The 70,378-nt window shown below is 46.0% G+C and overlaps 3 protein-coding genes across 7 annotated transcripts in view; all 3 read left to right on the top strand.

Moving 5' to 3' along the window:
* CFAP70 (cilia and flagella associated protein 70) overlaps positions 1 to 15,210 on the top strand; it is a 41,631-nt gene extending 26,421 nt beyond the window's left edge. The window contains exons 21-28 of the mRNA XM_087912476.1: positions 758 to 904; positions 3,570 to 3,691; positions 6,352 to 6,504; positions 6,968 to 7,129; positions 9,020 to 9,109; positions 12,120 to 12,221; positions 13,032 to 13,079; positions 13,780 to 15,210. Of these exons, the coding sequence (XP_087768602.1) occupies positions 758 to 904; positions 3,570 to 3,691; positions 6,352 to 6,504; positions 6,968 to 7,129; positions 9,020 to 9,109; positions 12,120 to 12,221; positions 13,032 to 13,079; positions 13,780 to 13,860 (905 nt within the window). The 3' untranslated portion in view covers positions 13,861 to 15,210. The remainder of the gene's footprint in view (positions 1 to 757; positions 905 to 3,569; positions 3,692 to 6,351; positions 6,505 to 6,967; positions 7,130 to 9,019; positions 9,110 to 12,119; positions 12,222 to 13,031; positions 13,080 to 13,779) is intronic.
* A 2,167-nt stretch (positions 15,211 to 17,377) lies between these two features.
* On the top strand, positions 17,378 to 58,366 carry RHOT2 (ras homolog family member T2). 2 transcript variants are annotated; one of them, XM_026704136.2, is made up of 19 exons: positions 17,378 to 17,523; positions 28,729 to 28,787; positions 29,765 to 29,846; positions 30,866 to 30,909; positions 32,046 to 32,099; positions 33,602 to 33,654; positions 35,603 to 35,711; positions 37,391 to 37,492; positions 38,217 to 38,315; positions 39,479 to 39,587; positions 40,698 to 40,818; positions 43,243 to 43,327; positions 44,557 to 44,702; positions 44,827 to 44,927; positions 47,281 to 47,411; positions 48,734 to 48,814; positions 48,916 to 49,038; positions 50,239 to 50,441; positions 56,106 to 58,366. In XM_026704136.2, exons 2-19 carry the CDS (start codon positions 28,755 to 28,757, stop codon positions 56,221 to 56,223), a joined length of 1,794 nt encoding a protein of 597 aa, XP_026559921.2. In that variant the 5' UTR covers positions 17,378 to 17,523; positions 28,729 to 28,754; the 3' UTR covers positions 56,224 to 58,366. The 2 variants fall into 2 exon arrangements, with proteins under 2 accessions (XP_026559921.2, XP_087768604.1); XM_087912478.1 differs by lacking the exon at positions 56,106 to 58,366 and adding an exon at positions 52,648 to 52,855 and having other exon boundaries at positions 17,399 to 17,523.
* A 10,788-nt stretch (positions 58,367 to 69,154) lies between these two features.
* The window catches only part of RHBDL1 (rhomboid like 1), a 33,373-nt gene continuing 32,149 nt past the window's right edge, over positions 69,155 to 70,378 (top strand). For all 4 annotated transcript variants that reach the window (XM_087912483.1, XM_087912480.1, XM_087912479.1 and 1 more), the window contains exon 1: positions 69,155 to 69,428. In XM_087912483.1, the coding sequence (XP_087768609.1) occupies positions 69,390 to 69,428 (39 nt within the window). In that variant the 5' untranslated portion in view covers positions 69,155 to 69,389. The remainder of the gene's footprint in view (positions 69,429 to 70,378) is intronic.

The following is a 70,378-nucleotide window of genomic DNA, read 5'->3' as shown; positions in this document are numbered from 1 at the left end:
CTGCCCACCTAGCAGTTCAAAAGCATGCAATGCAAGTAGATAAATAGGTACCACTTGTATGGGAAGGTAACAGCATTCCGTGAACCTCGCGTCTAGTCATGCCAGCCACATGATCACGGAAGTGTCTTCAGACAGGTGGCTCTCTCTGCTAGGAAACAGAGATGAACGTTGCCACTAGAATTTGACTTGACTAGAGAGAGGAAACCTTTACCTTATACCATTTACATTTTAGTCTAGATGGAGACTTTCTGTTGAACATTGTTCTGTGATCCAGTTAAGAGGCTGGTCAAACCAGGCTTGTGTGTCAGCCTTGGAAACCATATTTTACTTGGAAGCTTCAAGGTTACCACATTCCATGCCTTGGAATTTGGGAGGAGGGATTTCATAGTGAGGTGGAAGATGAGACTCAACAACACTTTCTCAGAGAGTCAAGGACATGTCACCCTGCATGTGGAAAGGAGCGTCTGGAGGGATGTCTCCAGTTGGGACGAAGATTTGATTGGGCCATGGGATGGACTGGTGGGTGCAGGGGATGGATCTTCGGTTTCTCTTTTGGGAAGGGAAAACTCGGAACTCTCAGATTCAAGTTTTTCCAGATGTGCCAATATGACAACTCTAATGAAGTGGAACTTTGAGGAAATGCCTGTCTCAGAGTTTATTGGTTTGGAGTTGGTTAGTTGGAACGCTGACATTAACCCGAATCTCTAACTCTACCTTTTGTGTCCTCATATGGGCTGGTTTCCTTTTTTACCTCCAGACGAATCTCCAGAATCCACGGGAAAAGTCCAAGGAGAGTCCTCGGAGCCAACCAGTTCCCTTCGTGCACCCGAAGAGGATACCATACATAAACAGTTCAAGCGATTGTCCATTACACCCAGTAAATTTAGGATGAGCACTCACAGAGGTAGACAATCTTAGGGGATAGCTAGAGAGAGCTCGTTGTGAGGGTGGAGGTTGGTTCTCCAAGCTTGTGGGTTGGTTTCCAAACGTTTTGTTACCATGCTAGGTAATATCTTCAGCTGAGTTTAGGGGAGGCCTATGCTCTTCTTGTGGTTCGCCAGCAGCCTGTGCAGATGGCGGCGGAATCGGATAGTGGGGAAGAACAGGGACCAGTCTGGGAGTCTGGGGAGGACTCGGACGAGGGTCCTGCATCCGATGCAGAGATGGGGCCAGGACCATCTGGGAGTGGGGTGCTGACTCCGGAGCCTCCAAGTCTGGCAGCAGCGAGGCAGAGGAACAAGGGGAGCCTGTTCCCAGTGCACGTGTGCGCAGAACTGCTAGAAGGCAAGAACAGCTGAGACAAAAGGGGCAACTTGGGAGTTAGTCTGGGAGGAGATTGCCCCTCCCAGAAGGTATAAAGGAGGTACAAAGGTAGAGAAACCTTTGCAGGAAGCAAAGTCGTTCATTCTGTTTGGATTAATCCTTGAAGCTCTGTGTGGCCTTTGTACTTCAGTTGGGTTTTTTATAATTCATTTGGCACTCTAGTTGTTGGCAGCGATTCAAAGGAGAGAAAGGTGGGTGCTTATCTCGAGGGACTGATTGGGACTCATTACCGGCTGGGAATGAACATAATTCCCAGCGTTGAAATAAAACAAGAGTTGTTTGGACTAATCGTGTGCTTAATTACGGTCCCGGGAAGCCTTGGTCAGAACAGTTGTTCTGTTTATAACAGGGGTGTCAAACTCAAGGCCCGGGGGCCAGATCCAGCCCACAGGGACTTAGATCTGGCCCATGGGGGAGCCCTGGGAATAGTGAAGGACTGGCCCGCAGTGCTTCTGCCAGCAAAAATGTGGCCCTCCCAAGCTCCATTTTGGTGGCCAAAAATGGAGCTCGGGAACCCGTTTTCTCTGCCACAGGTGCCTCTGATGCGAGTGATACCAAGCTGGCCATGCCCACCCCGGCTCCCCGAAACATAGCCCTGATGCAGCCTTCAATGAAATCGAGTTTGACACTCCTAGTTTATAACAAAGAGCTCCTTAATCTTTGTGAGGGCCTCTCCTTTCGTGTCCCAAAAGTGCTTTTCCAAAAGGCAGCTAGGTTTTCTTGGATTTCGTCTGCTTCTTGGATGAGAAGTGGAACATTTTCAAGGGGAACCCCCCCCCCGCCCCCCCCAAAAAAGTCCAGTTGCCTTTTGGAAAAACATCTTTGGAACAACCACGACCTGGACGATTGAAAATCTCCATAGACGCCTCTCCTTTCATCTTACATTTGGGTTCATTAGTATCACATGCCAAGAATTGTGTTGCGTGTTGAAATTCAAGGTGGGGCCATTTTAGACAAAACCATTCTCCAAAGCCTGATAACCCCAGCATCAGCTGGGGTTGGGTGGGCACAGGTTGGCCATAGCAGCCTTGTGGTTATTGTGCCAGAAGTCCTGCTCCTTTTGGTCTCCCCTGTCCACATCTCACACACATACACATACGCTCGCACACACACACAAGACCCAGAGCTTCCAACGCAACGCCACCAACTGCATTTGTCACTCTGATGAAAGCGGCAAGAGCTTGCTGACACGGCTGCACAACTTGAGGTCCAGCTGGAAACTCAATGTAGGCCTGCAAAGCAAGGTTCCAGAACTGAAATTATATTAACCCAGCACTAGGGAACAAAGAAAAATGGCTGATTCTCTATTTCCAGGTAAGGTAAGGTAAGGTAAAGTAAGGCAGGGTGGGTGGTATGAGATGATGTGATGATGAAATGAGATAACATTTATTATCACTTTTTTTCTGTGAAAACACTGCCACAGATTAAAAAATGAAATTATGATGCCCGCTCTCAAATGAAAATATATATAGAATCTGTCTCTGTCTGTCTGTCTGTCTGTCTATGTCTATGTCTAATCTATATCTCTGTCTATATCCTATCCACATACATATATATGTGTGTATGTGCATATATATGTGTGTGTGTGTACACATACATATACACACAGAGTATATTAATCGCAGATTTAGAATGCATAGTGGAAAAAAGAGTCTTCAAAGTTTAACAAGATTGATAGTCTATGGTACAAAGCTACTATGGAATCTCATTCTGCTTCAGATACCACTAAGCCCCCTCCCAGAATATAAGAAAGAAAACCGGTCATGGGAAGGATGTGTAGCGTCCCTGACAATACTCCGGACCCTGGTCAAGCAGTGCTTATACGCCATGTCCTGGATAGAAGGAAGTGAGCTTCCAATAACCTTTTCTGCTGTCCTTGCCACTCTCTACACATCCAAAGCGAAAACTTCCGAACCACACAGAAATATATGATGATGCTTTCAGTCGTCCCTCTAGAGCGGGGGTCTTCAAACTTGAAGACTTATGGACTTCAACTGCCACAATTCCTGAGCTGGAGGTGGCATTCTGGGTGTTGAAGTCCACTTAAAAGTTTGTCAAGTTTGAAGACCCCCCTGCTCTAGAGAAAGTGGTAAGGATAGGAGAAGGAAGAGGTGCTCTTCTCACGCAACGCAGAAAATGCAGGCGCTGCTGTCCCCACTTCACCAGCATCTCACTCTTGAGCAACCAAGCGGACCTGCTATTTTGGCGTTTCCTTCAAATTCCTTGCTCTCTTGGTTTCATTTCAGAAATGCCCAAACCTGCTGCCGTTGCATTTGAACCAGATCTGGGCCTGTTCATGGCCCCCCAGCAAACCACCTCTATTTTCATGGAAACCATAAAATTCCTCTTGGATGTCAATGCCCTTCAGGTGAGTACAGGGTCAATCGAGGTTGAAGACCAGGAAAATGTATAGGTGCATTGCGTTGGCCAAGAGTGCATCCATCCATTGGGGTAACAGCCCAGAAGCAGACGGGAGGATTAAGGTCACACAAATTTATTTTGTGATGTCTTTGTGGAGGGGGTGATTGAGAGAGACTGACATAATGAGCAGGAATGTTTTGATTAGTCCTTTATTTAATTCATTGATTCATTATTACATTATTGATTATTTTATTATTTGGAATTATTATGTTCAATTGGTTGATTGCTCTCACTGTCAAAAAATTCCTTCTTATTTCCAGGTTGAATCTCTCCTTGACCAGTTTCCATCCATTGTTCCTTTTCTGGCCTTCAGGTGCTTTAGAAAATAGCTTGAATCCCTCCTCATCTCTCTGGCATCCCCTAAAATATTGGAAGGCTGCTATTGGAAGCCTGCTATACTAGGATGATGAGAGGACTGGAGACTAAAACATATGAAGAACGGTTACAGGAATTGGGCCTGGCTAGTCTAGTGAAGAGAAGGACCAGGGGAGACAGGAGAGCAGTCTTCCAATAGTTGAGGGGCTGCCACAGAGAGGAGGAAGGGATCAAACTATTTTCCAAAGCATCTGAAGGCCAGAGAAGGAACAATGGGTGGAAACTGAACAAGGAGAGATTCAACCTGGAAATAAGGAGGAATTTTCTGTCAGGGAGAGCAATCAACCAATGGAACAGAAATTGCCCTCAGAAGTCGTGGGAGCACCATTACTTGAGACTTTCAAGAAGAGATTGACTCCCATCTGTCAGAAATGGTGTAGGGTCTCCTGCTTGGGCAGGGGGTTGGACTAGATGACCTACAAGGTCCCTTCCAGCTCTGATTATCTGTTATCTGTTACATCTCCCCTTCACTAGACTAGCCATGCCCAGTTCCTGTTTTTTTTCCTTTTACAAGATCCTTTCCCTTTTCCCTTTTAAAAGCCTTTCTCTAGCAATGAAATTTGGTAAAACCGAGCACTTGCTGTGCAGCCAGAATAAGCTGCCATCACACTGATCTATTGTTTTGAATCTCTCTGCTGTCTGTCTGCTGGGCCCAGCAAATCACTGTCTTGAGTTCAGACAAAGGGAAGGCATCATGCGGACAGGCAGCGGATTCCTCAAGCTGTTTTATGACACTAATGGCAAAAAAAATACTGCCTCCAAGTTTCGGTCAGCACATTATAAAAAAGATGTTTAGACCTTGGAAAAAGTGCAGAGAAGAACAACTGAGATGATTAAAGGCCCAGAGACTAAAACATATGAAGAACTGCAGGAATTGGGTACGGCTAGTCTAGAGAAAGGAAGGATTAAGGGGTGACATGATAGCAGTATTCCAATATTTGAGAGGCTGTCACAAAGAAGAGGGGATCCATTTATTTTCCAAAGGACGTGTAGCGTCCTTCGATTCCCCACCCATCCTGTCAGAGCTAAAAAAGCTTGCCTTCAAAGAAAGACAAGAAAGTCCAATGGTCTCCGGAAACAAACATCTTTGGGACAACCATGACCTGGGTGACTGAGAATCTCCGTAGATATTTATTTTCCAAAGCACCAAAGAATACAAAAATACAAAAAACAAAATGGATGGAAACTCATCAAGGAGAGAAGCAACCTAGAACTAAGGAGAAATTTCCCAGTAGAAGAATTAACCAGTGGAACAGCTCGCCTCCAGAAGTCGTGGGTGCTCCAACACTGGAGGGTTTTAAGAAGAGACTGGACATCGACCTGTCTGGAATGTTCCAGGGTCTCCTGCTTGAAGAGGGGGCAGGACTAGAGGACCTCCAAAGTCCCTTCCAGCCCTATTCTGTTTGATTGAGAAAACGACTAATCTTTTTTAAAAAGAATTGACTCCCACGGGTTCCACAAAATTGCTTCCTTCCTTCCCATCTTTTCTCTCTTGTTTTGACTTCACTATTCGGTAAAAAGGTCTCACGGTTAGACCAAAGTAGACTTCTTAGTCTGCTTTACAGATAGTCCTCATTGAACAACTGGTCAGTCAGCAACCATTTAAAGTTATGACAGATTCCCCCAAAAGCTACTTACGACTAGGTTTCAGAGTTCTGATGGACGCAGAGGGAGGGAGGGAGGGAGGGAGGGAGAAAGGCAGACCAAAGTCACATGACTATATTTCAGATGCTTGGCAACCAGCTGACCTTTGCGGTTGATCGAAGCATTTTGCAGTCACGTGATGTGATTTATACGTAAAACCCTCCACATTGGTGACAGGAAGGGCATCTGGCCAGTAAACACTCAGCTCCATTCAGCTGCCCAGACTCCACCCCACAAGGGATTATGGGGGTTATTAAAAAAAAAGATGAAGTATCATAAGTTTGCAAATTACTCAATGTTTGCACAGTTTGCATTCTTTAGCAGATTTGAACCAGTTCTTACCAGACTCTCCATTCGTGATGAAGAACTTGCTTGATTAGTGCAAAGAGCTAGAAATGTTAATCTAAGACACTCCCTGTTCCCAGAGAGGCCTCCCTCTCCTGCTCCCATCTATAGGGCAAGAGGTAGTCCCAAAAGAGACTCCCAGGAGTAGGAAAATGATGACTAGGAGCAGCAAGGCAGGCTACTCAAGGGATTCCAGTGGTCCTGCAGCAATGATGCAGCCAAGGGTTGGCTCTCTCCTTCCAGTTTGTTCACAGGGCGCTGGCGCACGAGTTGGTCTTCCCTCAAGGAGGCCCCAGCTGTGATTATTACTTGGTGCTGGCCCAGACCTACATGCTCAAGAAGGAATATGTCCAGTCAGAAGAGAGCTTGGAAATGGCTATGCAGATTGATTACCTGGTGCGTATCTCTCATTAGCAATTTGGGGCTCTTAATTACCCAGAGTAACTTGATTGATTGATTGATTGATTAGATTTCTGTGCTTCATCCAGAGGCAACTTGGGCAGCTTACAAGTCTTAAACTTGCCAAGTTGGAAGACCCTTGTTCCAGAGCATCTTCCCATCTAGTGGACTACAATTCTGGAATTATCCTGCCTCTTGGATAGAATGAGCTCTCCTTTGTCAACATCCCTGAATGTTTTAATTACTTCAGAATTTTCCACTCACCGCATCCCCATTACCTATTTAGGTTTTAAGGGGGAAAGTTATTGATTCGACCAGGATGACATAAGATCTCCTGCCTTGACCAGAGAGAGTTGGACTAGAAGATCTCCAAGGTCCCTTCCAGCCTTATCACCCTATGATTCCTTGCCGGTCTCCATAGGTCATGCTTAACCCCTCCATTTCTCTGCTCCCTCTCTAGAATCCAGAGGTCTGGGCTCAAAAAGGCCATCTCTGCTACTTGACAGGGAATTTCAGTGAAGCAAAATCCTGCTACGAACGCACCATTAGCTTTGTGACGGACGCGAAGGATATGCACACTGTGTATCTGCGATTGGGCTCCATCTACCTGGAAGGCAAGGAGGTGAGAAGGTAGAAATGGGACCAATAAGGAGATCCTGGTGGATTCATTGACTTGAGATGACTGCCCCATAGAACTTGGGTGGGCAGAAACATTGTCTCAGTTCTACCCAAGTTCGGATGGCCCCCCCTATTCTGCTGTTATTGAGAAGAGCCATTAAGACTTGGTTCCAACAGGAGAGAACATTGGTAGCTCAGGGTTGAACTGTGAGGCCCTTGGAACTTGTTTTGTTGCTGTAGACATTTCTCTACCCAACTAGATAACATCATCAGTGCTAGAGGGGAATGGGATTTGCTCTCTGTTTATATGTAATGGCCAATAGAAGAGACTATTTGTGCCTTGGGTTGAACTAGGGAGTCCTTGGTACTCTCTGAACGTGATTGTTTTCTTGCAGACATTTCATGACCTAACTAAGCAATATCATCAGTGCTAAAAGGGAATAGGATTTGCTCTCTGTTTATATACAGGTGACTTTCCCTGTCAGTGTTGACTGGAGCATTCTTGGTGGTTGTTTGATTGGGTGTTTGTGAGTTGGTAGCTCCTTGGTCCTTCACCAAGGGGAGACCTCCACTTCATCACATTTTCCGTTTTCCTCTTTTAAATTTTACCGATTGGATTGTCCCCATTTGATTATTGTGAGCATCCAGATTTGTTGAGAGTATAAAATCAACCAACCAACCAACTAACCAACCAAGGAAGTCTGTGATAGCAGCTCTATCCACGGAGGCTTCCCAGAACAACAAAACGGATTAGGAAATTTGAAAGGGAGTAGATGGATCTCATCTTCCATGTTGTGCGTTTTGTCCAGTGAAACTCCTCCGGACTTCAGGTACTTCAGGGGGTACAGGAGAGTTGTGCAAACCTTTCTGCCTTCCAATGGTTGTGAGTTGCAAGTAAACCTTTCAGCTCAGAACACAACCTGTCTCTTTGGAGAGAGTTGTTGTCACGCTTCAGGCCGTTGGAGAGTTCTGAGCAGTTCCGGGTTCTATGCCTGGATTTATGTTTTGTGAATTGTGGTTGAGTAACTATTTTCTTTTAAAACGTTCAGTCTAGTCTACACAATGGGAGGGAATGTTCCTGTCCCTACTGCTGTTGGCTTAGACCTGATAGAGGAATGTGATAGTTGTGTATTGGGTCAAAGTAGCAGATGATCCAATGTTAGTTATCTATTGTGGACACTGCACAATATATTGCTAGAGGGAAAAGAAGAGGATTGTTGCAAGCAATTAGCTAACTAATTGCTAGTCCTGTTAGAGCCAATGTATACTGTAAAGATAATGATCACTATTATACTATGTTGAGAAGTTGGGGTTGATTTGTTGAATTTGGGTTTTGCTCTGAGGCTGGCTAGTGTTCGGTGTTCTTGTTGCTTTGTGCAACCAGGACAGCACACTAAGAAGCCATTATTTCCCATGAAAGTAATTTTACGATCATTTTAATAGTCATAACAAGTTGCTTAAACCAGTTTCTTCTCCCTCCCCCACTCCCAAAACTCCTTCAGACAGAAGAAAGAAGCAAAAAGATATATATACTTTTCCCATGTGGGAGAAAATACATTCCAGCCATTGGTCAAAGCTAATTTCATACTTAATCTTTCCGTAATGCTTTCCTTCACCTCTGAGTTTTGGAACTTGTCTTTTATTTTCCTTCTCATAGCCAAGATGGGTTCTATCACACCCTCCTGTATTCTGTGATGATTTTTATCAGTTTTATGAGCCTTCTCTAACCACCTGCCTGAAGCAAGTCATGTTCAAACAGCTACTAATAACCTCTTTCGGTTTGGAGAACTGCAGGCCTTGATTGTCAACAAGCAAAGAGAAGCCATCCTAAATTGCCACAGCCTGAAGAGTAATTCTCTCTCTCTCTCTCTCTCTCTCTCTCTTCTTTTGACAGTATGACAAAGCCAAGCACATTTACCTCCTGGCAAGTAAGAAATCACCTTCTTGTCTCACCTGGCTGGGAGTAGGAATCGCTTGCTACAGGGTAAGTGATGGAGCCCCTTTGGCTTCCAGATTTGTAGAATATAGAATAGATTGGAAGGGACCTTGGAGGTCTTCTAGTCCAACCCCCTGCTCAAGCATGAGAAACCTTGTACCATTTTAGACAAATGGCTGTCCATTCTCTTCTTAAAAACTTCCAGTGTTGGAGCATTCACTACTTCTGGAGGCAAGTTGCTCCACTGATGAATTGTTCTCACTGTCAGGAAATCTGCCTATCCCGGGTCCTTGGGAAGGACTCACTAGGTGAACAAAAAGTGTCAGATACAATCTAATGCCTGGCTGAATGTGTGAGTAATAATAATAAAGGAGGAATGGAAAAAAAGCTTTCATGAAAGTCTATCCCAAAGGTGGACGACCTTCACTCTGTCAAGGACCTTGGAGTACTCATCTCTAAAGATCTAAATGCCAGAGCCCCTGTAACATTGCCAAAAGGTTAAGAGTTGTTAACCTAATCCTAAGTAGCTTTTTCTCCTGTAATATTGCGCTTTTAACTAGAGCATACAAAACATTTGCTAGACCAATTCAAGAATACAGGTCACCTGTCTGGAACCCGCATTGCACATCGGACATTAACACAATCGAGAGAGTCCAGAGATATTTCACGAGAAGAGTCCTCCACTTCTCTACTCGCAAGAGAACACCTTATGCCGCCAGACTTGAAATGTCTTAGACAGCTTAGAACTACACCGCCTTCAGTCTGACCTAAGCGTAGTACATAAAATGATCTATTGCAATGTCCTACCCGTCAATGACTACTTCTGCTTCAACCACAACAATACACGAGCATACAATAAATACAAAGTGAAGGTTAACGGCACCAAACTCGATTGCAGGAAATACGACTTCAGCAACAGTGATCAATATCTGGAATACACTACCTGACTCTGTGGTCTCTTCCCCAAACCATCAAAACTTTAACCTTAGACTTAGACTGTCTACTGTTAACCTCATCCCATTCCTAAGAGGTCTGTAAGGGGTGTGCATAAGCGCACCAACATGCCTACCGTCCCTGTCCAAATGTTCCTTTTTATTCGTATCCATTTCATGTATTAATAATCCTGTTTATACTTATATCTGTTACATGCTTGACAAAATAAATAAATAAAAATAAAATAAAAAGGTTTCTCTCCTCTTTAGACCTCAGTGGGAAACAGAAAGCTACCCAGAAGTGGATGGCTTCTTTTAGTCTCACTCTAGGGAAATTTCTCCTCGGTTCTAGGCTGGTTCTCTCCTTGGTTAGTTTCCATCCATTGTTTCTCGTCTTGCCTTCTGATGCTTTGGAAAATAGTTTGACCCCCCCTCTTCTCTGTGGCAGCCCCTCAAATATTGGAAAACTGCTGTCATGTCAAGCCTAGTCCTTCTCTTCAATAGGCTAGACCTACCAAACTTCTTCAACTGTTCATCACATGTTTATGTGGTTGTAGTTGTACGGTTGTAGTTGTAAATGAGTTAGAATGGAAGACTGAGTGGATCGCATGTCCAATTCTCCATTTTCCTCATCCCTCAATGGACAAGAACCATCAGTGAAAAAAAGTTGACACCTTTCAAAAGTCATGAAGTTGCAAATCCTGCAGCATCCAGAGGGCAGAGGGAATGGATGGGCTACAGCTTTCCTTAGAGCCCTGTAGGTCAGAATGAAAAGTTAGGCTGACGTTAATGAAGACTCAATCACCCTGGCCAAAAGTATCTAAAAAGGTTAAAATCATGGCTAGACTAGTGAAGAGAAGGACCAGGGGAGACATGATAGCAGTGTTCCCATATTTGAGGGGCTGTCCCAGAGAGGAAGGGGTCACCTGAAGGCCAGACAAGGAATAATGGAAGGAAACTGAACAAGGAGAGATTCAACCTGGAAACAAGGAGGAATTTTCTGACGGTGAGAGCAACCAACCCATGGAACTGAAGTTGCCTTCAGAAGTTGTGGGAGCTTCATCACTGGGAGCTTTCAAGAAGAGACTGGACTCTTCTCAGAAATGGTCTAGAGAGTGGGGGTTGGGGGTCTGTATCTATAAATGGCAATTGGACGATATTGTGAATCTGAGACATTTCATTACTTCATCAGTCAAATTTTTTTAAAAATAGGCAGAGAGTCAGAGAGTCATTGGAATGCACTAAATCTTATCACACCAACTTCAAGGAATTTCTTCCCTAAATGTATTGCAATATGTAAATGAAGATTCCCTGACTCTTGGCCTAACTATTTTTTTTTAATTTTAACTGATGAAGTTCCTCAGATGAGTAATGAAATATCTCCGATTCCATAGCTAAATACAGGTAGTTTGCAACTTACGGCCATAATTGAGGCCAAAATTTCTGTTAAGTGAGACATTTGTTAAGTGAGTTTTGCCCCATTTTGCAACCTTTCTTTGCCATCGCTGTTAAGTGAATCACTGCAGTTGTTAAATTAGTAGTATGGCTGTTAAGTGTATCTGGCTTCCCCATTCACCTTGCTTGTCAGAAGGTCACAAAAATGGATCACGTTATCCCGGGACACTTGCAACCGTCATAAATATGAGTCAGTTGCCAAGAATCTGAATTTTGGTCACATGATCATGGAAATGCTGCAAAGGGGGTAACTGTGAAAAATGGTCATTAGTCGCTTTTTTCAGTGTCTTTTTAACTTTGAACGGTCACTAAAATGAACTGTTTAAAATTGAGGACTACCTGTATCTATGGAGATTCTCCGTCATCCAGGTCCTGGTTGTCCCAAAGGTGTTTTTTTTTCCAAGGGGCAACTGGACTTTCTTGTTTTTCTTTGAAGATGTTTCGCTTCTCATCCAAGAAGCTTCTTCAGCTCTGACTGGATGGTGGGGAAGGGAAGGACACACAGTCAGAGCTGAAGAAGCTTCTTGGATGAGAAGCAAAAGCTCTTCAAAGAAAAACCAGAAAGTCCAGTTGCCTCTTGGAGGACAAAAACATCTTTTTTTTGAGAGTCTCATATTCAATTTGCCACAGTTTATCATTTTTCGATAGGCTGATGTTGCTTTTTTATGTAGCTCAAAGAGATGGCCGAGGCGGAGGATGCCCTCTCTGAAGCCAATGCCCTCAACAACAGCAATGCGGAAGTCTGGGCCTACCTCGCTTTGGTCTGCATGAAGGTGAGTCTCCAGAGGTCCGTTTCATCCAACCGCTAAGGATCTCCTCTTCTCCGGAATCATAGGATTTGTCAGCCTTGGAAGCCATATTTCACTCGGAAGCTTTGAAGCTTCCACGTAATTTAGTGCCTGGGAAATTGGGAGGGAGGATTTCTTAGTGAGTAGAAGATTAGACTCAGCAACATTCTTTCTCTGAGAGTCAAGGACATGTTGCCTTGCATTTGGAGGGGAGTGACTTGGAGTGATGTCTCCAGTTGGGGTGAAGATTTGGTTGGGCCATATGATGTGCAGAGGATGGGTTTTTGATTTTGAATTGGGAAGGGATAGCCCGGAACTCTCAGATTCAGGTTTTTCCCAGATGGGCCAATATGACTTCTCCAATAAATTCTTACTTGGATGAACTTTGTTTCTGAGTTTTGAATGAAATGGGGAATTTCACTGGACCACTGACAGGATTGAGATTAGGGTTAGAGTAAGGGGCTTCTCTGCAGATGAATTCAATGCTCTTGTGATTGAAAAATGGCTTCTAAACCCACTTGAAGTCCTTTCCCAGGTCAAATGAATGGATGGAAGGAAATTCTCAGTCGAGGCAGAAATGTAGAAATGCATTTTCACATCTGACCCTACCCCCTTTCCTTTTTCTCGGTTGCCATTCGTTTTCTTTACACTTCTCAGTTTGATGAGAGACCTTCCCCTGGGGGATTTATTCCTCCCGTTCTCCGTTTTCCTTTAAAAACACCATTAAGCTTTTCAGGGTTTCTCTTGCCTTGTCAGAACTTGTTTAGCACAGATTTCTATTTCCCCCCCCTTTAGGGCGGAAGACAACTGGAGGCTGAACAATCCTATAAATACGCTGTCAAGGTTGGTCACGGGTTTTTTTCCCCCTTGTTCAAGCTATATTTTTTTTATTTTTAATACAACTATTCCATCTTCAATGGAACAGTGTGTGGTCTGGGTACAAACCTCTTTGTTAAACAATAATCAAAGTTACCACATCCTTCATTACATATTAATTCTACAATATTTAACATAGTAATATCTACCTATTCATTATACTAATTGATTATGCAATATTAATGTAATAGTATTCAACATGATAGTCATCATATTCACTTCTCTCTTTTAACCAGTGGTGGGATTTAAATTTTTTTACTACCGGTTCTGTGGGTGTGTCTTGGTGGGCTTGGTGTGCCTTGGTGGGTGTGGCTTGGCAGGCGTGGCAGGGGAAGGATACTGCAAAATCTCCATTCCCTCCCCACCCCACTAACCTGCTTTCCAGCTCCGTTCTCCTGTGCAGGGCAACCAAAGAAGACCCAGCCAATCAGCTGGGACTCAGGAGGCGGAGAATAGAAGGGGGCGGGGCCAATCAGAGGTGGGATTTGCCGATTCTCCAAACTACTCAAAATTTCTGCTACTGGTTCTCCAGAACATACTTACATAAATATTAAGAAGGAGGCATTTTTCATTTGTCTTACATTGGATTGAAGTAGGGTTACTGCCCTTTCCTTTTCTGAGTATATTTGACCGATGTTTGAGTTACCCGTTTTCCCTTTTGTTGCAGTTGGAGTTGGACAACCTGGATCTCCTGCAGGAGGTCAAACAAGTCCAGCTAGAGGTTGGCTTTGGTGACCCATCGTTCTGATCGCCTCTTCTGCTGCTACCTTCTAAACAGGGACCGACATCCACCATTTTACAGAGCAGGGAGGTAGGGCCAGGTTGCCAGGGAACTTGTGCCAACTATCAGCCCAGAGGGGTACTACCACATTTTCAAACAAGAAGCCGCCGGTTGTTTCCAGAGCTTCCATGAGAAGTTTACAGGGCGTCTTGTAAGGTGGTTAATGAGCTCCTGGAATTTAGAAGAAGTAGATTGCAGAGATTCTATTCGTTTTGTGGAATATCCAGCAATGAAATTAAAGTCAGCCATAAGGCATCTTACAAAGCACGACTTATCTCCAGGGGTTAAAATGCTAGAGTAAGTATTTTCGGTTCCTGAAATAGAAAACCTCAGAACAACTCTAGCACAGTGTTTGTCAAGCTTGGCAATTTTAAGATGCGTGGACTTCAAACTCCCAGAATTCCCCAGCCAGCTATTCTATGCTATCTGGGGATTTCTGGGAGTTGAAGTTCGCACATCTTTAAAGTTGCCAATCTGGAAAAACACTGCTATAACACATCGCAATAGTTAGAAGAGCTTTGCTGGAGATGTTGGGAGAAGAACAGGAAAAGGAATTGGGGAGAGGGTTGGGTGAACTGCCTCATTCAAAATTTCTAGGTCTTCTTTAGTGCAAGTGGATATTATAACCCAGAGCAGTAGCAAGAGTAATTAATATGTTGGGTTTTATACAAAATTTATTACCTTAGCTTCCCAAAATTGTATGCATGAATGTGAGTTCTTAACAAAGGTTTTGATTCAGTTAGTTCATCCATGTAGTTCTCTGGGGATAATTCCCTCAGTCAGTTTTGACCTAGTGACCTCTTTTTGATCTAATGGCTATGTACATTATGGTTCCACGTTTATTTTATTCACAACTTGTTTTTTTGTCTGCTTTCCGTAATTGGTTTGGCAGCACAGAATTTTGAAAGAGGAATCTAAACTATGATACCCAAGGATTCAACAACAGCAATTTGGGGCAAGTGATTTAATAAAATAGTTTGGGTCTCTCTATTGGTGCTTTTCATTGGATGTAAAAATCATTAACTTTAGTCACCTTTCTGCCAGAAAAACATCCAAACTCAGGCTGGAATTGTTCTTTCTGTTACGTCCCATTTGCAAAAGAAACCTGCATGCCGGAGTTTTTGATATGCAAAGCTGAATTTCACTAATTGTTATACAAATTACACATGACAGAGAATTTCTGGGGCACATGAATCTGTTGGGAGTTGTCAAGCAATTTCCATTCATTCTTGGGCTTCTTTGTAGAGTTATTGCCAGCTATGTATTTCCGTTTAAAGACTAATCTTTGCATGACAGCTAAAGTACTATGTCATATTTTTTTAAATATAAATTTTATTTGGGTTTTCACAAAAAAACCATAATACAAATAAAACATCTTTTTTGAGAATAGCATGATCACGGATTATCACTTCTTCATACAGTACTATGTCATTTTTTTCATGTCCCAGTTCATCTTTCGTCTCCAAACAAAATAAGTTTACTTTTTTTATTGCAAATACAAGAATTGCGAAGAGATGGAAACATTCTGTCCCGATTTAGGAATTCTCCCAACAGCTAAAAAAACATTATTTAATTCCCCAAGGACAATAGAAACAACATCTCTGGCTTAATTGGAAAGCAACTGGACTAGCTAAATTATGGTATCTTTAAACATTAGTAGCGAATGGATAAGGATTGTTTTTTGTAATGTCGCTTTCTGATTCAAGATTTCCCTAAGCAGATTGGATTTAGCTATTTTTACACACGTCCATTAGTCTATACTGGAGTAAAGGAGACATTCTGGGATGGAAAATAGGCAGTCCTCAACTTACAACTGCAATTGGGACCAGAGTTCATGTTGCTCGGCAAAGTGGTTGTTAAATGAGTCATGCTTGATTTTATGACCATTTTTGCCACAGCTGTTAAGCAGTTAAGTGCTTGATTTGCAATTGAGCCCAACATTTCTGTTGCTACGTGAGACCCTTGTTAAGTGAGTTTTACCACACTTTACGATCTCTCTTGCCACCGTTGTTAAGTGAATCCCTGCAGTTGTTTAGTTAGTAACGCAGTCATTAAATGAATCTGGCTCCCCCCCCCATTGACTCAGAAGGTCACAAAAGGGGATTCCCAGCAACAGTCATAAGTATGAGTCATTTTCCAAGCATCTGAATTGTGATCATGTGACTACAGGGATGCTGCAATGGTCCATAAATGTGAAAAATGATCATAGGTCACTTTTTTTTCTGTACCATTGTAACTTCAGTCACTGTTGTAAGTTGAGGACTACCTGTAACGAATAGTTGAGCCAGAATTCAGGGGGCTGGCAGATAGTTAAGAAGCAGATGATGATCATGACAAATAATAATAATAATAATAATAATAATAATAATAATAATAATAATAATAATATTTTGGTTCATTGACATTGCAATACCTGGTGATGCACGAATTGTAGACACACAGCAAGAAAAAATCACAAAGTATCGGGACTTACAAACTGAAGTTGAGCGACTTTGGAAAAAGAAATCGTGTGTGATCCCAATAGTAATCGGAGCCCCTGGAGCAATACCTAAAGGGCTGCCTGGCTATTTGGAAATCCTGAATGTATCAGACTTGAATACCCTGATTCTACAAAAAAACCCACCCTACTTGGAACAGCTTATATCCTCCGATGCTATTTGAACAGTTCCAAGGTCCTTGGTTAGGACTTGAGCTGTTGAGCTACCAACCAGCCCCAAAGCCTGTGAATCTCACTAAAGATTAAATAATAATAATAATAATAATAATAATAATAATAGTCATTTTATGTATATAAGCAGTATACACAATGAAATTCACATAACACCATAATACAACATAGTACAGAATAATGCTCCGTATTCATTTCAATTGGTGTTTCTCAACTTCAGCACCATTAAGATGTGTGGACTTCAACTCCCCAAATCCCCCAGCCAGCATGAGATTGAAAAACAATAAATACCCGCGCAGCAGAGTCCAGCGCATTTGCAATTCTCCCTGTTAAACCTTGGCTCGACTGATATTTGAAGCCAGCATTGCAATTGCCTCCAGAAGATGTGGATGCTTCATCATCACTGGAGGTTTTTAAGAAGAGACTGGACAGTCACTTTTCTGGAATAGGGCATAGGTTCTCCTGCTTGAGCAGCGGGCTGGACTAGAAGACCTCAAAGGTCCCTTCCAGCTCTGTTCTGATTGATTGATTGATTGGACAGTGGAATGGGTGATCTCCAGAACTTGTGGATGCTCCATCATTGGAGGGGTTTATTTTTAGAAGACATCGGCTAGCCACTTGTCTGGAATGGTATAGAATCTCCCGTTTGAGTGAGCAAGGGGCTGGACTAGAAGACCTCCCAAGATCCCTTCCAGCTCTATCCTGATTTTTGATCCCACCGACAGCTTAGCCTGGCTAAACAAAAAAAAAAAAAAGGCTGCCGTTTCACACTCCGGCCGCAGAGGGCGCTCCAGGCAATACGCGGCGCCGTTCGGGAAGGCGGAAGCGGAAGCGGGAAGCGAGACGGCGGCAGCGCCGAGAAGGGTGGGAAGTGCCGGAGCGAGCGGCGATCGCTGCAGCACCCCCTCCTCCCCCGAAGCCGCGGGGATGAGGCGGGACGCGCATCCTCCTGCTGGGCGAAGGTAAGAGCGGGGAAGGGGGCGGCCTGCCCGGATCGGGGCGGCCCGGGGGGGGAGTGGTGGTGGGAAGTGCCGCCGCGTGGGCGCCCCGGGTCTCGGGCGAGGGGGGTGTCCAATCTTGGAGCAGGCGGGCGAAAAGGGGGCGGGGCCAGGAGGTCTGTGGGCGGGGCCAGGGAGCTGTGGGCGGAGTCAGGAGGCCTGGGAATGACCTTGGAGGAGAGTCAGGGGTGGAATCAGGACACGCGGGGAAGGGGAGATGCAGAGGAATCCAAGCAGGGTGGGGAAGTTGCAGGGAAGTTGTGTCCCTAAGTGGCCCTTGCTTGCTCTGGGTTGTCCTCCACCTTGGCTGGACGACCGCAATGCTCTGTCCCTGGGGCCACCCTTGGAGACCACCCGGAAGCTTCAACTGGGCTAGTAGAATGCTGGAAGGGCAAGCGGGATCGGGCATGGCGCAGTATGTCCAGGTACCACCTCTGCTTTGCCACCTACATTGGTTGCCAGCTTGCTTTGGGTTGTCCTCCAACTTGGCTGGACTACTGCAATGCTCTGTCCCTGGGGCCGCCCTTGGAGACCACCCGGAAGCTTCAACTGGTCTAGTATAATGCTGGAAGGGCAAGCGGGATCGGGCATGGCGCAGTATGCCCAGGTACCACCTCTGCTTTGCCAGCTGCACCGGTTGCCAGCTTTCTTTCCAGGTGCAATTCCAGGTGTTGCTCTCTCCCTATAAAGCTCTGCTTAGCACCGGGCCAGGTGGAACCGCTTTGTCTCCCTTTAGCATCTGCTCTGCTGATTCGATGTTGCAGGGTCAGGGCCCTCTAGGTGATGATTTTGATTAAATAATGCCATGCATTGGGGTTCTGGATGGCTGGCTCTGGATTTCATCGTAGCCCAAGTCCTGCTACAAACATAGGATCAGCTGAGTGGGCGCTCCATCACGGGAGGTTTTTAAGAGACTGGACAGCCGCTTGTCTGAAATAATATAGGTTCTCCTGCTTGAGCTGGACTAGAAGACCTCCAAGGTCCCTTCCAGCTCTATTCTATTCTAGTGGTGAACACAGGTAGTCCTTGATTTACAACGATTTCTTTAGCCACCATTCAAAGTCACAACGGCACTGATGAAAAAAGTGACATGACCATTTTTTATTCCTTTAACAACTACAGCGATTTATTTAACAAAAGTGGCAAGGAACATCGTTAAAAACGGGGCAAATCTCACTTGGAAAAGTTCTCATTTAGCAACTTAAATTTTGGGCTCGGTTGTGGTCATATGTCGAGGACAACCTGTATAAAGGATATATGCATTCTCTCGATCTGTGATTGGGGTACATCTAGCGGGAAGGCAAGGAGGTGAGGAAGATGTTAGAAATGGGACAAATAAGAACTTGGTAATTTAATGGTTTTGAGATGGTTGTCTCATACAACTTGCTAGACTGACGGATTTCTCCCAAACCCTCAAGATCCAGAAGAAGAAGAATGTTGTTGCTCAAAAGAGACATAAAAGTCCTGCTTCTTCACCCAGGCCTTTGGCAAAGGAGACAATCCCTTGATCTATCACACTTGCCTTCTTATTTCTTGTATCTCTCTATATAAAAGCGAAATTCCACTCACGAATCATCACAAAATCTTCAGAACCGTAAAGCTTACAAACTTGAAATTTGGCGCATATGTTCCTCTTGGCTTCTAGATGCTCACTAAGAAAGGATTTCTCGAAATGACCATCAGAGCATTAGTATTTCCTATATTATTATTATTAACACGCTCTGATGCTAAGGAGTTCTACTCCCCCTCCACACCTGAAAAGAAATCTGTTCCAAATGCAAAACACAAGCAGAGGAGAGGAGTTTCAGTTTCAGTTTACAGTACCAAGCGGCTTTAAGTACAGAACAGTTGATCTAAGTCACGCCCAGGCTCCTTGCTGTCTCCTTGCTCACAGGGCAAATACTGTTTCACTTTCCAAATAGCCTTTAACTCTCACACACTGACAGGATGCTAGCCAGATGAATACCAATGGATGCTGGTAGGCAGAGCTAGAATTTTCCCCCTTATTTTCCTCCCCCAAACCTAAGCCCGACCATATAGTTTCGTAGCAGAGCAGATTGCTATTATTGAGCTAGTTATGTTTTAAGTTGTGTTGATTGCTATTATATTTTTTAATAGTTGTGAGCTGTCTAGAGTTGTTGGAAATCAGGCAGCATACAAGCTTAATGTATTATTAGAGTTCACTGCAAAATCAGATGTTTAGAGTGGATTTGGTATTGGAGCAGAGGAATTATTGACTATGTCATCTGCACCTCTATAACTGTCTGGTTTGGTTCTGCAACTCAACAAGACAGACACAGACTTCAGAGAGTAATTAGGACTGCAGAAAAAACAATTACTATCAACCTGCCTTCAATCAAGGACCTGTATACTGCACGAGTCAAAAAAGGGGGCTGTGAAAATATTTACAGACCCCTCACATCCCGGACATAAACTGTTTCAACTCCTTCCCTCAAAACGACGCTATAGAGCCCTGCACACCAGAACAACTAGACACAAGGACAGTTTTTTCCCAAAAGCCATCACTCTGCTAAACAAATAATTTCCTCAACACTGTTCAACTATTTACAAAGTGTACACTACTATTACTGTTAATCTTCTCACCACTCCTTATCACCCATCCCCTCCCATTTGACTGTTTCCTAGTATGATTTGATTGTTGATTGTACCCTATGACTGTCATTAAGTGTTGTACGTTATGATTCTTGATTCTTAATGAACATACCTTTATGTATCTGAGAGTATTTACACTAAGACCAATTTCTTGTGGGTCCAATCACACTTGGCCAATAAAGTATTCTATTCTATTCTATTCTATTCTATTCTATTCTATTCTATTCTATTCTATTCTATTCTATTCCATTCCATTCCATTCCATTCCATTCCATTCCATTCACCTATGGAGTCCTTCCCACCTGGATGTTGATGTTTGATAGTGTCAAAGGTATCGCCATAGGATATAACCTCCCCAAGCCACCTTGACTGATTGGAATTTTGTCAATCTTGATGGTGTTCAATTGGGGCTCCAAATGTTTTGGGATTGTACCCAAGGTGCCTAATCACTACCTTTCCTTTCTTTTGCCAAGGTCATTCTACTTTTATGTGGGGATCTTTGTATTTTGTGATTCAGTTCTTTCTCTTTTATTCTGTGAAATCCATGTACTGACTTGTCCACTGTCACAAACATTTTAGCCTTTCCTATTGACTGTTATGTGGCAGTTGCCTGTCTGTTTGAATTCTTCAGCACTTTAATTTTTTCTTTTTATATGCTTTTAACTGACTTAATCTAAAAGTTGGCCTAGATAACAGCAGTTTTATATTTATTTTATATTTAAATAAATAATCCAGAGACCTGATCCTAAAATATCCTGACATTTTTGCTACAGAAGTCCAAACTGATTATAACTTACAGACTAACTGAAAGAATTGGGCAGAGGATATCTTGCAAAATTGTTTTAAAGGGTCTTTGCAAAATAATAGAGGATCCTTCATCTAGCATTATGTTCTATTGTCTTACGGCACTGATATATATGTCTATTTTCAGGTTGCTGCAATTCTTTGGTATTAGTATTGAATATTTCATATTTAATCATTGTTAAATGCTAACATTATTTCTTAATTAACATGTCAAAATCTATTCATAATCAGAATCCTGGAGAAAAAGTATAAGAACATTTGAAAAATAGGTTAAGAAATAACAGAGAATGTTACTGCATGTGGTTTTGCAAAAGGCAAACTGTATTTGGATGGATGGATAGATGACAAATGTGAGAGAGAGAGATGATAGATACAGATCCATAACATAGATGCATAGATACATAGATATTGATAGACATTGATTGATCGATATAGATAGATAGCAATAGCACTTAAGATGTATATACAGCTTTACAGTGCTTTTACAGTCCTCTCTAAGTGGTTTACAAAGTCAGCATTTTGCCCCCAACAATCTGGCTCCTTATTTTACCCACCTCGGGTTGGAAGGCGGAGTCAACCTTGAGCCGGTCAGGATTGAACTGCTGGCAGCGAATTAGTCTGCAATACTGCATTTTAACCACTGTGCACGATGGATGGATGGATGGATGGATGGAAGGAAGGAAGGAAGGAAGGAAGGAAGGAAGGAAGGAAGGAAGGAAGGAAGGAAGGAAGGAAGGAAGGAAGGAAGGAAGGAATAACACTTATACACCACTTTATAGAGCTTTCCAGCCAGTGGTAGGATTCAAATATTTTTACTACCGGTTTGGTGGGAACGCTTTGCGTGCATGCACACACTTTGCATACGCACACGCACCAAACACGTACTTTGCACAGGCACAGAGGCATTCTAACTCACCTCCTGCAAGCCTGCACTCTCCCGGTCTCTTCAGGAGCTGCCGTGTGGCACTTTTCTGCGCCACGCAAAGCAGCTGCGCTTCAAAAGCAGAGGACAAAGGTGAGTATGGGAGCCCAGGCCAGCAGGTGGGCCCAACAGCAGAGAGGTGGAGAGAACCGATTCTGTCTCCACTGCTCATCGCCGCTACTGGCTCAACAGAATCGGGCCGAACCGATAGAATACCACCACTGTTTCCAGCTCTCTCTAAGCAGTTTACAGAGTCAGCCTCTTCCCTCCGACAATTTTGGGTCCTCATTTGACCCACTTCGGAAGGCTGGAAGGCTGAGTCAACCTTGAGCCTGGTGAGACCCAAACTGCTGGCAGCCAGTGATCAGCAGAAGCAGTTGAGAAGATGTTGGGTCTGGCCTGAGAGTGTTCATATCTCACATCTGGGGGACCTTAGTCCATCTCAGTTGCAATGCGGAGATCAACCTTGCTACTTTCCAGGGTTGTTTGAGGAGAGGTAGTTTATGGAAAACTGTTCGTACAAGAATAAATTTGGTGACCTAAAGGTTTGCTCCCTTTGGGCTTGTTGCCTTGCAGGTAATGATAGAAAATAGGTTGGAAAAATCTGCTGTGGCTGTAAAAAAAAATATCTTCCTTTATATCATGTCTAAGTAATCTTGGTATGAAGGATGGAATGTGGATTGTCCTCCACTTATGACCATGGTTGGGACCTGGATTTCTTGTAAGTCATTGCAGTCGGATTCAGTTTTGCAGCAGTGTTTCCTAAAATTCATTTTAAATTTTTTTCATTCCGTATTTTTTTTTTCATTAAACAAATCATACAGTTTGTTCAATGGATTCAGTTTTCCCTGTGGGTGCTTTTTGTTTTGCTGAAAATTGTAAAAAAAAAATACGTTGCAGATTGTGACTGTGTTAACAGATAACAGATAATCAGAGTTGGAAGGGACCTTGTAGGTCATCTAGTCCAACCCCCCGCCCAAGCGGGAGACCCTACACCATTTTTGACAGAAGGCAGTCCAGTCTCTTCTTGAAAGCTTCCAGGGATGAAGCTCCCACCACTTCCAAAGGCAAGCTGTTCCACTGAATATAGAATAGCAGAGTAGGAAGGGACCTTGTAGGTCATCTAGTCCAACCCCGCACCCAAGCAGGAGACCCTACACCATTGCTGACAGATGGCAGTCCAGTCTCTTCTTCAAAGCCTCCAGTGATGAAGCTCCCACAACTTCCGAAGGCAGCTTCTGTTCCATGGGTTAATTATTCTCACTGTCAGAAAATTCCTTCTTATTTCCAGGTTGAATCTCTCCTTGTTCAGTTTGTTCCTTGTCTGGCCTTTGGGTGCCTTGGAAAATAGCTTGTCCCCCTCCTCTCTGTGCCAAGTCATTGTGGGATGCTGTAACTGGTGGTCAATATGACGTCGATCACTCGAATTGTGATTATGTGATCGTGTGTGTGTGTGTATGATGATTGTTAAGACAATACAGTATGAGCTGATAATGACTAAGACTGGTCGTACATCAGTTTCTCCAAGGCCCTTATAACTTTGAGCTGTCATTGAACAAAAGGTTGTTGGCTGAGGTGGCTAGGAAACTTGGGGAGTTGAAGGTCACAATCTTAGAGTTGCCAAAGGTTGAGACACCCCTGATATGGGGTCTATGGAGCCCAGGTGGCGCAGTGGTCAGAGTGCAGTACTGCAGGGCTACTTCTGCTGACTGCCAGCTGACTGCAATTTGGCAGTTTGAATCCCACCAGGCTGAAGGTTGACTCAGCCTTCCCTCCTTCCGAGGTGGGTAAAAGGAGGATCCAGATTGTTGGGGGGCAAGAGGCTGACTCTGTAAACCGCTTAGAGAGGGCTGTAAAAAGGACCGTGAAATGATATATAAGTCTAAGCGCTATTACTATGACAATTCTCCACGGCCAATTCTCCACGGCCAGTTTCTGCAGGACAACTCACCATGGCCATCTCGCCACTGGACAACTCACTGCAGGACAAGAGTTACACTAATGTCAAAGAAATGACGGAATAGAATCATTCAAGGATGCAAAGTGAGGGACAGAATAAAATATGAATGGCAAAAATGAAAATATTTTTTTAAAATTTATTGTTGCATACTCCCGTGTCGAGTTGGCTGTAAAGAGTTGGCCGCAATTAGTTATCCATAGCAAGTTGTCCCATTCCCCCTGATCATCATTGTCATCTTTTAACGACACCATAATTGAATGGAGCTGAGTGTTTACTGGCCGGATACCAGTATTTTTCAGTAACTATTTTTGCCCAGTCTACGTAAAGTATGAGTGAGTGGTGCAGTGGCCTAGAGGTGGAACTCTCGCCTCACAGTCAGGAGGCTGTGAGTTCGACCCTGGGTAGAGGCAGATATTTTTTCTCTCTCTCTGGGCGCGCTGAGAATATATCCGCTGAACAAAACTCCGCATCGGCGACAGGAAGGGCATCCGGCCAGTAAACCCTCTGCCAGCTCCCATTCCCCTCTGATATAGCGTATACAGTATAATGCTCGTCTTTGAGTAGACAAAGGCTGCTTCAACCCAGCGAACCTGGTAGGCTAATGAAATCGCTGCTTTTTCACTTTCACCCAATGTATTTCTCGGGCTTGTTTGTGAGTTTTAAAATAAAGATGTGGAGGAGAGGAACTCCTTGAGCAAAGACAGGATGTCCGAGCAAAAAAAACAAAACAAAAAAACATTCTGCAGACTTGGAGCTGCAGATGGAACTCCGTATCCAGGACAGAATCGTAGCGTTCATTTCAGGAAGGGATTAAAAATATGGTTATCTAGGAGCGAAATCAGGGTGGGACCGAATGAATGCCAGAGAGCGAAAGCATTTCCTGCTTTGCTTTTCTCTTCTTAGGAGAGAGAGAGAGAGAGAGAGAGAGCTTCTGGTTTTTTCCCTTTATTTCTTCTAATAAAGCCATTCACTCTGGGAGCTTTATAACAAGGCTTCCTTCATAGTACGCTAGGGTACCGTTGTTAACCTGGTTGCAATTCTTCTTAAGCCACTCTTTTTTTTAATTAACAGGACCTTTTCTGAATGAAGGCTGAAGTAGTACTGCAGAGCCCCAGTTGACCATTTAACAGCCTGAATCTTCAAAAAAAAGAATTCTTCAGCTTGCAGTCTTCATGTTAAAGCCAATCCATCAGATATTTGTTCAACTTACAAAGTAGTGTCTCAGGGGTTATTGTCTCTCTCTCTCTCTCTCTCTCTCTCTCTCTCTCTCTCTCTCTTTTTTTGGACAACGTCCTGAAACCACTCCACAAATAAAAGCTGAAATCTTTCCCCCGAGGCTTGCTGATGCACCAATGTTGTCCCCCCTTTTTTTTAAAAATGGCTGACTTTATTGAGCTTCTGTCGGGAACTTGACAGCTCTCCCATAGAGAAGCTTACTGTGACGAACACTTCGTTTCATGCCCTTCCAGATCCAGCCTCAGGAAAAAAAAACACCTTTCTCCGAGCAAACCGATTGTTTTAGAACGAGGTGGGTTACTCCCCTAGGAGCTTCAAACTCTCGCTCTGATCATTACTGGCAATTAATGATTTGCCTTTTGGCTGGAACACGATGAGTGGTGAAGCTCGAAACATCTGGAGAAGATCAGGTTGTCTATTTCTATCTTAAGAGAGTTGGCAGTGCCTTGCTGGGGAGAGATGTCCCCCCCAAAATAATCCAGCAAGGCAAGCGTGAGACCTGGATTGTATTTGGATAATTCAGGACATAACAATAGCAGTTAGACTTATATACCACTTTACATTGCTTTTGCAGCCCCCTCTAAGCGGTTTACAGAGTCAGCCTCTTGCCCCCAACAATCTGGGTCTTCATTTTACCCACCTTGGAAGGAGGGAAGGCTGAGTCAACCTTGAGCTGGTCAGGACCAAACTGCTGGCAGTGGGCAGAGTCAGCCTGCAATATTGCATTCTAACCACTGTGCATTATGGATGGATGGATGGATGGATGGATGGATGGATGGAAGGAAGGAAGGAAGGAAGGAAGGAAGGAAGGAGCAAAAAGGAAGAGCAATCGCAATAGCACTTATATACCGCTTTATAGCGCTTTTACAGCCCTCTCTAAGTGGTTTACAGAGTCAGCCTATTGCCCCCAACAATCTGAGTCCTCATTTTCCCCACCTCAGAAGGATGGAAGGCTGAGTCAACCTTGAGCCTGGTGAGATTCGAACTGCCAAATTGCAGTCAGCCGGCAGTCAGCAGAAGTAGCCCTGCAGTACTGCACTCTAACCACTGCGCCACCGCGGCTCATGTTGGTGTTCAGTCACTAAATCATGTCCATCTCTTCATGGCCCTGTGGACCAACAGTAGACCAGGCCCCATGTCCTGCTCCGCTGTCTCTCAGCGTTTGCCCAAACTCACGTTCATTGCATCAGTGACCCCATTTAATCTCATATCTCTGCCATCCCCTTCTCCTTTCTCCTTCCATCTTTCCCAACATCGGGGTCTTCTCCAAAGGGGCCCTCTCTTCTCATTAGTATGTGAGCTTCAACTCCCTTCTGGACGTAGCACAGGGTTAAACTAGACAGCGCAAACTTCTGACTCGGGAACCTTTGGTGGGTGTTCTGGCAACGGAGATAAGCAAACCAGGGTATTGCAGATTAACTCCCATAATCCTTTTACCGTGGTCCATAATATCTTAGCTTGGTGGACGTGATCCAAAACTGTTCATTGTAGCCAGAAGCAAACACACTGCATTTTGGAATCAGAGCCAGTGACCGTGTGTAAATATTGTGACGTTCACGTATAAGATGGCTGAATATGGATAGACCTAGGATGTTCACTAGCAGTTTTCAGTCAAAGGTTGAAGATAGTTTTTTGGGTGGGGAATATATGTTTTATTGGTACATTTTCCTTTTAAAGTACATTAAAAAATTCCATGTCTATCTGAACAGCGTGTTGTCTGGGCACAAGTAATTTTAAGTAAAAATACAACAATAACCAAAAATCATGCTAGTAATCTTAATAAACGTATCAATATTAAAAACAACATCATAATTACTTTATCCGCTTTGCAAAATTTTCAGTACAAATTCTAATTACCTTTTTAAATTCTGTTTAGTTTCCAACCTCTGTTTCTGTTAGTTAATTATTGATAGAATAAATCCCATGTTAAAAAAAATATTCTGTTTCTTCCTTTTCTTTTATCTTAAGTGTCGATCTAGCCATCTCAGCACATTCTAATTTTTTTTATTACACTTTCATCTGTCAGGACCTTGTCATTTTCCCATGGTTGTGCAAACACTATACTTGGTGCTGTTACTACGTGCACAATTAAGTATGTATTCCGTTTATTATACTCTTCTGGTACTACCAAAGGTTGAAGTTTTGAGGTTAATAAGAGATGCTCCAATCCTCGTAACCCTTGATCAATACATGTAGTCGTGGACTTACAAGTGTTTAGTGAGTGTTCAAAGTTACAATGGTACTGGAAAAAACGTGTCACGCCTCTGTTGGAGTCAGACTCCGAGGGAGAGGAGGAACAGCCAACAGGGAGTGGAAGTGTGGCTCCAGAGGTTGTGGAGGAAGCTGGGGAAGGGCCCAGGCCGGCTGGGCAGTCAGAGGAAGACCCAGGCCCATCCCCTCTCCATCCTAGGGCATGCAGGGAGGAGAGGATAAGGGAGAAACATGAATGGTGTGGTCTACGGGTGAGGAAGGGGTCCTGATCCCCTTCATGGGCTGCAGCTGTGAGGACTGTTTATAAGGACAAACTGTGCATGGGCCAATGCTGGAAACGAAGCGTGTTTTCTTCTTGTCGGAGATTATCTGTGTTTTGGCTTCTTCCCAAATGGGGTGGCTGCGTTATCTGGTAGAAGTCTGCAGTTAATCATCCTTGCCTGTCATAGTAATTCCTTCAGTGTGGATTGTGTTGGGATTTTTATTTGGAATTAACTTTTACTTTGGGTGCAGACTGCATTTACTCCCTTTGTAAACTGTTTTCTTTGAGAGTTTGATTTCCAGCTGAGAATAATTGGACATTGGGGCCAAGTTGGAGGCATTAAAGGAAATTTATTCTATTTTTGTGACTTGGTTATTTTTGTGTCACACCCCAGGTCATCACAAAAGGAGACTTACGACCATTTTTTCACACTTACAACATTGCAGCATCCTTGAAGTCACGTGATCAACATTCAAATGCTTGGCAACTGATTCATAGTTATGATGGTGGCAGCGTCTTCCTGGGGTTACATGACTCCCTTTTGCGACTTTCTGACAAGCCAAGTCCGATTCACTTAACAACTGGGTTACAAACTTATCAATTACAGGGGGGGGTTCACTGAACAAGGGTGGCAAACAAGGTGGTAACATGGGGCAAAACTCACTTCACGAATGTTTCGCTTAGCAACATAAATTTTGGGCAGTTCTGGGTCGTAAGTCCAGGACTACCTGTATATACTACCTGCATAGGGAGCCCAAAATTTCCATTGCCAGGTAAGGCACTTACTGCGAGTTTTGCCCATTTTACAATCAACCTTTGCCACCGTCGTTAAGTGGATCACGCCAGTTATTAAATGAGTAGTAACTTAATGAAGTGAATTTGCCTTCCCCCCCTCCATTGACTTTGCATGTCAGAAGGTCGCAAAAGAGGATCACGTGACACACACACACACACCCCAGAACATTGCAACCGTCATAAGTACGTGCCCGTTGCCAAGCATCCGAATTTTGATGACCTGGCCCTGGGGATGCTTCAATGGTTGTAAGCGTGAAAAATTGTCATTTTTTCCCCCCCAGTGTTTGTTGTAACTTCGAACAGTCACTAAATGAATAGTCGTAACTCGAAGGCTACCTCTGACTCTATTGCTTCTCTCTCTTATAGCCCAAGTGGGGAAAACATCCTTGATCATGGCTCTGGTGGGTGAGGAATTCCCTGAAGAGGTGAGTGCAGGTTGCTGTTATTCTTATTCTGCCTGATTTTTCTTATTCTTAGTTTTATCTTTGTACCATATATAAGCAGGACAACCAAAAAGTACACTACGACATACAAGCAAAGCAAGAAGAAACCTTGCCGGATGGTAATAGCCTTGGGTGTGTTGTGGTTAGCCGGCAGCAGGTGCTAGCGGCTGAGGAGAATGAGGTCTCAGATGAGGGGCCAGGACCATTAGGGAGTGGACGGCTGCCTTCAGAGATTGTGGGGGCTGGCAGCAGCGATGAAGAGGTTCCCGAGGAGCCTGTGCCAAGTGCGCGTGCGCGCAGGATTGCTCGTAGGAAAGAGCAGTTACAACAGCACAGGCAACTCAAGAGTAAAGCTGCAAGGTAATGGGCCCTCCTTCAAGAAGGTAAAAGGCAGCTGTGAAGCAAATGTTCTTTGCAGGAAGCAAAGACATTTTGAAACTCAGCCTCGTGGACATTACAGTATCTTAAGTTGGTTATTTGAAGACGGGTTGTGAAATATTTCTTATCTGTGATTCTTGCACAGTTTTAGCAAGGTTTGTGCTTATCAAAGTTAATTAGTTTAACCGGGGATTCATAAGACTCATTAAAAAGGTTCTTGTTCCCTTTGATTATTGTTTGTCTTATTGGAAAAGGATTTGGGTCAGAACAGGATGGTGATTTGTTCGTGACTCCTTGCCAAGTAGTCTTTTTGTACAGCGTTGCACTTGGAAGTTATCAACCTGGCAACTGTCCAAGCCTGATAAATCTGTGGTTGCAATTCATTCTTGAAAGACTGTTTGCCGGGACTTTGCTGGATGGGAATGAGAGGAATTCACATTAGCCTAATAAAAAGGGGTTTTGTCAGGAAAAGGAGTCTGCTTCGTGATTTTGTGAAGCCGAGGTCAGAACAGTACCCAGATAAATTCAGACAAGCCTTTATCATCTGAGTTATGCCCGAGATCAACCCTTTTCTCCCCCAGGTTCCACCTCGGGCCGAAGAGATCATCATTCCTGCAGACGTCACCCCTGAGAAAATCCCTACCCACATTGTAGACTATTCAGGTAGGTCACGGGTATAAATGGCAGGTCAATTTGTGGATAAGAAGCCAGGATTACGCACCAAACTGGGGCCGCCTGGAAGTAGACAAACATCATTTGCTATGATATGTGCGAGTTGAAAGGTTGGAATGGTTTTTTTGCCTTCCCCTCTGCATTCGCACAATCTTATATTGGTTTATTTATTTGTATCCTGCCTTTATTATTTTTTTACAAATACCTCAAGGTGGTGAACATATCCACGACACGCCAACACTCTTCCTATTTTCCCCACAAGAACCACATTGTAAGGTTGGTTGAGTTGAGAGAGAGTGACTGGCCCAAAGTCACCCAGCTGCCTTTCATAGCTAAGGCAGGACTTGAACTCAGTCTCCTCATGGTTGGCCCAAAGTCACCCAGCTGCCTTTCATGGCTAAGGCAGGACTAGAACTCACAGTCTCCTGGCGGTTGTCCTCAAGTCACCCAGTGGTTTTCATGTCTAAGGTGGGACTAGAACTCACAGGCTCCTGCTTTCTAGGCTGGTCCCTTAACCACTAGACCAAACTGGCTCTCTACCATACTGTACCATACCTTAAAGCAGGGGTCTCCAACCTTGGCATTTGTGGACTTAACATTTGTGGACTTCAACTCCCAGAACTCTTAACTCCGCAAATCTTAAAAGTTGCCAAGATTGGAGACCCCTGCCTTAAAGTGAGGGTCCTGCAATAATTCATTCCTTCTCTGAGCAATAGATGGGGCTTTAACATCCTGTTTATGCTTCTCACTTTGAATATGTCTGAAAGAGTCCAGAGCCATATAGCAAGAGCACTAAGACTTATATACTGCTTTCCAGCCCTCTCTAAGCGGTTTACAGAGTCAGCCTCTTGCCCCCAACAATCTGGGTCCTCATTTTACCCACCTCGGAAGGACGGAAGGCTGAGTCAGCCTTGAGCCAATTTGGAGTCAGCCAGCAGTCGGCAGAAGTAACCTGCAGTACTGTGTTCTAACCACTATGCCCCCGTGGCTCATTTTGTTTTTCCTTTCAGAAGCCGAACAGACGGAAGAAGAACTCCAAGAAGAGATTTCCAAGGTGAGTCTAAGTTCTGGAGGGGTGGGGCGGGCCTGAGAGAGCTCCCCTCCCCTTCCTCTCTTTGCCTTCCTGAACTTGGACACCAAAACTCTCCCCAAATCCCACCCAAAGCCTCACGGGATCCCTTTTCACTTCATTCGTGCCTGTCGGTAGTAGCACTGTGAGAGTTTAACCTACCAGCTGAAGAGAGAACCAAACAGGAGAAAACTTGGGGGGAGGAGCAGGCCAGAAGTTCCTTCTTCCTTGCGGACAGCATGGATCACTTAGCTTTCAGCAGGGTTGCCATATATATAGTTGGGTTGCCGTGGGAAGCCCCAAGCGATGTCATAAGGCACAATGAACATTCAGTTGCAAAGAGGGACACAGCTCTCTTCCCCTGGAGAAAAAGAGGGAGGGACTCAGGCCTATATTCCGAAGGCGGGAGAAGAAGCAAAGGATAGAAGAACGACGACATCTCCTGAGAGTGAAAACAATAAACCAGCGGAACAACCTGCCTCCAGAAGTTGTAGGGGCTTCATCACTTGAGGCTTTTAAGAAGAGATTGGACAACCGCTTGACCAAAATGGTATGGGGTCTCCTGAGTTGAGGTGGGGGCAGAGGGTTGGGCTTGAAGACCTCCAAGGTCCCTTCTAACGTCGTTATTCTGAGAACCAGCATATTAGGGAGTAAGATCTCGGTTTAAGCCCCACTAGATGGACCAGGCCAAGGATTGAACTCCAGAGGAAGGCTGAAACTAGCCTTTATTGAGATAGGCAACGTAACAAGATCTTGCAAGCTTGATCGTTCCGTGCCCCTTTTCCTTGCATCCCATAGGAATCAGGGAGGAAATTGCTCAAGCGTCTTTCCAGGTGTTATCTCACAGTTCTGGATATTTCTTTCAAGGTCTTTCTTTCTTTCTATACTCTGAAGAACTATCTCTTTGCCACGCTGGTATTCCTAGATGGGAGGGCATGGTTGAAAGGGGCCAACTCACGAGAGCGTTGGTATCGGACTATATAGTTGGCTCTTGTTGATGGTGTGAAACCCAACATTGGGCTGCGAGTTCTTTTGCAATGAAAAAATAACCCGGATAAGAGCTTTGAGAGGGAGAATTCCATGTGTTTGCTTGAGCTCTCTCCCGCTTTTCTCCCTTGCAGGCCAACGTGGTGTGCATGGTCTATGATGTCACAGAGGAGGCCACCATTGATAAGGTAATACCTTGCCTTTATTGCTGCTCCCCGCTTGGACTTTCCTATGCAAGGCCCTATGAATGTTCACGTTATGGCCTGTCGGCCACCAGCCCCTCCAGCAGTTGAATTGGAGGAGGAGGAGGTAGTGGTGGTGGTGGTGGTGTGGGAGTCAGGGTCAACATCAGGGCAACCTCGGAGCTCCCAGGGGGAAGAAAGAAATAGAGCTGGAAGAGAGGGAGACAGAGGTGGAGCCTGGGCCTTCCGTCAGCCCTCAGATGGAGAGTCAACAACCCCCCAGGTCTGGAGTGGCTGATGAGGAAGAGGAGGAACAGCTGGGTCCAGTGCCTGACGCGCAGATGCTCAGAAGTCAGAGGAGAGGAGAGCAGTGGAACTGTATGGGCCGGTCCTTGGGATGGAAGAGCCATGGCTGCTAGTGAAGCCCCACCCTAGCCGCACAGATGTACAGAAGGCAGAGGAGAGGAGAGCAGTGGAAATCTATGGGCCAGTCCTTGGGACGGAAGAGCTAGCGAGGCCCCACCCTAGCTCTGGGGATAAAAGGCAGGGGCCGGAGATGAATAGATGTGGCAGACAACTATTCCTCTTCTGGCCAGCCGGCCTTGTTAGCCTGCGGTGAGAAACTTTTTTGCCAAGGCTGTTGGCGCTCCTAATTAAAGGAATCTTTGAAATCACTTCTGAGGGTTTTTGTTGTGTTTGGGGAGCTGAGTCAGAACAGCTCATGAGTTCGTCTGCATAACACAAAGGTCACAAAATCCAAAACGTAAATAAATGTCCTTTAATACCTCCAACTTGGCCCCACTGTTCAATCATTCTCAGCTGGAGATAAAACGTACTGAATAGTCTTCAAAAGAAAGCAATACAGCCCAAATTGAATGAGCAGATAGAGGTGAAAATAAGAACCAAACAAACGACAATGATGAAATTTCCACAACGGAACAGGAGAAGCATTGACCAAATTCAAGGAGATAACAAGGCACACAGTCCGTTGGAAGGATGACAACCAGGTTAACCTCAAACCAAAATAAAACACTTTGTTTCCAGCATTTGCCAGTACGCAGGTCCAAACTCTTATTCAGTTGTCACAGCTGCAGCCCATGAAGAGGATCATGGCCCTCTTCTCCAGAGTAGACCACGTCTCTCCCTTATCCTCTCCTCCCTGCGCGCCCTAGGATGGGGAGGGGATGGACCTGGGTCCTCCTCTGACTGCTCAGCCAGCCTCTGCCCTTCCCCAGCCTCCTCCACAACCTCCAGAGCCACACTTCCACTTTCTGTTGGCTGTTCCTCCTCTTCCTCAGAGTCAGTCTCCACCAGGGGCATAACATCTTGAAGGGCATCTGCTGCATTGGATGGGTGTGGATCTCGGTGGGAGCTGTGGGGGGCGGGGAGACGATGGCGTGGTTGGACTTGGGTGTCTTCTCAAGGGCTTATTTCTTAAAAATTGGGGAATGAGTTAAGGGTGCAGAGATTCTCCTGCCCACTTGTTTTTCCCTTCCTTGTTTCCCCAGATTCGGACAAAATGGATTCCAATGGTGAATGGTGGCATTGAGAGATGTGCCAGGTATCTAGTGTCCTACAGGGTGGTTGGGGTGCTTTGGCTCTCAAGGGTCTCTGTTGATAACTCCCTTTGGGGGGGGCAGCACAGTGGCGCAGTGGCTTAAGGATGCTGGATCTGCCAGCCAGAGATGGTTGGCCCTCCGGCGGTTCGAGCCTATGGCACAACGTGATGGAGCGAGCTCCTGTCATTTGCCCCTAGCTCCTACCCACCTAGCAGTTCGAAAGCACGTGAACATGCAAGTAGATGAATAAGTGCCACCCCGGTGGGAAAAACTGCCAGCGTTCCATTCAGAAGCTGCTGCTGCCTGGATGCGAGGCTAGGCTTGGTGGGAGAAAGCAGGCCCAGGCTGTCCTGACACGGGCTTCGTAAACCGTAATCATGCGCAAACTTGTTTTAAAAGCAAGACTTATTTTATTCCAACGCTGGGAATTGTTTTCATTCCCAGCCGGAATTAATCTCAAACAGTCCCTCAAGATATAGCACACACTTTTCAGTTCTGTGAAGTGCTGCCAAAAACAGACGTATCAAATGAACTAGAAAAGAAACCAAATGAGATACAAGAAAAAAAACAACCGAAGTACAAAAGAGCTTCAAGGATGACTCTGAACCGATCGAACTACTACTTTGCTTCCTGCAAAGGTTTCATCATCTTGGCCAGACTTTTATCCCTTATGGGAGGGGCAATCACCTCTCAGCCTTACTCCCGAGTCGCCCCCTTTGTCTCAGCTGCTCTTGCCTTCTAGCAGCTCTACGCACACGCGCACTGGGAACAGGCTCCCCTTGTTCCTCTTCCTCGCTGCTGCCAGGCTTCGGAGGTTCCAGAGTCAGCACCCCACTCCCAGATGGTCCTGGCCCCATCTCTGCATTGGACACAGGACCCTCATCCGACTTCTCTCCAGGCTCCCGGACTGGTCTCCCGTTCTTCCCCACTGTCCGATTCTGCTGCCGTCTGCACCCGCTGCCAGCAAACCAAAACACAGGCATCCCCCAAACGTTGCTAGCCACCTGGTGCAAAGCTAGTTCACCCTCTGTGGTCTACTCCGGGTAGCGTGCATGCGTGAACGAAATGAACTAGCAATCTTAGGCTGCCCGAACTACAGGTAGTTCCACAGTTGAGCCCAAAATTTCCGTTGCTAAGTGAGACAGTTAAGTGATTTTCCCCCTTCCCGTTTTACCACCTCTTTTGCCATCATTACTAAGTGAATCGCTGCAGTTATTAAGCGAATCTGGCTTCTCCATTGTCTTTGTGAGAAGATTGCAAAAGACGATCACGTGACCCAGGGACCCTGCAACCATCATAAATATGAGCCAATTGCCAAGCCTGCACATTTTGATCATGTGACTGAGAGGGAGGGGTCCTGCAGCAGTCGAAATTGTGAAAAACGCTTATAAGTCACCTTTTTCAGTGCTGTTGTAACTTTGAAGGGTCACTAAAGGAGTGGCTGTAAGTCAAGGAATTAGAGTACCGTGTGGCTAAAAAGCATTGTAGAGCTCCCTGACTATATGCCATATGCTAAACGTTAGATTTTTGCAGCAGAAATGCAAATCCAGAAAGCACACCCAGATGACTGATTCAGCAGGATTCATTAACTTCTTTATATACGTAATAACACATCAAGTTTACAATACCAGTAGTAGATTCTTTCAATGTGGTAAAGGTTACAAGCAAAACACGAGCAGCAGCTTCAGAGTTCAGTTTCAGTTTAGAGCTGAGAGCCCAGAGCGAAGCCACGCCCAGACAATTTCCAATCTCAGCCCCCCCCCCCCACTGCCCCCAGTTGGCTGGCCTTGTGACCCATGTCTCTGCCGGTTCATGAATATTCTGATATTAAAACAAAAACAGATCCTTTCTCCCCCTGCCATTCCACCCCCCACCCCTTTTCTGGTCCTTGTAACGACAGCCTCTCTCCCCTCCTTGATAAGTCTCTCCAAAATGTTTCTTCTCTTCAAGGATTCCCATCATTCTGGTGGGAAACAAGTCCGACCTGCACACCGGGAGCTCCATGGAAACCATCCTGCCCATCATGAACCAGTTCTCGGAGATCGAGACCTGCGTGGAGGTGAGGAACTGTCCGGACGTTGGCAGGGAAATAGAACATACCTTTGGTTGGGGTGAAGAAAAACTCCTATACGACAGGGGTCCCCAACCCCCTGGGCCGGGAGTCGGCAACCTGCAGCTCCGGAGCCACATGGGGTTCTTTCATCCCTCTGCTGCGGCTCCCTGTCGCCAGTCGGGGTCACCATTTTAAGAGGAGCTTCCGGTTGGGGTGGGGGTGGAGAAGCACAGCTTGCTAGGAGGAGAACTCTATGGTGGGGGAACCAGACTTCCGGTCGACCCCAGAATTGAACAGGGGACAGGCTTCCAGTTATGACCTTTGTGGCTCTTTGAGTGTTTAAGGTTGCCGATCCCTGCCCTGGGCCACGGCCCACTACCGGAGGCCCAATTGCTTCGGCCAACTCCACCATGGTCAACTTGCCTTGGGGACAGCTCGCTGCAGGACAATGTAACAATTTTATTGAATTATTCACCCTGCCAAGGAAAGTGTGAACAGTTCAAGGCTATGGTTTTTCCCAGTGGCAATGCGTGGCTGGGAAAGTGGGACCATAAGGAAGTCTGAGCGCCAAAGAATTGAGGCCTTTGAACTCTGGGGCTGGAGGAGACTCCTGTGGCGAGTCCCTTGGACTGCAAAGCAGTCAGTCCTAGAGGAGATCAACCCTGGCTGCTCTTTAGAAGGCCAGATCCTGAAGATGAAACTCAAAGACTTTGGCCACCTCATGAGAAGGAAGAAGGACTCGCTGGAGAAGAGCCGAATGCTGGGACCAATGGAGGGCAGAAGAAGAAAGAAGAAAGAAGAAGAAGGAAGGAAGGAAGGAGGAGGAGGAGGAGGAGGACAGCAGAGAAGGAGGGGCCTGGATGGAGTCCCAGAAGCAGTTGGCATGAGCTTCAATGGACTCTGGAGGATGGCAGAGGACAGGAAGGCCTGGGGGAACATTGTCCATGGGATTACAATAGGTGGGACATGACTTCGCAACTAACAACAACAAATTTAATTATTTAAAATAAATACAAATTGTTTTCATTTTTGCCATTCACGCTTCATTCCATCCCTCCTTTTGCATCCTTTCTTGAATGATTTTATTCCACCCTTTCTTTGATATTAATGGTAACTCTTGTCCCATGCCGAGTTGTCCTGCAGCAAGTTGGCTGTGGCGAGTTGGCCACGGTGAGTTGGCCGTGGCGATTTGTCGTACACCCCACTGCCAGAACTGGGCCGTGGAAGTGGCAGGCAAGGACGGGCACGTTGTGCTTCCATTTGTGTGAGTGGCAGGCGTGCGTGCCCACCGCTTGTGCAAAAGGAGCTGCGTGGAAAACCCTCCCTTCTCCCCCACCCCACTGGGCCAGAAAGTTTGAGGAAGTCTGCTTCACGAGAGTTGAAGTAGAAGTTCTTCCGCTGATTTAGTGGCAGCACATATTTTGCATCCAGAAGACCCCAAATTTAGACCACCAACTTCTCAGCTTTTTTCCCCTTCCGGATGACACCACATCAAAAAAAAAAACAAAAAAAACAATGAGCATTGGAAGAAAAGGGGCTCCACTTTTAGTCTTGTAATTTGTGCCTGTTTTCATAGCCCTCTTCAGAATGAGAACTTTGAGTGGCGTTTCAGTATGTCTGTTTTATGTACTGATGGACACTTCCTGGTCTCTGAATCGGCTTCTCTCTGCCTTTTTCTACACCAGTGTTCGGCAAAGAACCTGAAAAACATTTCGGAGCTCTTCTACTATGCCCAGAAAGCTGTTCTTCACCCAACTGCCCCTCTCTATGACCCAGAGGAGAAACAGGTAAACATCTGAATCATAATGTTGCAATTATAGTAAAGCAGGCAGGCCTGGAATCTCTTAGACCAGTGGTCAACAACTGGTGGGCCGGGGACCACTGGTGAGCCGTGAGAAAATATTGGTGGTCCGCACAGAAATGTCCCCCCCAAAAAGCAGTGAATCTAGGCTGCGTAGGTTGCACTGCCCACATGGCTGGCTGCCACCCTTTGGCCAAGTGCAAAACTTACCTTGAGTAGTGTCACAAGAGCTGGAACTGGAAGGTAATACTAACGGCAGGAGAAGAAAATCTACGCCAGGGTAGCTTGCTGACGTTGGTGGGAAAGTCAGTCCCATATTCCAGAGCTGCAGGAGTCACAGGACCTTTGGTCATCCCGGAGCAGCTACTCCAGTCCATGGCAGGCCGGTGCATCCAGGTGGAGGAGCAGCTGCTCCAGGATGACCAAAGGGCCAGTCCTGTGACTACTGCAGCTCTGGAATATGGGACCGACTTTCCCACCAACGTCAGCAAGCCACCGTCAGTCAAAATTCATATCAGTGGTCCAAGTGGGATTTAAAATGATGAGTTTGTTGGTCCCTGAGGTCCAAAAGGTTGGCGACCCCTGCCTTAGACAAGCTTACTGGTAAGTGGATTTCATTAAAGAAAAACGAAAATGAGTGTATCAGCAGCTACTTCATATTCCCTCTCTTTAAAGTCACACCTCTTTGTTTTTGCTTCTATCCTTTTCAGTTAAGGCCAGCTTGTGCCCAAGCTCTCACTCGCATTTTCACCATGTCTGATCAGGACAACAACCAGATCCTAAGTGATGAAGAACTCAATTATTTCCAGGTAGTACCGGGTTGTTTTTCAATGGGGGTTATTGGTGGTGGAAGAAGCTAGAAATCTGTGTGTGTTCTCAGAATGTCTGTTGGCACCAAATCTGATGCCCCGACTGGATAGGTTGAGATTTGTAACATCAAGAGAGCTTCAGGTCCTTATGCTTTCTTTTTTAAAAAAATTGATTTTCTATTAAATACATTTCTTAGTGCTTAATAAACATCGTGTTGTCTGGGTATTTAATTTGCTTAACAATTCAAATGTACATTCTTAAGCTCCACCCCGTTTTTCCAACCATTGTAAAATAGATTCCATATTTGATAATATTCTACATCTTTCTGTTTAATTTTCAATGTCAATCTATCCACTTCTGCGCAATCTAGTCCCACGATGGGGAACCTATGGCATGCATGCCACAAGTGGCACACAGAGCCATTTGTGCTGGCACGCGAGCCGCAGGCAAACTTACCTCACTGTGCATGCGTGCACCTCCCAGCTGATTTTTGGGCTGGTTTGAGGCCTTTTTCAGCCTCCCAGAGGCTTGGGAAAAGCTTCAGCAAGGCTTTTCAGGACAAATTATAGGCCCGTTTCATCACTTCCTGTAACACCAGCTGTGAGGCACAGTGTGGGTAAGGGGGTGGGGGGGATTGTGCGCGCATGCACAGGGGCCGTGGGGAGATGGGCGCACATTGCATTCTGGGTGCTGGCATGTGAATACGTGCACTCTAGCGATTTCACAGTTTTTGGCACAGGAGCCCAAAAAGATTAGCCATCACTGATCTAGTCTCTTCCTGGCTATCTCTTCATTTTCAATAGGCATAGACTTGTCCCTTTTTTGTGACTGACCTCCTTGTTCAGAGTATTGCAGCGTAAATTCAGCACCAGAAAAAGTATAAACACAGATGGCTGAAGCTTCATTTAACTTCTTTATAAACACATAAAGTAAATTTTACAATACCAGTTGTAGATTTCTCCAACATGGGGCCAACTCAAACAGAGGCAGACATCTTACAGGTTCAGAGCAGAGCTCTAGTTTCCAACAAGCAAGCAAACAACTTAGTTTCTCTTTCACTTTAGCCTTCAATTCAGCTCTCCTTGGCTGACCCTGTTACTAAGCTGTATTCCAGTTCATGAATATACTCTAACTAACACTTCTTGCTTTTCCCGGGAAGTAGAAGTCCTGCTTTGGAAACCCATTGGCTCCTCAGGCTCTGGAAGACGTAAAAATGGTGGTGTGGAAGAACACAACAGATGGTGTCCAGGACAATGGCCTTACGCTCAACGGTAAGCACAAGATGTCCTCTTTAAGTAGCTGGCCCTGGAAATGATATTGAAAAAAAGATGTTGTGACTCTAGAAATAGAGTGCAGAGAAGATGATGAAGGTGCTGCAGGATAAAACATGAGGAACAATGGCAGGAATTGGGTATGCCTGGTTTAATGAAAAGGAAGAGTAAGGATGAGAGGATAGCAGTGTTCCAAATATTCCAATATTTGAGGGGCTTCCACAAAGCAGAGGGGGTCAACCTATTCTCCAAAGCACCTCAAGGCAGGACAAGAAGCAATGGATGAAACTAATCAAGGTGAGAAGCAACCTAGAACTATGGAGAAATTTCTTAACAATGAGAACAATTAATCAATGGAAAGACTTCAGAATTTGTGGGTGCTGCTCCAACGCTGGAGGTTTTGAAGGAGAGATTGGGACATCATTTGTCTGACATGGTATAGGGCCATGATGGCGAACCTAGGGCGCACGTGCCACAGGTGGCACGCAGAGCCAATTGTGCCAGCACGCAAGCCTCAGGCAAATTTACCTCACTGCGCATGGGCACGCCTCACAGCTGATGTTTTCCCTGTTTGAGGCCTTTTTCGACCTTCCAAAGGCTTGAGGGAAGCTTTTGCAGGCCGAAAAAGAGGCCCGTTTCGTCACTTCCTGTATTTCCGGAAATACTGGAAGTGACAAAACGGGCCCCTTTTTCGGCCTGCAAAGGCTGCAGAAATTTTCCTCAAGCCTCTGGGAGGCTGAAAAAGGCCTCAAATGGGCCAAAAATCATCTGGGGGGCGACGGGGGGTGGATGTTGCGCATGCATGTGCAGGAGCTTGCTTTCTGGGTGCTGGCACACGAGCGCGAGCGCGCACAGTTTTTAGCCCAGGAGCCCAAAAAGGTTAGCCACCCCTGGTATAGGGTTTCCTGCCTGCACGGGGTTGGACTAGAAGACCTCTGAGGCCCCTTCCATCTCTGTTATTCTGCTCTGCTCTGTTCTGTTGAGGTTGAGAAGACTCAAATCTGTCCTGATAGGGTAGCTTTGCTGCAGTTGCCTCTTCTGAACGATGCTCTTCTACCTACTGCCTTGTAACCTCTCGCCTCGTGTACCTACACCCTTGTTTCCCACCAGGCTTCCTTTTCCTCAATACCCTCTTCATCCAGAGGGGGCGTCATGAGACTACATGGACCATCCTCCGCCGCTTTGGCTACGATGATGCCCTGGAACTGACCGATGACTATCTCTGCCCAGTGTGAGAAAACCTGAACCCTCCTCTTAGGTTCCTGTAAAAGAGAGTCAGGGCAGGAAGAGCTGTGGTGGCGCAGTAGTGAGAGTTCAGTACTTGCAGGCTACTTCTGCCGACTGCTGGCTGACTGCACTTTGCCAGTTCAAATCCCACCAGCCTTCCATCTTTCCGAGTAAAATGAGGACCCAGATTGCTGGGGGCAACAGGCTGACTCTGTAAACCGCTTTTGAGAAGGCTGTAAAGCACTGTGAAGCAGAATAAGTCTAAGTGCTATGGCTAATTCCACTTTTTCTTCTTCCCTCTTGCTATTATTGCTGTTTTGTTATTATTGAATGAGCCACAATGATGCAGTGGTGAGAGTGCGGTACTGCAGGCTAGTTCTGCTGACTGCTGGCTGACTGCAATTTGTCAATTGAAATCCCACCAGGCTCAAGGTTGACTCAGCCTTCCATCCTTCCGAGGTGGGTAAAATGAGGACCCAGATTGTTGGGGACAAGAGGCTGACTCTGTAAAACAGCTTAGAGAGGGCTGGAAAGCATTATAAAGGGGTAGGTAAGTCTTAAGTGCTATTGCTAGTCCTTGCCTTAACAATAGCTCATTTAATGACTGTTCAAAGTTACAACGGCACTGAAAAAAGGGACCGGTGACCGTTTCTCACGGTTACAACCTTTGCAGTATTCCCATGGTGTTGTGATCAAAATTCAGATGCTTGACGATTGCTTCCAACTTACGACCATTGCTGTGGCCCAGGATCGTCTGATCCTCTTTTGCGACCTTCGGACAAACAAAATCAATGGGGCAGCCAGATTCCCTTAGCAACCGTGTTACTGATTTAACAAGTGCAGTGATTCACTTTAGGAACAGCGGCAAGAAAGGTTGTAAAATGAGGGCAAAACTCCCCTGACAAAGGTCTCACTTAACCACAGAAATGTTGGGCTCAGTTTTGTGTCTGAATTTTGATCACACAATGACGGTGAATGCTCCAATGGTGTGAAAAACGGTCCTAACTCATATTTGTTTCAGTGCCATCGTAACTTTGAACGGTCACTAAATGAACTATTGTTAGTCGAGGACCAGCAATAGGTCTTAGACTTATATACTGCTTTCCAGCCCTCTCTTGAGCAGTTTACAAAGTCAGCCTCTTGCCCCCAACAATCTGGGTCCTCATTTTACTGACCTCAGAAGGATGGAAGGCTGAGTCAACCTGTAGCCAGTTAGGATCAAACTCCTGGCAGTGGGCAGATTTAGTCTGCAATGCTGCATTGTACCCACTGTGCACCATGGGAGGGAGGGAGGGAGGGAGGAAGGAAGGAAGGAAAGAAGGAAGGAAGGAAGGAAGGAAGGAAGGAAGGAAGGAAGGAAGGAAGGAAGGAAGGAAGATAGCAATAGCACTTAGACTTATATACCGCTTTATAGTGCTTTCCAGCCCTCTCTAAGTCAGCCTCTTGCCCCCAGCAATCTGGATTCTCATTTTACACACCTTGGAAGGACGGGAGGCTGCATCAACCTTGAACTTTGAACGGTCACTAAAGGAACTGCTGTAACTCAAGGACTTGCATTGCATTGCAATATGTTTGTCAGTCTTGGAAGCCATATCTTACTTAGGAGCTTTGAGGCTGCCACATTGGAGTGCCTTGGAATTTGGGAGGGGGGATTTCACAAAGAGGTAGAAGATCAGACACAACAACATCCTTTCTCAGAGAGTCAAGGACATGTTGCCCTGCGCCTGGAGGGGAGTGACCTGGAAGGGAGGGATGTCTCCAGTGGGGACAATGGTTGATTGGACCATGTGATGGATGTCAGGATTCCAACACTTAACCCCATTTAAATCATGAGTCTCTAGCCAAACTCCAAAAGGATTTATTTGGAGTTAACATGTCCGGCACTGCCTGGGTGTAGCCAACTCTGAGACACATCATTCATTGTCACCCTTGACCCTGGTTGTTTTCCCCCACCCCCTGGGTGTATCCTATTTCATATTCTCCAATGGGACAATCCATAGCCAAGAGTCTTCAATCATCTTCTCAAGTTAAAATTTTGCACGGCAGAAACTTCAGTCACCTAGTTACTATCTTTGAAAACATTTATGGAATGCAAGCTGTCCACTGCTTCCCCCTCCCTTTCTGTTGGCAAACTCTAAAAAGACCAGAGAACTATTTTATGAGTTGACAATGGATTGGTGGGTGCAGGGGATGAGCTTTTGATTTTTCAACTGGGAAGGGAAAACCCGGAACTCCCGGATTCGGGTTTTCCCAGATGCGCCAGTATCACTTCTCTAATAAATTCTTACTTGGATTGTTCGTTTCTGAGTGCTGAATGGAAATGGAATGCTGGCATTGTTTTTGATGTCTCAGATGGCTTATGGTTTGTAGTAGTTGGAAAATTCACCCCTCCAGATCCTACCTCAAATTCTGCTCTGGTCTCCTTCAGGATCCAAGTACCCCAGGATTGTTCCACAGAGCTCAACCACTTTGGGTACCAATTCCTGCAACGGATGTTTGAGAAACATGACAAGGTAAGCAGCGGAGAGGCAGAAACGTAACGTCTTCATTGTGGCTCATGCACGCCCCCCGCCCCCAGAGAGGCTGCATCGGGGTTGATCCCATGTCAGTCTGGCAAAGCGTTGATAGAGATGCCAAGACAGGTCATTGTGGCCTGTATCTAAGTTCAAATGATGAGCGATATGGAAATAAGAATTTTGGAAGAATGGAAGGAGAAAAAAGGCCCGTAGAAGAAATATAAACGTCAATCCGAAAGTTTCCTTGGTTGGGAGAAGAAACAACATCAATTTGACAGGAAAAAGGGAAGCAAAGCTGTCGTGTTCCTTTGGATACGGCGTTAAACTGGTCCCTCTCTCGAGGCCATCTTGCCCAGAAAGAAAGAAGTAGACCTCTTTAGTTCTCGGTTGGTGATGGAAAGCAGCACTGACCCATGGGGCGATTGGCAGGAGAGACAGGCTATGAAGGCCAGTTTGTGAAAATTTCTGTTCCAACCTCTTTTATCAAACTGGACATACTCCGTTCCAGCAACCATTCTTTTATATGTTTTAGCCTCCAGTCCCCTAATCCTCTTTGTTGCTCTTCTCTGCACTCTTTCTAAAGCAGTGGTTCCTAACCTTTTTTTCGCCCCGCACCCCTAAAGAAATTTCACTCGAACCTCGCACCCTCTGAAATTTAGACTTTTAGGAACTACTGAACGCGTTAAATATACGGTAGGGTTGAATCTTTTCAGCTATGTATGTGACGGCCACTAAATAACGGTACTTAACCCTAAAATGAAAACAAAGTCAATCCATTGCATAATAAATAAAAATGCCAACATATAGCCAGTATCCTATTATTTACCTGGACTTTTCTCGCACCCCCTGGATTATCGTCTCGCACCCCCGGTTGGGAACCCCTGTTGTAGAGTCTCAACATCTTTCTCCAAAATTTGACTCAAGGCAGGAAGAGCCCTCCGTGCAGCTTTTGATCTGACTACTCCGGCCAAAACTATGCCAGATGTTAAGAACAAGGGCCACAGCACCCTGATCATTTGGGTAGCTGGAGTTACCGAAGAAGGGCTGCTGTGGGCATAGTGGTCTTGTTGTCTGTAGCAAGGGAGAAGCTAAGGGCGAGGACTCATCATCCTGCAGACCTTGTAGCTGAAGTGACCGAAGAAGCAGAGGGCTTTCTCGGGCTGCTCTAGGCCTGGTGGCCTTGTTGTCCGCCTCTCAGGGCCTGTTTCTTTCCTCTGGGCTTGTAGGATCATGACGGCGCCCTCTCGCCTGCCGAGCTGCAGAACTTCTTTGGTGTGTTCCCCTACATCCCCTGGGGACCTGAGCTCTACCACACGGTATGCACCACAGATAACGGCCTGCTTTCCCTGCATGGATTCCTCTGCCAGTGGACGTAAGCGCAGCCTCTCTCTGCCTCCCGTCAGACCACTTTGCCTGCCCTGCCCTTGGGTGGCTTGGTCCTATAACAGGTGTGCTTCTTTTTTTTTTTTTCTGTGCTTGGATTTTTTTCCCCCCAGGCTGGTTGCGTACCTGGACATCCGTCGCTGCTTGGAACACTTGGGCTACCTGGGGTATCCCATCTTCTCTCAGCAGGACTCTCAGATTTACGCCATCACAGGTAAATCGCCTGCCGAACCCTCTCCTCTTTTCTGAACTCAGGTGCGGAGTTAGTTCTCCAAGTCACAGATAGCCCTCCACTTGATGAGTTCGTTTAATGACCGTTCCAAGTTACAGCGGCACTGGAAAAAAGTGACTTGTGACTGTTTTTCACCTTTACGACCGTTGCAGCATCACGAGATCAAAATTCAATGCCACTGAAAATGAAACGGAAAGAGGATGTAGAATATTATCAAACGTGGAGTTTATTTGACCCATGGTGAGAAAAATGGGGTGGAGATTAAGAATGCAAATTTGTATTTTTAAGAAAACTAAATACCCTGACAACAGGGTGTTTATTAAACACTAAGAAATCTATTTAATAGAAAATCAATTTTTAAAAAATGATCAAAATTCAGATGCTTGGAACTATTTTATATTTATGACGGTTGCAGTTTTTCGGAATCATTTGATCTGCTTTTGCCACCTTCTGGCAAGCAAAGCCAATGGGGAAAGCCTGACTCACTTAACAGCCATGTTACTAACTTAGCAATTGCAGTGATTCACTTAACAACAGTGGCAAGAAAGGGGCAAAATTCACTTAATGACTGTCTCGCTTAGCAACAGAAAATTTGGGCTCAGTTGGAGTCTTAAGTTGAACTACGTGTTCAACCACCCTACAATAGCTGTTCAAAGTTACAAGAGCTCTGAAAAAGGTGACTTACAACTGGTCCTTGCGGTTACGACCATTCAGCAGCATTCCCACATGGTCATATGATCAGAATTTGGACACGGCAGCGGACACATATTTACGAGGGTTGCAGGGTCTCTGGGGTCAAGTGATCCCCATTTGCAACCTCCCAGCCAGCTTCCAACAAAGCCAAGTCAATTCAGGGGAAGCTGGATTCACTTAACGACCGTGTGGTTTGCTTAACAAACTGCAGCGATCTCGCTTCACAACCGTGGCAGAAAGGTCATAAAAATCAGGCACAACTCTTTTAAACACCTCGCTTGGGCAGTCGAAATTCTGCCCCACCCTGTTGTCGTAAGTTGAGGACTGCCTATAGCCGTGATGGTGAACATATGGCACGTGTGCCACAAGTGGCATGCGTGGGCATGCAAGCCACAGCCAAACTTACCTGCACTGTGCATCCATGCGCCTCCCAGCTGGTTTTCAGCCCGTTATGAGACCTTTTTCGGCCTCCCAGAGGCTCAAGGGAAGCCTCTGCAGCCTTTGGAGGCCGAAAAACAGGCCCGTTTCATCATTTCGGTACTTCCGGTTCGTCACTTCCAGTATTTGGAGGCCTGCTTTTCGGCTTCTAAAGGGTGTAGAGGCTTCCCTTGAGCCTCCAGGAGTCTGAAAAAGGCCTCAAATGGGCTGAAAATCAGGTTAGAGGTGCGTGCAGTGCAGGTAAGTGGGGGAGGTTGCGCACGCAAACGCGGGGGTGTGTGTGTGGCAGGACACATTGCATTGTGAGTGTCAGCAGGCACTCGCTTTCGGTACACCACAACTAAAAGGTCCGCCATCACTGACCTATAGCGTGGGGGAACTGGAGACTCAGCCACCCCTCCCAGACTTGGCCTAAACCTCCAGAACGAATCCACTGCCTGGAATTAAACTCGCCTCCTTCTTGCTTCCTGCAAAAAAAACGCTGTCGGGCTTGGAAGCCGTATTTCACTTCGAGGCTGCCACATTCAGTGTCTGGGAATTTGGGAGAGGGGATTTCATAGTGCGGTGCTTTCCAGCCCGCTCTAAGTGGTTTCAAGAGTCAGCCTCTTGCCCCCAACAATCCGGGTCCACATTTTCCCCGCCTTGGAAGGACGGAAGGCTGCGTCAACCTTGAACTTGGAACGGTCACTAAAGGAACTGTTGTAAGTCGTCAAAAACTACATGTATTGCATTGAAATATGTTTGTCAGCCTTAGAAGCCATATTTTACTTAGAAGCTTTGAAGCTGCCACATTTAAGTGCCTTGGAATTTGGGAGGAGGGATTTCACAGAGAGGTAGAAGATTAGACCAAACAACATTCTTTCTCAGAGAGTCAAGGACATGTTGCCCTGCACCTGGAGGGGAGTGACCTGGAAGGGAGGGATGTCTCCAGTGGGGACAAAGGTTTGATGTGATGGACTGATGGACGCGGGGGATGGAACTTTGATTTTCTTTTGGGAAGGGAAAACCCGGAACTCTCCGATTCGGGTTTTCCCAGATGTACCACTAAAATGGACCTTTGAAGAAACGCTTGTCTCGGAGGTTTATTGGTTTGGAGTTGGTTGGTTGGAACGCTGACAAAGGCGCCAAGGCGTTAGGGATGCAGGAAGAGAAGGCCTCTTCCTTCAGTATCCTTCCTCATCCACCTCTCTCCCTTTTGTTCCAGTCACCCGGGAAAAAAAGATTGACTTGGAGAAAGGCCAGACTCACCGGAATGTCTTCCTGTGCAAAGTGATTGGGTCTCAGGGATCCGGCAAGTCTGCTTTCCTGCAGGCCTTTCTAGGGAAGAATGTGGTGGTAAGTCCTGGGTGAATTTAATCTCCCGCTTAGATCAAAACGAAGCATACATTTCAGTTCAGATGAATCAAGGTGAACCTTGATGGTTGATCTCAAGAGGCCCTAAGTCAGGGTTTCGTGGCTGGGCTGGGGGATTCTGGGAGTTGAAGTCCACACATCTTAAAGTTGTCCAGGTTGAGAAAAACTGACCTAGGTATTTCTGGCAGATGATATGGCAATTTCCCTTAGACTTATATAGCGCTTCACGGTGTTTTACAGCCCTCTCTCAGCAGTTTAGAGTCAGCCTATTGCCCCCAATGATCTGGGTCCTCGTTTTACCGGACTCAGAAAGATGGAAGTCTGAGTCAACCTTGAATCAGTCAGGACTGAACTCCAGACTCTGGGCAGCCTGCAGTACCACATTCTAACCACTGCGCCACCAGGGCTCCTAATGCGACATCCAATCAACTACAGTAATTAGCAAGAGGACTAGACTTCTATACTGCTTCGTGGTGCTTTCCAGCCCTCTCTTAAGTGTTTTACAGAGTCAGCCCCTTTCCCCCAACAATCTGGGTCCTCATTTTATCCGCCTCGGAAGGATGGAAGGCCGAGTCAACCTTGAGCCCGGTGGGATTCAAACTGCCAAACTGCAGGCAGCCAGCAGGCAGCAGAAACAGCCTGCAGTACTACACTCTAGCCACTGCATCACCACGGCTCTTATACCACCTTCCTGCCACCCTAGCTTGCTAGATGGCAGGTGGATGTGAACCTGGTCCTTCCCATTCCTAGCCCATTGTCTCAACCACAGCCATTGCCCCACTGGCTTTTTCCACATGCCAGTCTTTGGAATCTGAGGGGCGGTGATGTCTTAGGATGTTTAAGTTTGAAGCCCACTTTTCTTTAGATCATTCTAGGCTTCCGGAATGCAGCTTGTCCCTTCTTCTGCTAAATATGAAGGAGTGGGGTGTTTCTGGACTACTAAAACTAAAAGTCCAAGGATTTTCAATTTTCATGATTGTTGAAGTGGCATTCCCAAGCATCTAGACAGTATCAGGTTGGACGCAATAAGCAGTCATCAATTTCCTTCCTTTTTTTCCCTTCCTTGCTCCCTCCCTTCGTTCCTTCCCTCCCTTTTACATCAAAATCAATCTTCTTTCTTTTATATAAAAATCAACCTACCTTCCTCATCAAAATCAATCTTCCTCCTCCCTTCCTTTTACCTCAAAATCAATCTTCCTTCTTTCTTTTACCCCCAAATCGATATTTCTTTTACCTCAAAATCAATCTTCCTTCTTTCTTTTACCTCAAAACATCCTTCCTTCTTCACTCCCTCCCTGTTTCAGGTCCAAAGTGAATCTGAAGAAAACAAATCATCCTATTCAATTAATACCGTGCTGGTCAATGGACAGGAAAAGTATTTAATTGTAAGTGTGATCTATTCATTCATTTTTTAAAAAAATCCCTGATGCATTGGGTGGGCATTTAGTTGAGAAAGAATATGAATCTCTTCTGCATTTCTCTACAGCTGCATGAGATTGAGGCCGATGTGGAATTTGCAAAGACCTTTGACGCAACGTGTGATGTTGCCTGCTTCTTGTATGACGTGACAGACCTCAAGTCTTTTAATTACTGTGCTAATATTTATAAGGTGAGCTTTTCTGCTTGGCTGGCTTCAGAAGCAGTAGGTCTCCAAAGTTTGATGCTAAAATTTAATTAATTTTAAGTTTTCTTGTCTCTTAAATTTTCTGAAATGTTTTTATACTTCTAATTCTTTATTGTACATCACTCAGAGTCTGTCCTGAGGATGATTGGCAGTTCTTAAATATGGTAGCTAGGTAGGTGGGTGGGTGGGTGGGTAGATGGATGGATGGATGTATGGATGGATAGATGGAAAGACAGACAGATAGACAGATAGATAAATATTAGAGAAAATAGGTGGATATTAGAGATAATAGATTGTAGATATAGATAGAGCTTGTTTATAGATAGATAGATAGATAGATAGATAGATAGATAGATAGATAGATAGATAGATAGATAGATAGATAGATAAGATAATAGCGAGAGAGAAAGAGAGATAATAGAAGAGAGGAGAGAGGAAAGAAAGAGAAAAAGATGAGAAAGAGAAGAGAGAGACAGCTATCTTTGAAAGTTCATCCTTTTTCCTCCTTTCTCCTCTCCACCCCATCTGTGGAGCTTTCTTACTGCTGCCTGCAAATTTAATTTGGAAAAAAAAAATTAACCCAGAGTTTCCATGTATAAAAGAAGTAAAGGAAAGAGAAATGTTTTAGGAAACTTGGTTATTATCTGAGGCTTCCTCCTAACTGAAGTCACAATCTGAATCTCCTCTTTTCACTGCTGTTGTTTGGTGGCACCTACCCTAACTTTTTAATTTGGCTCTCGAAAATAATCCTTATATTATCCCGACTCCTTTGTCTTAACAATTTCTAGTCCTATTACTCTTTTCTTAGTTAATATTCCCTGGATGCATCCCTTTAATTTCTTTTAAGCCTCCCTGTCTAGCTTTTCCATCCATAGTTAATTTCAGCTTTGTGATTTGCTTTGTGCTGATCGATAACTGCAATAAAAACGGGGGATGATATTTGAAGGATTGATTGCTTAATAAATAAACATCAAAAACGGAAAATTTGACTGCAACGGCTCTTCCCAGAGGGGGTTCTTCTAAAAGTCTTTGCTAAAAGTTGGATTCCCTCTCCTACAACTAACCCAGGGGTCAGCAACCCACAGCTGTGTTGGACTCCATTGTGGTCGTAACTCGAGGACTACATGTACGATAGGCCCATGCAGTCAATAACTACCACCGCCTGTTCTTCCTTGCCTTCCACAGCAACACTACCTGGACAGCCAGATCCCTTGTCTCTTTGTGGCTTCCAAAACGGACCTGCCGGAAACGTCCCTTCCGCACGGCTTCTCGCCAGCTGAGTTCTGCTACAAACACCGTTTGCAGCCCCCGTTTTACTTCTCCTGCGTCAGCCAGGAACTCCTCAACACCGCCGTCTACACCAAACTAGCCACGGCCGCCACGTTTCCGTAAGTGTTTTCTTCCTTCGTTCCGAACACAGACAAAACGCACACCAAGAGATACGTCTACAATGGAAGATTGGTGCAAATAGCAATAGCCTTTAGACTTACATACCGCTTCACAGTGCTTTCCAGCCCTCTCTAAGCGGTTTACAGAGTTCAACATATTTGGCCCAAAAAATTTGGGTCCTCGCTTTACCAACCTCGGAAGGAAGGAAAGCTGAGTCAACCCTGAGCCCCATCAGGATCGAACCTCTGGCAGTTGGCAGTGTTAGCCTACAATACTGCATTCTAACCACTGCATACCAAGGAAGGAAGGAAGGAAGGAAGTTAGTTCTGCATTTCAACCACTGCACTACCAGGGCTCTGCTAAGTGCTGATAACCATCTCTCTCTCTCTCTCTCTCTCATTCTCTCTGGTTTTCTCATTCTCTCTTGTTCTCTCTCTCGTTCTCTCTCTTGTTCCCTCTCTCCCTTTCTCTCTCCCCTTCTCTCTCTCTCTCTCTCTCTCTCTTCCCCCCCTCCCCTTCTTGGGGGGAAAAAACCTTTGGGTCAACCTTGGCAACATTTGCCACAATGGTGCAGTGGTTAGAGTGCACTACTGCAGGCTGCTTCTGCTGACTGTCAGCTTCCTGCTCTGTGGGCCTCTCTCCACATCTTCTGATCTTGCACTGCTTCTTTGAGTTGTTCTGTGCCCTGGCTGGTGTCATTCTATTGAGCCATGGTGGCGCAGTGGTTAGAGTGTAGCATTGCAGGCTGACTCTGCTGACTGCCAGCAGTTCAATCCTGACTGGCTCCAGGTTGACTCAGCCTTCCGTCCTTCCGAGGTGTGTAAAATGAGGACCCAGATTGTTGGGGGCAAGAGGCTGACTCTGTAACCGCGTAGAGAGGGCTGGAAAGCACTACAAAGTGGTACATAAAGTCTTAAGTGCTATTGCTATTTGAGATACTTCGACTCCCACAATTCCTCAACCAGGAGAACTGAGGAACATTGGTGTAGAGATTAAGCCACAAACTAGAAACCAGGAAAAGTGGGAGTTCTAGTCCGAGGCCCGAAGCCAACTGAGTGTCTTGGGGGTGGTCAGTCATTCTCTCTCCGCCGTAGGAAAGAAGCGATAGGAAACCTCTTTCAAAATCTTGTCAAAAGGAAAAAAAAAACCCAACCTCTCTCTTGTTCCCTCTCTCCCTTTCTCTCTCCCCTTCTCCCTCTCTCTCTCTCTCTTTCTCTCTCTCTCTCTCTCTCTCTCTCTTTCTCTCTCTCTCTCTCTCTCTCTCTTTCTCTGTAGGGGTGGAGAATCCATTATTTATATTCCATTAAAATCAACAAAGGCACCAAGGATGGCTTGATCTGAGCTCTTGTATTCGGATCTTGCTCTCCTTCTGTTCCAGTTTTTAATCATTCAAATACATCCTGGAGAGAGAGAGAGAGAGAGAGAGAGAGAGAGAGAGAGAGAGAGAGAGAGAGAGAGAGAGTGGAGGGAAGAAAGTCCGTGTGTTAAAAGAGGAATTTATAGTGAGGGAGAAAAGGAGAGGGGGTGATTGATAACAGACATTCCTTTAGAAGGATCTAATTTTATCTCCGGTTCCTTTAATGCTCAGCATATCCTATTGTGGAAACATATCACGACTCGGGCGATAGGTCTGCCAGATGCCAAAAGAAAGCACGCTCATCCATAAAGAGGATACAGGCAGTCCTCGACTTACGACTAGCCATTGAGCCCGACCTTCCTGCTGCTCAGGGAGGCATCGAGGAAGTGAATGTGTGTCCCGGTTTACGACCTTTCTTGCCACCGTTGTTAAGTGGAGCGCTGTCATTCTTAGTGACACGGTTGTTAGATGAATCTGGCTTCCCCAGGGACTTGGATGGTACGAAAGTCACCAAAAAAAATCACATGACCCCAGGACCGTCTTAAACACGAATCAGTTGCCTCTGAATACTGATCACTGGCCATGGGGATGGTGCCACCGTCGTAAGTGTGAAAAGCGGTCATGCGTCACTTTTTTCAGCGCCCTTGTAACTTCGGACGGTCACTAAATGAATTGTTGTAAGCCAAGGACTACCTGAAAGTCAGTAGAGATTCTCAGCCCTCCAGGTCATGGTTTGTCCCAAAGGTGCTTTTTCTGGAGGCAACTGGACTTCCTTGTTTTTTTTTGTTTTTTTTCTTTTGAAGACGTTTTGCTTCTCATCCAAGAAGCTTCTTCTGCTTCTTCTTCAGGATATCTGTCAGAGTTGAAGAAGCTTCTTGGATGAGAAGCGAAACGTCTTCAAAAACAAAACCAGAAAGTCCAGTTGCCTCCTGAAAAAAAGCACCTTTATAACCATGATCTGGATGACTGAGAATCTCGACAGACTTTTAGCTGTGGAATTTGGGATAAACAACCTTGGAATGGTGTGGGAGCAGGAATGGATTTCCAGAGGAAAAAGTTGCAGGCTGCAGGAACCAGGAGCACTAACCCAGGTGACCCTGAGGACACAGGCAAACCTCCAAGTGGCCTCAACGACCCTCTCAAAGGATGCAAATGACCAGCTGTCTGCAAGGAGTATAAACCCTTCTATTCCCCACCATCCAGTCAGAGCTGAAGAAGCTTCTTGGATGAGAAGCAAAACGTCTTCAAAAGAAAAAAACAAAACCCAGTTGCCTCCAGAAAAAAGAAAATAAAAAATAAAGAGCACCTTTGGCTCAAGTACTGAATTTGAGGGCTTCGCCTTCCCCTCCTCTTGATTTTCATTCCTCTCCTCTCTCCTCTTTCTTCTTCCCCAACCCATTTTTCATTCCTTCAAGCCCTGGCTCACTTTTTTTGTTTTGTTCTGCCTTTCCTTTCCATCCTCTTGATTTAGGACCCACGGCTGCTTTCTGGGGCCATATTCATTCTTCACCCTTTGCAGTTAAAGCTTCAAGCAGAATGCAGCATTGCCTGCGTGAGTGTGAAGCCCCGTTCTGGGATTGGCGTCAACAGCAGCTGGCATCGCAGCGCAAATGCATTCACCTGTAAAAGCAAAGCTAGGCTAAGGCACTGGGGCCCGTCTCTGACAGAGGAGTAGCAAGAGGAGGAGCCCTTAGACTTATATACCGCTTCACGGTGCTTTGCAGCCCCCTCTAAGCGGTTTACAGAATCAGCCTATTGACCCCAATAATCTGGGCCCTCATTTTACCCACTTCGGAAGGAGGGAAGGCTGAGTCAACCTTGAGCCGGTTAGGATCAAACTCCTGGCAGTGGGGCAGACTTAGTCTGCAATGCTAAATTCTATCCACTGCACACCATGGAAAGAAAGGAAAGGGAAGGGAGAGGAGAGGAAAGGAAAGGAAAGGAAAGGAAAGGAAAGGAAAGGAAAGGAAAGGAAAGGAAAGGAAAGGACAATAGCAGTAGCCCTTAGACTTATATACCGCTTCACAGTGCTTTCCAGCCCCCTCTAAGCAGTTTACAGAATGAGCCTATTGATCCCAATAATCTGGGTCCTCATTTTACCCACTTCAGAAGGACGGAAGGCCGAGTCAACCTGGAGCCGGTCAAGATCGAACTGCTGGGAGTTGGCAGAGTCTGCAGCCTGCAATATTGCATTTTTAACCACTGTGCCACCAGGAAGGAGAATGAGAAAGGGAATAAGAGCAGAAGAGAGAGAGGCCAATGGCAGTGGCAGTGGCACTTAGACTTCACAGTGCTTCACAGCCCCCTCTAAGTGGTTTGCAGAGTCAGCTCCCCAACAATCTGGGCCCTCATTTGACCCACCTGGGAAGGCTGAGTCAACCTTGACCCTGGTAAGATTCGAACTGCCAAACTGCTGGTGTTTTATCGGGACGAGGAGTCCGCTTCACGATCTTGGGAACAAGCCGAGGTCAGAACACTCTCCTCCAGACCCTGAAGAGAGGAAGAGCGTTGCTGGCAGGCCAAATGGCCGTGCCATCCGGCGAAATGTCAGCCGGCGAGACAACGAAGCCATCCTTTCCCATTTCACGTGATTAAGGTAAAGGTTCCCCTTGCACATGAGGGCTAGTTGTTCCCAGCTCTAGGGGGCCGTGCTCATCTCCATTACAAAGCCGAAGAAGAGCCAGCGCTGTCCGGAGACGTCTCCGTGGTCATGCGGCCAGCTGGACTAAATGCCAAAGGCACACAGAGGAACGCCGTTCCCTTCCCACCAAAGGGGTCCCTATTTTTCTATTTGCATTCTTTAGGTGCTTTCGAACTTCTAGTTTGGCAGAAGCTGGGATGACTAATAACAGGAGCTCACTCCGTTACACACGGCGCTGGGGATTTGAACTGCCGACCTCTCTGATCGACAAGCTCAGCGTCTTCGCCACCGAGCCACCGCAGTGTTCTTATTGAGAGGATGCACCGCCTCCAGATACAAATCGCTCTATTTAGCTCTCATTTCCCATTCACATCCAGTGGACCAAGTCTTCCTCGTCCTCTCTGCCTTTGTCTGGTCCTCTTCTTTGAAGGCCCTGTGGGCTGAGGGCCATTAAGCCTCGTATATCAGGACACCGACCTGAATAGTTGTAAAGCCTTGGAAAGGAATGAAATTCTGGAAGCCCTTGGAGGCAAAGATCTGCAAGAACGGCGCTTTTCCGTTGATGGGATGGATCTTCTTGCCAAGGGCAGCGGGTCACCTCTTTACCACTTAACTTGGTTGCCTCAAAGCTTTGCTTATTTGTTTATTTTCTTCAAAAGGCAACTCAACTATTTTTCCTCGAGGAAGAAAAAGTTTCACTTCTCATACAAGAATCATGGTCAGTTCTGATGGTGGGGAAAATGGTAGGATAGGTTCTGCTAGGAAGGACTGTGGGTTGTTGTTATTGCTGTTTTTTGCAGTCATCTGGTTGTTAGTACTCTCTCTGAGAGCCGTGGAGGCTACTTAGGGGGTTATTTTATGCCCTGAATCGGGGTGCAATCGGTGTGGAATCTTCTTGGAAGTGCCGTGTTGCAAACTGGAAATAGGATTGTGTCGTATTTCCCCTTCCCTGTTGAGAGAGGGCTGTTCGAATCTAACATAGATGGATTCTTTTGCCCTTCTTTCAAATTCAGTTGCTCCTTTCTATCCAAAACGTGGACATTTGCTGTCTTTGAAAGTTGGTTGCCCTTAAAAGTGGGATAAGATAAATTCATGGGAGGACAGGTTTACCCAGGGCTATCAAGTCTTAATGCTCTCCCTGGTGCTAAGGAGTCCTACTCCCCCTCCCCAATTTGGAAAAAAAATCTGTTCCAAATGCAAAACACCAGCAGAGGAGAAGAGTTTCAGTTTCAGAGCACCAAGCAGCTTTAGTATAGATCAGTTGAGCTAAGCCACGCCCAGGCTCCTTGCTGTCCCCTTGCTCACACAGTAAACATTCTTTCAGTTTCCAAACAGCCTTCAACTCTCTCACACACCGACAGGACGCGAGCCAGATGAATACCAATCAATGCTGGTAGGCAGAGACAGAATTTCCCCCCTTATTTTCCTCCCCCAAAACGAAGCCTGACCACATAGCTTCATAGCGAAGCACCGGTATCGAGCCTAGCCTCTAATAATAAAGGGAACTTTGAGGAAATGCTTGCCTTTGGGTTTATTGGGTTGGAGTTGGTTTGTTGGAACTCTTGACAACAGACAAGCTCCTTAATTGTGACCTTGGCTGTCAAATGCACAGGATGGGGAAGATGTCATTGCTCAAGCCACATCTGCTACACTTTTCTCTTGTAGGCACCTGAACGACATCGAGTTGGGCACTTCGTCCTTCTGGATCCGGATTGCCTTGGGAGCTGCGGTGGCCACCATTGTGGGAATCAGTCTCTACAAAGCAATGATAAAGAACAAATAGGGCATGGCAAGGACATAGGGATCTCTCTCTCTCCTCCTCCCTTGCTCTAAGGTTATTATTTTTTTCCACGTGTCCAGGAAACCAGCGTCCTTTGCCCCCCAAGCACTTTGCAAAAACCCCAAAGAAGTGTGCAAGGGGAAGACAGAAGGAGATCTGAAGGACGTTGTTCTACCCCCCTGGCTTCTCCCAACAGAGGGGTAGGTGGGCGTTGCAGACGGGAGTGGATGACCACCGTTGCACCAGCATCCTCCGATATCATCGCAGTCACCTAACTGGCATGGGCAAGATTTGCATTTTTCTCACTCAGGGAATGCCCCCAATCCTGCAAGCCATAGCATCAGATATCTTCTGGGCCTCTCAGCTCCTACAAATATCTTAGCTTCCCCGCAGTTTTTGGTTTTTTTTTTTTAACCTCTTTTGGCTGTTCGTCAGAAGCTGAAGCTCCTGCGGTCCAGTAAATGTTTTTAAAATAGACGTGTCTTGGGGAAAGCTGAGACTCTTGTCCCTCTGGGGTTGTCTCTGTTTGGACCTTCTGCTTCATCTCCTGCTTGGAAGGACGTCTTGGGGCTCCTCTTGGGGTTTCTGGGACTTTGTGAACCCTTTTTCTAAGAAGGAATTTCACCCGGGTCGTCTTCCTGGGGCGGGGTGACTCAAACACAGAACAGAGGAACCTCCGTGGAGGTGGAAGGATGGAGAACTGAGATTGAACTTCTCGCTCTTGACACGGACACGACTCGTTGCACACCCATGGTAAGGCACCAGTGTGGTTTTCTGGGGCAGCTTGGAAACTTCTGTCTATCACTCGCACTCACTAGTTCAGGAGGTCCTGGGAGGTTGTCTACTCCGGGAACTGGAGAGCCAGTTGAGGAAGCAACTAGGACCTGCCTCCCTCCACAAATATTCTTGGATCCATTATAGGAGCCGCCCATCTTCCTATATTCAGCAATGCAGCACGTGGAAAAGTCATAGGTGATGGGGTGTGGTTTCTTTTTCCCTTCCCACTTCTTTTTCCCATGTTCCAGGAAACCGATAATCTGCACGTTCTTCCTATATTTTAGATTTTGGCTTGAGGGGAGGGGGTCTCAAAGAGCCCCCTCTACCGATGGATCTCGGCCAGGGTGGTCTAGCAGGCGAGGGCTCCCTCTCAGGGCCATCTTCCAAACTTTTTAACTCTTTTATCTTTGGCTCCCAAACTGAGCTACGTTCACAGCTCAAGAGGTAGAAAGGGGAAAAAAAAAACCCAGATTTTATCCCGTCCCATAAACAATCTCAGAAAGGAATTCTAAAAAGGAAAGTTTGGGTGGTTTTTTTTTTTTTTACTTTGCAGTTCTGGCACCCTTCACGATTGGTCCTTTTTTGTGTGTGTGTGTGAGACACAGGTTGGGGTTTTCTTCTGAGTTCCTTCTCTGTGCTTGCAACCTGGGGCTCCCCATCTTCAGCCAGAACGTTGTTGGCTTTAGGATGGCAACCCCTACTTTATTGGGGCTGTGTTGTTATCCCCACATTAGATTACTTCTGCAGGCCAGAAATGCAGGGGCTGTTTTAAAACTTGAGTTTGCCAATCATTCCAGCTTTGTGGGGCGGAGGGGGGAATTGGGGAATGGCTCCACATGAGCGTGGAACTCACCTGCCGCTTCCTCAGCCCGGTTCTAAATGGTTCTAGACCTGGGATGAGGCTGTGGCCTGGTGGGTTCGGGACTCCTGTATTAAAGGACGCAGCAGACCACGTGGAGGAGCAGAAGGCACCCACTCGTCCACAGTTGTGACCTCCGCCACCAAGTCTATGAACTGAAATAAATCAAAAACTCTGCAAGCTAATTGCATCTCTTATACCCTAGGTATAATATTCACATTTCCTGATAAGATTATTTTTTAAGGTAGATTAACGTACTGAAGAGAAGCTCTGTTATTGGGTCTCAAATCAATTGCCAAGGAAATAACTCCCCGTCAGTATTCAGCTCCCATTCTTGACCTCGTGTTTTTCTAAGTAACTTTAAACAAGTTATTTCCCCGGCACTGTTTTTAAATCCTTTCCCCCCTCTCTACAGGAATCCTTAATTCGGGCAGTTGCATCAAGGGCTTGGGATAGGATGCAGCCGACATATGTTTTGGGAATTCTGGTTTGCGTTTTTGGTCCTTTTTTTTTTAAACAAACTAAACTTTTTCATAAAACCAGCAGCTGGAAAGTCTGTGTATCCAACCTTGGCCAGTTGAGGACTTGTGGATTTCAACTCCCAGAATTCCCCAGTCAGCAGTGCTGGCTGGGGAATTCTGGAAGTTGAAGTCCACCAGTCAATTCTAGGACTGAAAGTCCAACTTGGGTCAATTGGATCAGTTGTGGTCACTTGTGGACTTCAACTCCGAGAATTGGCTGGTGGACTTTAACTTCCAGAAGTCCCCAGCCAGCACGGCAAGTCCACAAGTCTTCAACCAGCCAAAGTTGGACGCCTCTGGTTTAAAACCATTGTTCACCCAATACGTCATGGAATCATTGGAGAAAAAAAATGGGAGAAAACACACAGAAGCCTTCAAGCCTGCTTTTGAGAAAATCCTAATCTTAATGCTTTTTTTAAAAAAACCTAATCAAGGTCTTTGGTTCTGATGAGCAGAAATAGAAGCAGGTACGGACCATGAAACAAGGCGTTAAATATTCACCAAACACCAACAAGGAAGAGACTCTCCACACCTGGAAAGCTAGCATATTGGGGGAGAGCTCGGAGCTTCCCCTGGAGAGCATTTTTTTTAAAAAATCAGGGGGGAGTCCTCAAATGTTTACCCCTTGGACTAGGAAGTGGCCTGGACTGGGTCTGGCTTTATGACCTTCATCCCTGGGATCACAACTGTAACATTTAGCCAGCTTCAAAAGAAATGGTCCTTAGCCCTGGCTTATGGGAGTGGCACAGCCCAGGCGCACTGCATGTGGAATATTTCGGATTCTTTTGGGATTCCCTGGACATTTCAGGTACCCCTTCCACCTCACTTTGCACCCAGAGATAAGCTCCAGGTAAATTTTAATATCTCCATCTCTTACTCCTCCTCCTCTTCCACTGCATTTATGGATTTGCTACCTGGAGCAAATTCTCAGCCGCCAGCTTTGCAAGCGACAACCTCTCATTTTTTCACCAAGCGAGATGGGGGCCGTTCTCCTCCCCCCCCCCCAGGGGGGCTCCTCTTAACCCACATCTCTGTTCAGTCGTACCGAGTTCCAACTCAACTGCTGTGAACCTGAATAAATTTTTATGCACCAGATGGTTGCAGACAAAAGACAGATCCTCTTGTTTGCTTTCTTGGGGGGGGGGGGGGGGGTAGGTGGTTGGGGCAGGGGGGAAAGACGAGGAGAGGGCTGTCTCGGGATATTTACAGCTTTCATAAACAATGCACCTCTGTGCAGGCCAGCCTGCTGTTGTATGTCTAAAATTGAGCGTGGATTCCGTGATTCGTATTCATATCCCGTTAACGATTAAAAATAGAAAACTCCAAGAAACAATAACGGATAGCTGTACTATTAGCTTTCCTGAAAGGAAGACAACCTTTTCAAGAGATGCATTTAGGCCAATCAAGGATTTCAAGACAAAGTAGCCTCACCAACCACTGAGTCACGATAAAAGTAAAATTGAAGAGATTTTTTTAATATATATGTTCCTAAATTTTAAAGGCTTGGGGAGTTTTCATTTGGATCAAAAAGTGCTTGTAAAAACACATCTGCCCAAATTTAAAAACACAGCATCTAAAATTAAATGGCTGTACGCAGATTAAAAGCCGTTGAGTTGCTTTCGCTCTGAGGAATGAATAAATGGCTCTACAGTGGGAAAAGATTCAGAGGAGGAAAAATAGAGTAAACTCAAGCAGAAGTAGCCATTTTTCTTAGAGCTACCTTGAAAAAAGAGGTGTGTAGAGTAAGGTATGCACTTTTAGAGCAAGGGTGTCCAACCTGAAGAACTTGAATCGCACTGTCATGCCCCTGTCAGAGTCTGAATCTGAGGAGGAAGACGAACAGCCGACAGGGAGAAGGGAGTGTGGCTCCGTTGGCTCTGGAGGAGGCTGGAGAAGGGCAAAGTCTGGCTGGGCAAAGCAGGGGAGAGGTAGAACAAGGGAGAGGGAGTTCAGAGGAAGACCCAGGCCCACCCCTTCTTCATCCTAGGGCACACAGGGAGGAAAGGAGAAGAGAGCAACGTGGGTTGCGTGGCTTACGGGGGGAGGAAAGGGCCCTGATTCCCTTCACTAGCCACACATGGGAAGAAAGTTTAAAAGAGATGCAAGCTGCGTGTAGCAGCTGCTAGGAACAAACATGAGTTTATCTTGTGTTGAGTTTTGTTATCTGCTTTCCTGGCATCCTCCCAACCATGTTGAATTACTACTATTCCTTCACATCTGGAATTCCTTCTCTTGCCCTGCTGGACTAATTACCTCATTTTGCTTTGATTGGACTTACAGTTTTTGCTGACCACGTTTTGGATTTGATTCTCTGCAGCCAAAGGCTGTTCCTGGGAGAGTTTTTTGCCAGCCAGAAGTTAACCAGGACATGGGGGGGCAAAGTTGGAACAAATAAAGGGACTCCTACTGATTATCTGACTCTGTTGCCTTTGTGCCACAACCCTTTGGGTCATCACAGCACTTAGCAATAGCACTTAGACTTATATACCGCTTCATAGTACTTTACAGCCCTCTCTACGTGGTTGTACCTGTAACACCTGTAGACTTCAACTCCCAGAATTCCCTAGTCAACCATGCTGGCCTGGGAAATCTGAGAGTTGATGTCCATAGGACTTAAAAGTTGCCATGGTTGCTTAAAACGTTGTTCTTAAGCTGTGGATTGTTGAACCCAAGACTTGCGCCATAAGATATAATGATCTGGCATGCTGTGCTAAATCAGCCTATGAATTCCACAGCATATACCTCCCTGTTACAAACTTACAAACAGTTCATTTAGTGACCCACATTACAACGGCACTGAGAACAGGGATTTATGACCATTTTTACACCTGACCATTGAGGTATCCCCAAATTCAGCTGCTCGGCCGCGGATTCATATTTATGATGGTTGCTGTGTCCTAAGATACAGGGACTACTTTTGCAGAGTCCGCTTCGCTAGCTTGGCAAGATTTGCAAAAGAATCAAAGCAAACATTTTTTCCAGATTTTGTTCATTTGTACTTTCATAAATTAATAATTTATTTGATTGTTTTTTTGTTAGTTTTTATTGTTTTTTATTGGAAATATGGTTTTCCATGGTGTAAGCCACCTCAAGTCGCCATGGGTGAATAGACGGCCATATAAATTAAATTAAAATAAAATAAAATAAATAAATTAATAAATAAAAACCTCTCTCTGCCTGCCTTAATCCCGCTGAAATGCGATTCGAAGGACTTGCATCAGGCCATCGCTTGCATTCTCGCTCCCTCTATTCTCCCCTCGTATTGCGTGGTGGGATTCAGGAGTGACTCCCGAAGAGGTTTTGGCCTCGTCCAAGGCTTTTGAGCACGGCGGTGTATTGCATCCCCTCCGGAGAAGATGGGGCTTATTTGCGGAAGAAGCACAGAACGTTTCCATACCAACACAAGCACACATTATTTCAAGTTGGAAAAAGTCAGAAAAGACACAGGCCCTTTGATGCCAGTTGCAGCTTCCTTCTCCCACCCATGCAGGGATTCCTCACTGCAACATGTGCCAGGCAAGGATAGGATAGGATAGGATAGGATAGGATAGGATAGGATAGGATAGGATAGGAATAGACAATAGACAATAGACAATAGAATAGAATAGACAATAGAATAGGAATGGATATAGAATAGAATAGAATAGAATAGAATAGAATAGAATAGAATAGAATAGAATAGAATAGAATAATTTTAATAAATAAATACACACCTCTTGCATTTTTGTCCTCCTGTTCCAGGTGATCAAAGAGCATTTGGCTTTGATTCTCCCCCCACCTACCATCCCAAAGGACAAAAATTACAATGGCACTGAAAAAAGAGACTTTGACTTTGTAAGGTTTTAAGAAGAGATTGGACAACCATTTGTCTGAAATAGTATAGGATTTCCTGCCTGAGCAGGGAGTTGGACTAGAAGACCTCCAAGGTCCCTTCCAGCTCTGTTACTCCATCCTATCCTATCCTGGGCTAAATTGAGTTGGGATGATACTAATACAACCTAGAAGAGAAAGAACTGGAGAAAAAAAGACAAAATGGAAACGCCTGCAAATAAAAGTAGAATGACTGTGGCAAAAGAAAGCAAAGATACTCTCAAGCGTAATGGGTGCCTTGGGAGTGATCCTGAAACATCTGGAGCAGCCCTTGAGCACCATCGGAAATGACAAAATCCCCATCAATCAACTTGCAAAAGGCAGTTTTTCTTGGAACAGTTTACATCTTTACAATGATGCATTTAACACCCTCAAGCAACAACATCTGTCTAGCCCAAATCCTTGGGAAAAACCGATAAGTGGACAAAAATGCCAGCTCTAGTCTAAACTTCTGGCTGACAACAAACAACAACAATAATAATATACAGTAATTAGAACAATGAGACCATTCCAGACCATGGGTTATATCTCAATGTACCCTTGTCAGCTGTGTAATAAAGTGGCAAACCATAATTAATAAGCATAATTTAAAATCGAGCAAGTCATTGCATCTTTTGTAATACCATCTGTTGTAAAGAAAACAGTGTCTCCAGTTGTTTATATCATTTGAATAGCTGCCCAGAGTCATGTATTTGAGGTGGATGTCTAGATAAATATGATATATAGAAGATTTAGCCAGTTAGATAAACCACGTTCAGCCGTTACATGGTTTCTTTCCTCAGGTCATCATAGATTATATCCGATCCCATAAATTATGCTGCCAAAGTAGGCTTAAGATCGAGTATGCTGTGTGATGCCAGAGATTGTAATGTCTTCATCCTTTGGTCCCCATTGTAGTAGCTGCTTTTCTCATTGCACAAGACCAAGACTATCCAGAAACTGATGATATCAACCTGTGAAAATATCTACAGACCCCTCACATCCTGGACATAAACTGTTTCAACTCCTACCCTCAAAATGACACTATAGACTATAGAGCACTGCACACCAGAACAACTAGACACAAGGGGAGTTTTTCCCTGAACTCTGCTAAACAAATAATTCCCTCAACACTGTTCAACTATTACAAAGTATGCACTACTATTACTATTAATCTTATCATCACTCCTTATCACCCACCCCTTCCCACTTGTGACTGCATGACTGTAACTTTGCCACTTGTATCCTTATGATTTTTATTGACTGTTTCCTAGTATGGTTTGATTGCTTATTGTACCCTATGACTATCACTAAGTTTTGTATCTGATGATTCTTGACTCTTGATGAATGTATCTTTTCTTTTATGGACACTGAGAGCATTTGCACCAAGACAAATTCCTTGTGTGTCCAATCACACTTGGCCAATAAAAGAATTCTATTCTATTCTAACCTCTGTGGCCAGACAGGTTCCTTCACCTGGGCCTTCACAGCCCATCCCACTAAGTCATAAACTTTGTAGACTTTGGTTCAGCATTCAATACCATCATTCCAGACATTCTTCTAACTAAACTAATCCAGCTATCGGTACCTGGACCCACTTGTAAGCAAGCTTCTTAACAGACAGGAAGCAGCAGGTGAAGCTAGGCAGAATCGCATCTGATACCTGTACAATTAGCACAGGGCCCCCTCAACCCACAGCAACCCACCCCGCTGTGTGGTTGCTCCACTTCTCTTCTCCCTGTATACAAATGACTGCATCTGAAATGATCGATCTGTTAAAATAATGAAGTTTGCAGATGATACAACAGTGACTGGTCTCATTTGAAACAACGGCAAATCCGCATACAGACAGGAGGTTGTATAATTTGCCTCATGGTGTAACTGGAACGGTCTTGAACTGAACACACTCAAAACTGTAGAAATGGTGGTAGACTTTAGAAGAAACCCTCCCATACTACCACCTCTTACAATAGTAGACAACACAGTATCAACAGTAGAGACCTTCACATTTCTAGGTTCTACTATATCGCATGACCTAAAATGGGCACCTCACATCAAAAACGTCATCAAAAAAGCACAAGAAAGAATGTTCTTTCTGCGCCAACTCAGAAAGCTCAAACTGCCCAAGGAGCTGCTGAGCCAGTTCTACAGAGGAATTATTGAGTCTGTCATCTGCACCTCTATAACTGTCTGGTTTGGTTCTGCAACCCAACAAGACAGACACGGACTTCAGAGAGTAATTAGGACTGCAGAAAAAATAATTAGAACCCTTTCTGATCAAATTATGACAGCTTCTCAGGAAGGAAGTTGCTTCCATTGGACCTGAATGCCTGCAGAAACGGAGTGGTCTCTCTCCAAGGTCCTGAATCTGCCCTCAGTCGGTTCTTATCTGAGCCCTTATTGATATGGACAATGGCAGAGTCATGGAACATGGTAATTAGATTCCAAGTTGATTGGTGGAGAAAGAGAACCTCTGGAATCAGTTGTTAATAATTTGTTATGATTATTTCTACGGCTATGCAAGCACAAAGAATCAGGATGGTTCGTAAAGTTGCAGCATAGGTGATTTATTCAAATCTATGCACAAGAATCTGGTCAACTAATGGTCAGCATTAAATTGGCACTATATGACAGTCAACGGAAGTCAAGAAGGGCTAGACTTAAATCTCTTGGGGCAATGCAAGATTCTAAACTAATGATATGTTTAACTCTGCTCACCAGCTCAGCCTGCTCCTCTCCTACAGCTCCTGGAAAAGGAAGCTTAACTGAACCATGGTTTATTTGACTCATTTTTTTCTCAGTTCAACTGACAGATTCAATACCGGCTAACCGCATGAATTGGATTCATGAAACACGCTATGCAAATCTGGAAGGGATTACTTTATGATTTAGTAATTCCAATGCAAAGAGCTCTGATATTGTACCAGGGTTGACCATGCTCCGTGTTGGTTTGAGGGGGTCAACATTTATAATCATCCCCAGGCATCCAAGAGAGGAAAAGGGAAGGTTTTCAGCAGCCATGGTTTCATTGTGGACACTCCTTAGTCTTGGTGCTGTCAGGGAAAATCAAGTTTCCAACTAGGCATGACGTGGGCCCTGCCCATTATGATATGCAAAGGGACAGTGCCATTTGGGGGAGACAATGGAGTTTGGCTGCATCCCCAGCCAGCCACCAACCCACTACTGGAAATAATGAACATTTTTTCCAAGAGTCAAGCAAAACTCATTTTGTCCTGGACCGTCGGCAACCTTTTTTCAGCTAACTACCAGTCTGAAGTCTATTAAGTGGTCACAGAATAGAGTTGGAAGGGACCTTGGAGGTCTTCTAGTCCAACCCCTGTTGAAGCAGGAGACTATACCTGTCATGCTCTTGTTAGAGTCGGACTCTGAGGGAGAGGAGGAACAGCTGACAGGGAGTGGAGGTGTGGCTCCAGAGGTTGTGCAGGAGGCTGGGAAAGGGCAGAGGCTGGCTGGGCAGTCAGAGGAAGACGGGAGGAACAGAGAAGGAAACAACTTGGCTTACAAGAGTGGAAGCGGCCATGATCCCCCTCATTGGTTGCAGCTGGGGAGAATAGTATATAAGAGAGATGATTAAAACACAACATTGCCAGAAGCAAAGCATGTTTTATTTTGGGCTGAAGTTATCTTGGTTGGCATCCTTCCAACAGACTGTGCCTTGTTATCTCCTTGAATTTGATAAATACTTCTCCTGTTCATTATGGAAATTTTGTCACTGTAGTTTGGTTTTTTATTTCACCTCTATCTGCTCATTAAATTTGGACTGTATTGCTTTCTTTTGAAGACTATTTTTGAATAAGTTTAATCTCCCAACTGAGAATTATTGAACAGTGGGGTCAAGTTGGAGGCATTAAAGAACATTTATTTATGTTTTGGATTTTATTACATTTGTGTTACACTCCGGGTCATCACAATACCATTTCAGACAAGTGGCAGTCCAGTCTCTTCTTAAAGACCTCCAGTGGTGGAGCACCTGCAACTTCTGAAGGCAACTTCTGTTCCACTGATTAATTATTCTGTTAGGAAGTTTCTCCTTAATTCTAGGAAGACAACTCTCACCTAGAAATGTATTACGCATATGCGTGCAAGCTCCAAGCCCCTTTTATTGCGTCCCCCATGCGTTTGCATTCTTCCAGAAGAAAAATGACAACAGGGTTTTTCTTCTCCGTCAACACCTCACTTCCCAAATTGCTAATTTCCCGGAGCATGTAAATATGCCCGGAGCAATATGAATATTCAGAGTCAGCTTTCCAGCCTTTCAATCCGCTCCTGGAAGCCACCATCTCTCCTATCTTCGTTTCACAGATGAGGGTTAACCAGCTAGAGCCATCATTCACCCTCTGCTAAAAGGGAGCTGCTCAACATCCCAGCAAACTCCTGCAAACTCTGCCTTTTGCAGATACAATAAGCAGGTTTGACAGCCAGTGATGCCAGGCTGCCAAAGAGACCAAATCTTCACAGTTTGAGTTTGCTAAAGCAATAGTGTTAAATAGTAAAGGTTCCCCTCGCACATATGTGCTAATCATTTCTGGCTCTAGGGGGTGGTGCTCATCTCGTTACAGAGCCAGCACTGTCTGAAGACATCTCTGTCAGAGGTGGTCTTCAGCGGGTTCTGACCAGTTCTGGAGAACCGGTAGCGGAAATTTTGAGTAGTTCGGAGAACCAGCAAACACCACCTTTGACTCGACCCACCTACCTCATCTCTTCTCTGCCTCCCATTGAGTCCCAGCTGATTGTCTGGGTCTTCTTTGGTTGCCCTGCACAGGAGAATGGAGCTGGAAAGCAGGTTAGTCAGGTGGGGAGGGAAGGGGGATTTTGCAGTAACCTTCCCCTGCCACGCCCACCAAGCCACGCCCATAGAACTGGTAGTAAAAAGAATGGAATCGCACCACTGGTCTCCGTGGTCATGTGGCCGGCATGACTAAACACCCAAGCGGTCCCTATTTTTCTACTTGCATTTTTTAACATGCTTTCCAACTGCTAGGTTGGCAGAAGCTGGGACAAGTGACGGGAGCTCACTCCATTATGCGGTGCTAGGGATTCAAACCGCCGAACTGCCAACCTTTCTGATCAACAAAGCTCAGCGTCTTAGCCACTGAGCCATCACATCCCATAAATAGCACTTACACACTAAACCAGGGACTCTCAACCTGTGGTGTGCAGACCTCTAGGAGCACTGGGATGTCACTGGAGATCTGTGACGGCTTGAAGAAACGTTATGATCTAAATCTTGAGGGATGTCTTAGTAGTCCGTGGCCATGGTCCGTGGCCACAAAAGATATTCAAAGCGGCTCTGTGGTGAAGAACAGGTTGAAAACCACGGTAGTAAAACCGTCATCGCGTGTAATGAGGTATGCAAGCTAGCCATGGGGATTAGCAAGCCATTGTTTGTGGTTGGGTGAGTGGCATCAACTTCTTTCATGGTGGTTTATTTGGCAGTCCCTGGTTATATCCACCGCAGGCCGTGATTAAGCCTATCAAGTAGCATGGAGAAGTGAGGAGCACCAAGGGACTAGCAACTGTTTAGAGTTTTCTGACCTTCTGGAGCGGCGTTTCTCAAGGTTGGCAATTTGAAAAAGGGGTGGACATCAACTCCCAGAATTCCCCAGCCAGCAGGCATCCTTCACCTTTGACTCCTGCCGTCAGGAACATGCTGACTAGGGAATTCTGGGAGTTGAAGTCCACCCATGTTCAAGTTGCCAAAGGATACGGCTGTTCGGGATGTTGCTGGAGATTGGCCATTAAAGGTCTCCTTTGGAAGATCTGACTGGCAATGGAAGTGGAAGGCATCTTAGAGATAAATTACTTGGATTCCAACCTTGAAAAGACCTTCCAAATTCAAAAGATAGTCTTATTATTATTTTTCCCTTCCTCCCAGATCTCAGGAGGCTTTGTCCAAGGAAGTAAATAAAATACCTCTTGCATGGAGACGAGAATTATAGCACAGAAGCATTGTACTCCCCAGCTATGCCTGGGCTCTCTCTACCAGGCAGATTCCTACCTGCGAAGCTTAGCAGAAAAGCTCTTTGGGACTTGCAGGGGGTCTCAGGTGAGGGAGGGGAGACCTCTCTTCAGCCTGGGGGGACAACCTGAACCTCTGAGGAGAAAGTCCAGTTTAAGGAGTAGCAGATAAAGAAGGAGGAAAATCAGGGTAGGACCTGGTTTATATTTGGATGGGAGACCACAAGGAAATCCCACCACCCTGGAAAACTGAATATTCTCCTTATGGGCTGGCAAGCCACTTCGGATTCATAGTACATCGAATTGTGCCCCAAATCCAGGATGCCTCTTCATATTTCAACCCACACCACGCAGACAGGGCTCAACTGGGTTGAGACTGGAACGGCTGATGAGCCTCTTCCTCCTCCTCCCCTCCTCTCCCCCTCCTCCTCCTCTCTTCCTCCTCCTCCTCCCCTCCTCTCCCCCTCCTCCTCTTCTCTTCCACCTCCTTTTCCTCCACTCTTCCGCTTCCTCCTCCTCCTCTCTTCCTCCTCCCCACCTCTCCTTCTTCTTTCTTCCTCCTCCCCTCCTCCTCCTCCTCCCCTCCTCTCCCCCTCGTCCTCTTCTCTTCCTCCTGCTCCCCCCTCCTCCTCCCCTTCCTCCTCCTCCTCCCCCAGGAGGCAGCGGATCCAGCAAACCGCAGGCTTTTAAAAAGAGACCGGATCAGCGATTTGTCTGAAATGCTGTAGGTCGAGTCTTCCTGTTAGAGCAGGGGGGGTTCGACTAGAAGACCTCCAAGGTCCCTTCCAACTCTTGCGATTTGATGACTCTCTTTAAGGTTTTCCCCCTCCCACCCCGTCCCGCCCGGCTCGGGGGAGGAGGAGCCAAGCGCTCCCCCGCCCCTACGCAAGGCCCTCCCCGGCCCCTCCCGCCGCCTGCCGTAGCCTCCCCTCCCCTCCGCCTCCCTCCTTCCCCTCCCGCTCGGCTGCCACTCACGTTGGAGCGCCGGCCGCCGCCGCTGCTGCTGCTGCTGCTGCTGCTGCTGCCAGTTCTGGCTCTGGATCACCTGCCCGGCGGCAGCGGCAGCGGCGGCGGCGGCGGCGGCGGCGGGGAAGGAGCAGGGGCTTCCTCCGCCGGTGGTGCCAGCCCGGCCGCCTTCCTCTTCTTCCTCCTCCTCGGCCGCCAGCGCCGCCAGCCGCGGGTATATGGAGAGGAGCTCGCTGCGTCAGCTCATCCAGGAGCAGGTGAGCCAGAGCCGCGCAACGGGACCGGGTCGGGCTGGGGGCTCCGCCGACGGAGGGTGGGGTGTCTCTCTCCCTCCGAGGCTCCAATGCGTGCCAACCTTCCTCCGGATGGGAGGGGGAAAGGCTCCCGACTCCCCCTGCCCGGCTGCGCGGATCCATCCTTTGGATGAGCGCAGCCCGGGCCAGGGCAATCGGACTCGGCCACGGCACGCCTCGGGCTCGGGCTGGAGCAGCCGCGCAAGTCGGGCGCGAATGGGTGCTGAAGGGAGGCGGCTGGATCGGGCGCAGGGCGTTTGCCTCGCCTTAATGAGGAGATATGGGTGGGGGAGGCATGCCTAGGCTTTGCGTTGCTCCAGTGGTGGGGTCGGAAGGATCCCGGGTGGGGTGGGGGGGCTCTTAGCCTTTGGAGCCGGTGCCAAGGGAAGAGGAGCCGGCTACAACTCGCTGCCCTCCAGGGTCGGTCTTGCAACGCGGGGCAACGTGCAGCAGCAACAGGATCACGCCGTGCCCGTCACCCCTGGCATGGCAATGCTCGGCTTGAATCCAAAACAACAGGCGCATGAGTTGCAGGCGGGGACGAGGGTGGGGAGGGGAGAAACCCGGACTGGGGCGCGGGGGGGGGGGCGTTGATGCCCCAGGCTTCCAAGAATGGGCTTGGGGGGTCCCCTAGTAATGCATTAACCAAGTGCTCCCCCACCTTTCCTGGAAGAATCAGACCATCCGGGCTGGGCTGCTTTCACCATCACACTGGGAGCATCTGGAAAGCCATTTCCCCCAGCTTTGGCCCCGACCAGGAGGGAGGATTTCCCACCCACCCCCACCGCTCCTCGGATTGCCAGCCTGGGGGAGAGGAGGTTGAATGTAAAATAACAGAGTGCGAAGGGACCTCGGAGGTCATCTAGTCCGGTGGTCGCCAACCCGTGGGCCAGGAACCACTGGTGGTCCGTGAG

The sequence above is a fragment of the Pseudonaja textilis genome, chromosome 14 (assembly GCF_049901715.1).
Source record: "Pseudonaja textilis isolate UNSWEBS1 chromosome 14, rPseTex1.2, whole genome shotgun sequence".
Classification (NCBI taxonomy): Eukaryota; Metazoa; Chordata; class Lepidosauria; order Squamata; family Elapidae; genus Pseudonaja; species Pseudonaja textilis.
The sequence above is the reverse complement of the archived record's forward strand: the minus strand, read 5'-3'. Positions and strand labels throughout refer to the sequence as shown.

Excerpts from the sequence above, each read along its gene's own strand:
- RHOT2 (XM_026704136.2), top strand. The coding sequence starts at position 28,755 with ATGGCTCTGGTGGGTGAGGAATTCCCTGAAGAG. Across the intron at positions 28,788-29,764 it reads GTGAGGAATTCCCTGAAGAG|GTTCCACCTCGGGCCGAAGA; the intron begins GTGAGTGCAGGT and ends TTTCTCCCCCAG. Across the intron at positions 37,493-38,216 it reads ATGACCCAGAGGAGAAACAG|TTAAGGCCAGCTTGTGCCCA; the intron begins GTAAACATCTGA and ends TATCCTTTTCAG.